General features: G+C 40.3%; 1 long non-coding RNA gene across 1 annotated transcript; it reads right to left on the bottom strand.

Moving 5' to 3' along the window:
* Positions 1 to 20230: 20230 nt before the first annotated feature.
* Positions 20231 to 53202, bottom strand: LOC132658481 (uncharacterized). Its single transcript, XR_009598165.1, has 3 exons — positions 52953 to 53202; positions 21217 to 21326; positions 20231 to 20652 (listed from the first exon to the last, which is right to left on the bottom strand). It is a non-coding gene; the product is annotated as an uncharacterized LOC132658481 (long non-coding RNA).
* Between the last annotated feature and the right edge of the window lie 18887 nt (positions 53203 to 72089).

Genomic DNA, 72089 nt, shown 5'->3' with positions numbered 1-72089 from the left:
CTCTTCTTAGGCTTCCTATGCATTATTTCACTTATTCCTCTCAATAACTTCAGGCAGAAGGTGCTATTACTATCTCCTTTTTATATATGAGGAAAGTGAGGCACAGAGAAGCTAAGCAAGCTGTCCAAGGTCACACAGACCCCAGAGTTGTGATTCTACAACACACGTTCTTTAAAAAAAAATTATTGCAGTAAAAGTCACATCATATTAAACAGACCATCCTAACCATACTGAACTATACACTTCAGTGGCGCTTACTGCATTCATGTTGCGGTACGACTCTCACCATCTTCCATCTCCAGAATTTTTTACCTTCTCAAACTGAACTTCTGTCCCATTAAAGACTAGCTCCTTATTCCCCAGACCCACCCCTTCCCCACAGCCCCAGTCCCTACCAATATATATTTTCTGACTGTATGAATTTGACCATTCTAGGTGTCATGTATAAGCGGAATCAAACAGTATTTATCCAAACAAAGCTGCACTTTGTCCAGCTCTAAACATGACCTCGGGAAGAAGCATAGGGCACAGTCACGAAGAACACTCACATCCAGAGCTGGACCACTTTGGTTGGGCTCTTAGCCTTTCCACATACTCGTTTTGTAAACTTGAAATTGCTACACAGCCTCTCTAGGCTTGAATTTAACATCAGGGTAGTAAGGCTAGGGTATTCACCACAGGACTTTTCACATATAGATTAGAGTAGAAAGAGGGCAGCTGTGGTCATTAGACGACCAGACAGCACTTCTGAGTGTGTCCAGTGCTCCTACAGACTTGCTTCTGTGCTGGATGCTGGCCTCACTGCTAGACTTGACTCCATCTGAATTTTTACCAATGTTCGTTGAGCTACTGTCTCTCTCCTATAGATCTGCACGGCTTTGACCCTTGCAGCCTTCTCCATAGAATGGCAGTCAGTACTGGTAATCAACCCTGAATATTCATTGGAAGGACTGACGCTGAAGCTCCAATACTTTGGCCACCTGATGTGAAGAATCAACTTCTTGGAAAAGACCCTGATGCTAGCAAAGACTGAGGGCAAGAGAGAAGGGGGTCACAGTGGATGAGATGGTTGGATGGCATTACTGACTCAATGGATATGAGTTTGAGCAAACTCCAGGAAATAGTGAAAGACCAGAAAGCCTAGCGTGCTGTAGTTCATGGGGTTACAAAGAGTTAGACATGACTGAGGAACAACAAGTGAAGATCTGGCTACATTTCTATTTTCCTTTAGGCCTAACTGCTGACTGTCCATCTCTGGCTTGAAAAGCCCCATTGCTCACCAAGCCCAGCTATGACACTGTAAGTCATTGACTCCCTGGCCCTCTGAGAAACAAGTTAAAAGCCATAGACTGACTCTAAGAGAATCTACACTCAATATGAGAAAAAATAATACAAAAAGAAATGACTTTGAGGCAACTTTTTAAATAATAATTAAGCATTTTTATCAAAGACCTAAGTTTAATCATTAGGCTGAGATAATTCATAACAAAGGCATCTTAAAAGCAAAACCTTTGCATGACTATCATATCTAGGAACTGCAGAGCACTTGGTTTAAAATGTGCCCTTTCCAAAGACCCATATGCAATAAATAGATGGTATTTGCACATCAATTGACATCTTGGGTAGGGAATGCTTTCCTAGAAAGCTTGGCTCTGATGGATATAAAGAAGCCACCATTTCTCTGTTAAGTAATGGGCTATGACCGTGCTAAATATATGCGTTCAGTTGAAAGCCTCCAAAATGATGGCGAGAAAACTGATTAGAAATGGTTTGGGAGCCTAATTCTGTTAGTGGGAATGAAAATTGATAAACAACATCGGCTGATCTGCCGGAACAAATAGATTCTTGATTCAGCAGGAATCCAGCTGCTATTATGTTCCAGGTGAATGAGCATCACTTAAATAAATAAATCCTTTCTTTATTCTGTACATGCTTTCCAGGTTTGCCACATTTATTAAGTTAGATGCGAATCCAGGTTGAAGAGGTACAGAATGCCCCTCTGGGAGACACTGTGGAATCAGTGGGACAGTCAGAAAGGTCACTGAGCTCCAGAGAGGGGAAGGGTTGTGTTTAGCAGCTTTCTCATAGCTAAGCCTGTTATTAACTTCGTGGTATTTCAAATTTATAAAGCATCTTGCAGCCCGAGCTTCCATGTGTACTGCAAACATTAATTAATCCTCACAGCATCCCCCAGAATGTGAGGAGGTCCAGTTTGCATCTCACAGACAATGCAACCCAAAAGTAGAGAAGTTAAGCCAGGGGCCAAAGGACACTCAGGTCACTCGGAGACTGACCACAGGGATTGCAAATTCCCAGCCCTTGGAAAGAAAGTGTGATCATGTGGACTTTAGCAGGTTACGCAAGAGGAAAAAAGCATTTTCCAAGGCTTACAGACAGGAAGGGAAAGAATCAACTCTGGTGGAGTTTGTAAACATCTACTTGCATTGGGTGGAGGAGGAGATGGTAACCCACTCCAGCATTCTTGCCTGGAAAATCCCATGGACAGAGGAGCCTGGTGGACTACACTCCTTGGGGTTGGAAAGAGTCAGACATGATGGACCATGCACGCACTCACGTTGAGAAGGCAACTTTTGCTTCATGAGATTTGTTTTTCCAAAGCAAAAAGAAATATAATCCATTTTATGATTGTAATAAAATGTTACCCCATCCCAAGGTAAAAACATTAAAGAAATGCAATACTCTCTAACTGTGTTGCATTGAAATAACTGCTATATAGTAGTTCTAATATAGAGAAATTAATTTTTCAATCCTGTTGTAAAATGAAGAATCCAAATCTTTCCCTTTTTTTAATTTAGACTCCTTTCTCTGAGAGAGAGAAAAAAAAAAAAGTTTCACCCAAAAGGAGTGGGAGATGTTACTTATTGAAAAGACAGATTTCAGGCAGATTCGACAAATGACAGCAGTGACATTTGCAGAATCACAAAAGCCGGAGCAATGTGCTCACTCGCCTTCCGAGGTAACATCTCTCCAAGTTGCAAATAGGATTATAAATAAAGTGCTGTTCAAAGACCCATCGCAAAACCATTTTCCACGAGAAACTTAAAATAGAACAAAAATATCCCATTTACGTTGGCATGATACATTTTACTACCTGCCACTTTAATCTCCAGGAGTCAGGCTTAACAATAATATCAAAGACAGGTTTATTATCAAGGTCCACATGTCCTATTTTCCTCTTACTAACAACCTAACAGAAATGCCAGACACAGAAGTTATTCCTGGTGCAACATATCATTTAATTCCCTTTGACAGGTTTATTCTTCTTTGAAACTGTAAATTCATTCATTAGATGGAAGAGACTTGTTAGGCTCTGATATGTGCTTTGTTTCTTTCAAGGATAGATACTATCCCTTTGATGTATCACTGGGAAGTAGTTCTGTTTTTATTAACAGGGGTAAATATTGATGGTAGTCAAAAAAATTAAGTGCTTTGTCTTGTGTTTCTGATTGAAACCACTAAAATAGGTAGTGCAAATCAAGCAGCAGGACAGATTTGAAATTCTATTGCGGAATAAAGAATTAAAGGTTTAGAGATGTATACTTTGTGTGTATGTGTGCTAAGTCACTTCAGTCATGGATGTACAATTTACCATAATCTAAATAAGGGAATGTGAAGCTCAGTCCTAGTTTTCTTAGAGAATATAGCTCTTCCCTGGATCTCTAGATTGCTTTTCTTGTCGGTATTCATTTCTAGGTGAAAACTGTGTAAGACTGCCTCACCTCATTTGCCAGCATAAGAGAACTGTACTGGAAAGCAACGCAAGGGTAGAAAACACACAAAGAGAAGATAGCACTGGGGAGTAACAGGAGAGGATTCATTCGCAGTTATGACATCACTGGAAGGTGTTACGTTAAGAAACATGAAGGTCACAGAACTCACAAGAAACAGACCTGATAGCTGATCCAAATCTATGTCACTTCAAAGCCCACGCTCATTCCACAACAACACAGAGTCTCTCCAAAGCATTCTGTTTACAACTTCTTCATTATTTATAGCTAGCCTTGTTCCAAAAAGAATGCAAGGTTAATGTACAAATCTGGAAACATCACAAGAGGATTCAAGCAAAATGACACAGGAAAGTAAGACCCGAGAAATAAGATGACTGAAGTCAAATGTAGGGAACAGTGTGATGCCCGGAAGTTCCTTCAGAGATGAGCCTCTAACATTGCTAGGAGTTCTCCAGCAGGAATCAGGAAGACATATATAGATCTCCATATTCTACCCATAGAAGCCAACTAGCTAGTCAGGAAAATTAAACTGGTGTTTTCCCCTTGTTCCAAGTCCTCGCATAGGTATGTATTCTGATGAACAAGATCATCAAAAACACATTTTCAGAAAACATGTCAAGTTTAATTAGGTTCCTTTTCTCTAAAGTTAGATGGATGGAGCCATAACAAAACAGAAAGTCAAGAAAAGCAACCCCAAACACAGGATTTGGGAGATTGGGGAGGGCAGGGGCGGGGAGGATTAATATTCCACACAAGCTCATGGCTTCTTAATTATCTGTCTCAGGGCTGCTGCTGCTGCTGCTACTAAGTCGCTTCAGTCGTGTCTCACTCTGTGCGACCCCACAGATGGCAGCCCACCAGGCTCCCCCATCCCTGGGATTCTCCAGGTAAGAACACTGGAGTGGGTTGACATTTCTAGATGTTGAAATAGTGGGGAAAAATAGATGGATCATTCTCCTCCTTACCCAGCCCCCAAAGTTCTAAATAAATATTGCTACTCTTAGTTGAGGTTTTAAATGTATTCAGTAGGGTAAATTTAAAGTGATAATCCTCGATCAGCAGCTAGAGCTCAACAGGGCTCTGTGTGGCCAGTTAACTGTGAATCTACACATTTCAACAAGTGTAGTCAGAGTTACAACTTGGTGTTAGGCATTAAAAAAGAAATCTCCTTAAATAAAAGTGTATTATCTGGAATTAAGATATTATCAGGATTAACAACTTTGCCTTAGTTCTGCCAATTAATTATCAGATATCAGGGGACCTGAAGGAATAGGATGAAGGATAGATACACTTTCTTTAAGTGCCAAAAACGTTTTTCATCTCTACCCCCAGAGCTAGAGCAGCAGCAGAAAAGGAGTTTGAATGCTGCTTGGCAATCTGCTCCTGCATTACTCTGGTGGGAGTTGGAGGTCTAGGCTCAGCATGGCTGCACTGCCCATCTCTTAAACTGAGGACAAGCAGTGTTGCTCTCAGAGCCGACAAGTGGAAAGTCTCTGTCCCAGGTCCCCAGTCTCAAATTTTGGAGCATCTTTGTGGAAATCACGTATTTCTATTTTTTCCCAGTGGCTTGGAACCAACTCAGTCCCTACTTTTCTCATTCACAAGTCCCTCTGATCCTCTCCCTCCAACTCTGGAATCTTCTAGATGCCCCTGGAACTGATGTGTGCTCCTGCGGTCATCCCAGGGTCCTTGGGGCTGAGTCCCAGCATAGGAGGGCGAGCTGCTCATTTGTTCCAGCAGGCTGATGAGAGATTTTGTTGGGAAGAGTTGCCAGAGTGGCACCAACGCGCTAGTCTGGAGCGGCTCTCACTCCGGAAGCTGGACAAGCTCTGGGCTCCAGGCTGCGGACGCTCTCCCAACAAGTCCTCCCATAGGGCAGGCCCCCAGCCGTCATGTTCCCCTCAGAGGGCGGGCCCCCAGCCGCCATGTTCCCCTCAGAGGGCGCGCCCCCAGCCGCCATGTTCCCCTCAGAGGGCAGGCCCCCAGCCGCCATGGTCCATCCACAGGGCTGCGTCTGATCCCAACGCCTGTGCGCCGTGAGGGGAGTAGCACTTTGGCAACAGTTTCGCCTGCCGCGACGACTTTAAAGTTACCCAGGGAAGTCCTAACAACTTCCTCCACAGACTCTCTGCCATGACTGAGGAAGACGCCATGGAATGGATATATGGCCACATATCTCCTCTGAGGGATTCTGAAACTAAGGCTTCCTAACATCAACTGGCCTATTTAATCTATCTACTTCCTCTTTGGCCTTTGACCAATATGGTGTCATTGTGCTTTCCTAAACTGGTCTTTCGGAGGAGGCAGTGGCATCCCACTCCAGTACTCTTGCCTGGAAAATCCCATGGACGGAGGAGCCTGGTGGGCTGCAGTCCATGGGGTTGCTGAGAGTTGGACACGACTCAGCGATTTCACTTTCACTTTTAAATTTCATGCATTGGAGAAGGAAATGGCAACCCACTCCAGTATTCTTGCCTGGAGAATCCCAGGGACCGGGGAGCCTGGTGAGCTGCCTTCTATGGGGTCGCACAGAGTCGGACACAACTGAAGCGACTTAGCAGCAGTAGTAGCAGCAGCAGCAGCAGCAGCAGCAGCAAACTGGTCTTTAATCACCCTGGGTGAGGAAAGGACACTTCTTGGGCAAATGGGAACGCCTTTCCCATTCTGTCCAAGGGGCCACTGCCTCTTCAACCCCGCTAGTGGTCATGGAGGCAGAAGTGCAGTCAGTATTGAAAGTGATTATGTCCTAAGGATACGCTAATGACAGCGTAAGGAGTCCAAGGCAAGGCATGATTAGAAGATGTGTCTTTCAACTTCCGCACTATAAAGTTTAAATCTAATCAACATGTCTAGAAAATTAATTGTTTATCTATAAGATACTCTGTAAGACTTTTAGTTGAGATTGTCATCAACAACTTTTAAGAGTCATTAGAAGCCAGTATTGAAAAGTGGCACAATGGATGATGCACTCATGAGTAAATAGTACTCAAAAACTGCAAAGGCAAAGAAATCTATGTGTTTCAATAAAAACAGGTTCTAAGAAGCCATAACACTATGGGTAAAAACATCATTACTAACTGTCCCAGAGGAAAGATGAAATTAGTCAAGAATGGTGCATTTGATGATGATGAAAAAGAAGGAATGATTCTTGAGCCTGAAAAAATGGTACCCGGACACTAGGAAATATTGACAGGTGTGCTGATGCACTTTCTAACTTGCTGCCACTGTAAGATGCTCCAAGCTCATCTTGAATATATACTATATTGTAAAATGAAATTGTTTATATAGATACGGGTCTTTAAAAAAAGTACTTACGTGGGTCTCCACACACTCAAGGTCAAGTTGTGATTCAGGGTCTGCAGCTCTAAGAAGAACCGTGGAGAAGACAGTAGCAATGCAGAAACTTGAAGGGAGGAGCAAGATATAATTTTCTTTCTCACAGTTTTACTGCAAACAAATCCTGCTCCAGAAACCTAGTCAGTCGTATCAGGAATCCTTTAAACTTTGCTTTCCAGCTGTTTTGGGCTTGCTGATAACATGCCGGTTGGTATAAATATTACATGATCCCATATCCCAATATTATTCATCCGATTATGTGAGCTAGCTCACTGCAAGATGGTTTTGGAATTTTAAATAAAGCTATTTTTACAGATAATAATTTGGATATATCTAGGAAATAATGCCATCATGCATTGCAATAAGATGTGATGTTGGATAACACTGTCGTATGGATATTTTACTTACCATGCAACATGTAGCCTGTCACTTGGAGTTTCAGCTTCAGCATCAGTCCTTCCAAAGAAATCCCAGGACTGATCTTCTTCAGAATGGACTGGTTGGATCTCCTTGCAGTCCAAGGGACTCTCAAGAGTCTTCTCCAACACCACAGTTCAAAAGCATCAATTCTTCGGTGCTCAGCTTTCTTCACAGTACAATTTTCACATCCATACATGACCAGTGGAAAAACCATAGCCTTGACTAGAGGGACCTTTGTTGGCAAAGTAATATCTCTGCTTTTCAATATGCTATCTAGGTTGGTCATAACTTTCCTTCCAAGGAGTAAGCGTCTTTTAATTTCATGGCTGCAGTCACCATCTGCAGTGATTTTGGAGCTCAAAAAAAATAAAGACTGACACTGTTTCCACTATTTCCCCATCTATTTCCCATGAAGTGATGAGACCAGATGCCGTGATCTTCGTTTTCTGAATGTTGAGTTTTAGGTCAACTTTTCGCTCTCCTCTTTCTCTTTCATCAAGAGGCTTTTTAGTTCCTCTTCACTTTCTGCCATAAGGGTGGTGTCATCTGCCTATCTGAGGTTATTGATATGTGGCTAAATAATTTGAGATTTTATCTATAAACTTTCCTAGCACTATAGGGAATACAGGTGTTTTTTAAATAAAAGAAACAAGCCATTCGAGATCAAAATCTCCAATATAGATGACTGGTTATGTGCTGAGATCTTAAAGTCAGGTGATGACAGCATCAATCAGCCTTATTTTTTCAGTCACTGGATGGCCCCAAGGTGTACTCAGCCAGGCACAGAGTAAAGGAAAACATACTTTGGTCCCAGTTTCAGTAACTCCCAAGGAGCAACACACTTGTGCAAGAGAAGGAGTGATTTCAAACCGGTTTCTTCCCCATCCTGCCTGTTCAGGGTTCTGATGATTCTCTCTTCTGGCCTTTGTATCATGTCTCTATCATGAGAACATCTATGTCTTGGGAGGGGGTTGGAGGCAGTGATTTTGCACTTTCTCCTTTTGGATGTCCCACTGACTCAGGAAAATGGGACAAACAGGGGACTAATATGAATGAAATTTCTATTATATGAATCATTTTGGTTGGGGGAGAAACAATTATTCTATTTGAATAATATGGGTGTCTTTAAGCCTTGAAGAAGATATTTCATTATGTTTGAAACAACACTAACTGAAGGACACTTCTACATAAGTAATATTTTATTATTTTTCCTTAATTTCACCTTAAAGTGAATTAAACTTACATATATGTATATGCAAATATAGCACACATATATTTATATATATAGTTGCATATACAAATTGCCTATGGACATGTTTTATTTATAAAAAATGTATCTGATACTTTGAACCAAGATTGCCAGTGATTCGTTGAAATGTTTTCAGACTTTCTCATTTTCTAAAGCAAAACAATTTCCCTGAAAGGTTGAAAATCATTTAAATGAACCTATAAAATAGGTGGTAAAATGGTTTTTAGTTCAGCTGAGGAGGTGCTGCGCTGGTCTTAATGAGGCACCCGAGATGGTTTTATCCTGCTCATACAAATCATTTGTTTCAGTGACATTTGAAACTGCTATTAATGCAAAAACTTTACATCAGTAAGCCCCACTTTACCGTTTTTCCCACATCTTCAAGACTTTTGACAAGCTTCACTACCCACTGTAAACCTTCGCCTTCCTAATATAAACCATTCATTTGATTTGAGCACAAGAATTATTGAGACTCAGAAGATTTTAAGCCAACAGTACTGAGTCTCTTCATTTTACCTTATTCCTTAAGACAAATTATCTGAGTTTGGATACATTTAAAACTTTTTCTTTCATGCAAATTTTTTTCTAATTGTTAGCAGGATTAGGACATATAATTCCACAAATTAATAAGCAAAAGTGATCAGAGCTTATATTTAGAAACTGATTCAGCTATGTAATATATACAAAAGAAGATGGGATTTCTGTTACTGAGAGATTACATGAAACCTAAGTGCAAACAAAGATAAGAAGGAACCTGGTCTGTTACTAAGAAAGCAGCAAAATTTTTTGGATATACCACACTAGTCAGGGTACTGGGCACCCCAGAAGGAAAACTGTCCATCTGAAGCTGGAGACCTCAAACAGGAACTCAAGGTGGGCTGTGTTCCAAGCTAGGGACATGGCAACGGACTACCTTAAGCTCTCAAGAGTGTGTTATTACAAAGACTCCGGTCTTCAATATGGCTATCTATGATCTCCTGTTTCCAAATGTTAGTTGTTCAGTCACATCTGACTCTTTGCAACCCCATGGACTATAGCCCACCAGGCTCTTCTGTCCATGGGATTTTCCAGGCAAGAATATTGGAGTGGGTAGCTATTCCCTTCTCCAGGGGATCTTCCTGATCCAGGGAGTAAACCTGGGTCTCCAGCATTGCAGGCAGATTCTTTACTGTTTGAGCCACCAGAAAAGCCTCTGTTTGTAAAGAGAATATTATTTTTCTTCTGGGTCTCTGTGACTGAATATACACTTCCACTTGATTTATAAACAGTCAAGAACTCCCTTTGTAAGGAACTTGAGACCAACTGGCAACTAGTCACAGGAGGTTGAAATTTCAACTCTGAATCTTTCCTAGTCTTTAAGAAATGAATCAGATCATTGCAAACTTCAGTACTTTAACTAGAAGGAAGTGACATGCCATTGACCTCAGCTTTTCTCTGCACATGTGCGTACCTCCTCCAGAGTACAAGACAACCTTCAAGAGTCGTTCAAATATTCATGTCCTATGACATGATGATTCTCAATGTTTAAAATCTGGTATGACAAAAAAATACAGTCCTACTCACTTTGTGTTAGTGCTGACATCCAAAATATCTGATTCCCTTGGACTTAAGTAGACACAACACAGAGGTATGATATTGAAAATTGCAGTGATTTTACAATTTTCAGGAGGTTTTGGTCTGAATTACTTTTCTTTCATATAGGTAGAAGCAACCAAACAGGAAACAAAAACAGTTCTTCACTGACAATTCTTACAATTGAAATTCAGATATACTACTTATATACATGGAATCTGCGAAGCTGCAGTGAAGCAGTTTTCCTTCATTGGATCACATTCTTTGGGGCAGCTTGTCATCAGACATATGTCTAAAAAGATCCCATTACTCACTCTTGTATCCCATGTCTGCTGGCCTCATTTTCTGTAGTTCACACAGGCATTCCCTATATACCAGTAAGAATGTTTGCTGATATCATAAGGCTTATATATATTTTGGCTCAAGTTCCAAGAGGAAACTGAGAGTTATCTTTCATCCTCCAAGGCAGAAAATTCTAGGGGAGGATTCTGACTCAGCCTGCATCTCACATCTCTTTGTGGGTGACGGTGATCCCATATTAGTTTATTGTTAGCCTAGCTTATTGCATGCAACTATGCTTGTGACTAAAGGTAAGGACAGACCACTGGGTTTGATCATCTACAATAACATGGGGAATATGGTGTATGTTCCAAAGGAAACCACATACCATTTTCCATGAGGAAGAAGTAAGAAGTAAGAGTTCTCCTTATGAACTCTCCTTATGAGTTCATAAGGAGATAGATACATTGTCCTTGTTTAGTCTTCTTTTCCAAATTCTAATTCTTTTCTTTAGAGTACTTCACAGTGAAAAATATCCTCTCTAGTTTTATGTAAAAATTTGCTAATAACTTACGTCTGTGATCTATGAAACATTCAACAGGCTCACGCACAAACATGACACAAATACCAGTATAAATTGAATTTACTGAATTTTCCTTTATTTAAGCTATGTTTCTCCCTTCTATTTAAAGCAATAATTGATTTAAAATTTTATGTGTTTAGTTCTGTCTTAAACACATTCTTTATGCTTGTCAAGAATGAAATTACCTAGAAAAACACATTACCTATTTTAATAAAACCTGAGCCAATCATATTCCAGATGACATTTGCTAGTTACTAGGAAAAAAAGTAAATACACATCTCAAGGTTGACCTCTAAATGACATTATACATCCTTTTATGAAAGCACCAGGGAAGGACCAGCTAGATCTGTGAAGTTGCTTAAGGATGCTTTCTGAATAGCCTGCCACCTGCTCTCTACCCTTGGTCATACATTCTAGGAGGATGTTCAACCTTCTCTGCACTTTCAGCTCTCCTTGGGAGTTAAAAAATGCTTTGGGCCTAATTCCAGACCCAATTCCTGGAGAACAGCTTGGACCTTACTGACTTTCAGTAAAGCCAGGGTTCCAGTGTGCATGTATGAGAAACACTAGTCTAGTGTTAAGGACTTGAAATCACCAGCTCAAATGCATACATGTTACCTGAGATGGTTAGTACAGAAAGCTAATGTGTGCCAAGATCGCTTATCAATTTCAACTAGGGGCAACTATCCTCCCATAAGAGACATTTGGCGATGTCTGGGAACATTTTTGGTCGTCACAACTTGGGGATGCAACTGGCATATAGTTAAGAGACTGGTAATGTTGGTAAACTCCTAAACTGCACAGGATAACCCGACACAGAAAAGAGTTATCCACTCAGAATGTCAATAGTACTGAGCCTGAGAAACACCTGAGCCAGAAATAATATTTGGGACAGAAGACAGAAATTGAGGAGTATAAATTGCTTCCCTGGAAGAGAAGAAGCCAGTAACATGTTGGGTGTCCTTGCAAGCCAACAGCCAGCGTGCGGTACTGCAGATTTCCTTCAAGACGCATCGGAGAGGGACTGAAAGGGGCAAAAGAATGGAAAACTCTGCCCATGAACACTGGGGTTAGTAGAAGGCACCCAGATTTACGTAACAGCTGTCCTGGTTCTCAAGCAAACTATCAATATTGCTGATGCAAATGATCTATCAATACATGCATAATATTTGCATCATAAATTTCAGTTCCCAAATAAATCCAAAAATTTTAAGTTGTTAAGCAGAAGGCAATTATGTCAAACTAATGATAATTGCTTTGTAAATTTAGATTACTGTAATGGTGGACTTTATTAGCTCTTTCCTTTGTAAGGAGGAGAGCCTTTACACACACAGACCCACACAGCTGACTGCACACACACACACCACCTGACTGCTCTAGAGATAGAAACCATGATGGGGCAATGGATCTAGCATCTTAGATCTAATTGACAGTTCCTTGCCATTTCTTCAACTTGAGCAAAACTGAGAAACCATTTTCTTTTTGTTCTTTGATCTGGGAAAGTAAGCAAAGCTTCACAGACTAAATTACTGGTGAAAACAAAACTTAAACCACAGAAGTTGAAAGCTAAGTGGAGATCAAAGTGGACACCAAATAAGTGTCAATGGTCTGACATCACTGAGCTCAATTTCTCTGCATTTATTCAGTTCATACACAGAAAGCGTCAGCTGTGTTCCTCATTGTTTGCTACCATCAGGAGACTGGTACATAGAAAAGGAAATTTAAGTTCTGCCTTTCCAAAATGGCCCAAAAGGACACCAAATGTTTAAGACGATTATTTCAGGTGACAGAATTGCAGATGACTCAATTCTTATAATTTTCTATGCTCTCCTAATTAATTATAAGGAACACAATTTAGCTTTCTAAGAATTTAATTAAGGCAAACACTAAGACTCTCATAATTCTCTCATGAAATAAATTTTTGTGGGACTATAACTTAACTATGGTACCACCTAGATTTAAACAAATCATATATACATCATGTAAAGTAGAATCACTAAAGGAGCATCCCAAAAGATGGACAACTGGACTACTGCTTTCAAAGATGACCTGAAACCCATTCCAAATATTATGAGACCATTAGGTCTCAAGTTCATCCTGCCGCTGGCAGAGGTCCCTCCAAGGGGCTGGGAGGCATGTTTATCATGTCCTTCCTTCCAAGCCCCTCTTCACTTGCTTCTCCCATTTCATATATTCTACTCCCATGGAATTTTCCCAACCTGCAATTCCATCCATGGTTCTCACTTCTTTAAAAATTCAGCTTGAGGCCTCCTTCACAGGAAACCTAAAATATGTAGACATTATATGGGGTAGTCCAACTGGGAGAAATTTTAAGACAAGATCTATGCTTAAGACCTATATATAGAAAACTATAAAACACTGATGAAAGAAATCAAAGAGGACACTAATAGATGGAGAAATATACCATGTTCATGGATCAGAAGAATCAATATCGTGAAAATGAGTATACTACCCAAAGCAATTTACAAATTCAATGCAATCCCTGTCAAGCTACCAGCCATATTTTTCACAGAACTAGAACAAATAATTTCAAGATTTGTATGGAAATACAAAAAACCTCGAATAGCCAAAGCAATCTTGAGAAAGAAGAATGGAACTGGAGGAATCAACTTGCCTGACTTCAGGCTCTACTACAAAGCCACAGTCATCAAAACAGTATGGTACTGGCACAAAGACAGACATATAGATCAGTGGAACAAAATAGAAAGCCCAGAGATAAAGCCACGCACCTATGGACACCTTATCTTTGACAAAGGAGGCAAGAATATACAATGGAGTAAAGACAATCTCTTTAACAAGTGGTGCTGGGAAAACTGGTCAACCACTTGTAAAAGAATGAAACTAGATCACTTTCTAACACCGCACACAAAAATAAACTCAAAATGGATTAAAGATCTAAATGTAAGACCAGAAACTATAAAACTCCTAGAGGAGAACATAGGCAAAACACTCTCAGACATAAATCACAGCAGGATCCTCTATGATCCACCTCCCAGAATGCTGGAAATAAAAGCAAAAATAAACAAATGGGATCTAATTAAAATTAAAAGCTTCTGCACAACAAAGGAAAATATAAGCAAGGTGAAAAGACACCCTTCTGAATGGGAGAAAATAATAGCAAATGAAGCAACTGACAAACAACTAATCTCAAAAATATACAAGCAACTTATGCAACTCAATTCCAGAAAAATAAACGACCCAATCAAAAAATGGGCCAAAGAACTAAATAGACATTTCTCCAAAGAAGACATACGGATGGCTAACAAACACATGAAAAGATGCTCAACATCACTCATTATTAGAGAAATGCAAATCAAAACCACAATGAGGTACCACTTCACACCAGTCAGAATGGCTGCGATCCAAAAATCTGCAAGCAATAAATGCTGGAGAGAGTGTGGAGAAAAGGGAACCCTCCTACACTGTTGGTGGGAATGCAAACTAGTACAGCCACTATGGAGAACAGTGTGGAGATTCCTTAAAAAATTGCAAATAGAACTACCTTATGACCCAGCAATCCCACTGCTGGGCATACACACCGAGGAAACCAGAATTGAAAGAGACACATGTACCCCAATGTTCATCGCAGCACTGTTTATAATAGCCAGGACATGGAAACAACCTAGATGTCCATCAGCAGATGAATGGATAAGAAAGCTGTGGTACATATACACAATGGAGTATTATTCAGCCGTTAAAAAGAATTCATTTGAATCAGTTCTGATGAGATGGATGAAACTGGAGCCGATTATACAGAGTGAAGTAAGCCAGAAAGAAAAACACCAATACAGTATACTAACACATATATATGGAATTTAGAAAGATGGCAATGATGACCCTATATGCAAGACAGGAAAAAAGACACAGATGTGTATAATGGACTTTTGGACTCAGAGGGAGAGGGAGAGGGTGGGATGATTTGGGAGAATGGCATTCTAACATGTAGACTATCATGTAAGAATTGAATCGCCAGTGTATGTCTGATGCAGGATACAGCATGCTTGGGGCTGGTGCATGGGGATGACCCAGAGAGATGTTATGGGGAGGGAGGTGGGAGGGGGGTTCATGTTTGGGAATGCCTGTAAGAATTAAAGATTTTAAAATTTAAAAAATTAAAAAATTAAAAAAAAAAAGATCTATGCTTTTAAATAGACCAGTCATGCTTCTAAGAATGACTCATTGAGAGCAACAACCACCACCACACATACACAAAAACAAAAAACAAATAACAAGGAAGTCACAAATTCAGCAAAGATTTACCAAAGCCTCAATTTCCTGGAAGACTGAATGAAAAGCTCCATCTATTTCTATACATGGATTCTTTTACTTTGGCCAACTCACTACATATGTGTTAACTCTGGGCAGGTCTCATTTAGTGGGGTACTTATAAATATGAGCACACTCATACTCATGCCTATACTTTATTGCCCCAATTACCAGCCATTCACAATCCTGGTTGCACACAAAAATAATCCAGAAAAAAATGAAAATATCAATGTGTCAACCCCAATGTAGATCATTCAATTAGACTTGATGGGAGAGGGACCTGGGCAAACTACTCCAGGTGATGCTGATACGTAGCCAGTGTCTAGAACCACAGAATTAGGGTATAAAATATTTGGGCCAAGAAATTACCCTCTGGGGGTAACTGTGGGACTTCCCTGGTGGTCCAGTGGCTAAGACTCCATGTTCCCTGCTAAGATTCCTGGGTTTGATCCCTGGTCAGGGAACTAGATCCCACACGCTACAACTAAGAGTTTGCATGCCACAACCAAAGATCCAAAGTGCCATAGCAAAGACCCCGTGCAGCCAAATGAATTACTTTCTGTTTTTTAAAAAAGAAGCTACCCTGTTTTTATCCACTACTAATTTCATCCCACATCTCACTACACAGCTCACAAATCAAGATAAGTATGAAACATGCTTTAAACATAGACTTCTTGACATGGCATCACTATAACAGTATATGTCATAAATTATTTTTCAAGGCCACATGCATAAGAAATAGGGAAAATTATGGCTGAGAAGAATTCTTCTCAGAATGGAGGAGGGGTGCTGCTGATGGAGGATGGAGGTGACGAAAGAAAACAATGGAAGAATGCTCCTGTTGCAAAGGAAATCCTTATTTATTTCAGATCTCCAGAACTATCAAGCATCCAAATCATTCTGGAGGGGCTCTTAACTCTATGATATATGCTGCTGCTGCTGCTAAGTCACTTCAGTTGTGTCCGACTCTGTGTGACCCCATAGATGGCAGCCCACCAGGCTCCTGTCCCTGGGATTCTCCAGGCAAGAACACTGGAGTGGGTTGCCGTTTCCTTCTCCAGTGCATGAAAGTGAAAAGTGAAAGTGAAGTCGCTCAGTCATGTCCGACCCTCAGCGACCCCATGGACTGCAGCCCTCCAGGCTGCTCCGTCCATTGGATTTCCCAAGCAATAGTATTGGAGTGGGGTGCCATTGCCTTCTCCGCTATGATATATGAAGCACCAGTTATTCTTGACTCTAGGTCCGCTATGATAGATGAGAAAGAGCCTTTGAATTCTGAAAGCCCTTTCTTGTGCTTTAAGCAAAGGAAAATCATTCTATACGCCCAGAAAGCACATGGGAGTGTGCCAACGCATCCCAAAGCATGCTCTGTTTTTTAAAATCTTCCACTAAGCATGTCAGGACGTGACAGCAGGAGGTAAGGCAAAATAACTTGTTCTTATCCAATCTGAATAATGGGTTTCAATGGAGCCTCATCTCTAGGAAATCCAATATAATAATAATAAAAAAAACAAGTGCTGCTGCCACTATGGGATGAGTTAATTCATTGAGTTGAGCTCATAAACTTTAGTAAGTAATCTCTTAAGGAATCCTGATCCTTAAAATGTTTTACCTAGGACTTCCCTGGTGGCTCAGACAGTAAAGTATCTGCCTACAATCTGGGAGACCCAGGTTCAATCCCTGGGTCAGAAAGATCTCCTGGAGAAGGAAATGGCAACCCATTCCAGTATTCTTGCCTGGAAAATCCCATGGACAGAGGAGCCTGGTAGGCTATAGTCCATGGGGTCACAAAGAGTCAGACACAACTGAGTGACTTCATTTCACTTCACTTTAACTAAATATTCTACATGATGGGTGAGTAATCTGAAGACTCCATGAATCAATTTAGCACACATGCTTTTTCTTTAGTATGAACCAAAACCCACAGAGCATTTCTTAGAGATTTTCTGACCTCGGAAATTTAAGTAGATTATTTTTTCAGTTTGACTAGCAAAGCCCTCAAGAGCAGTTCCATATGAGGAAATGTTTTCATTTTATAGAGATTTAATTCTAACAAAGAAAGTAATAAGTCAAAGACTGTACTCTACTAAACAAAATAAGCATTTGGAAAAAAAAAATCACCCCTTGGTAGTATTCGGGAAATATTTACATCACAGTTGAATTTTTGACTTTAATCATGAGCATAAAGACCATCCATGCATCTTCTAAGTTAGGAGATGGCAAAGGTAACTAGGGAAAAAAAAAACAACAGGACAGAAGGTATGACAGTGTACCTGGACAAGGGGGTAACAGAGGATGAGATGGTTGGATGGCATCATCAACTCAATGGGCATGAGTCTGAGCAAGCTCCAAAGGACACAGAAACCTGTGTGCTGCAGTCCATGGGGTTGCAAAGAGTCGAACATGACCGAGGAACTGAACAACAGCAACAAATGGCCGTATGACTGCTCCTCCAACTTCCTGCACTTCAGTTGTACCAATATCACATGGAATTCATTCTTGCTGGAAATAGTCCTTCCTGGACTTTCCACCTGTAGGCGGTCCCCTGCAAAGTCTCCCCATTCCTATGTCACCATGGCGTTTGGAGACCCATGTCTTTCCCTGTGTCCTGACACAGCCCTCCCTGTATCTGTGTCCTGATCCCCTCCTCCTATTAGGACACCAGTCTTATTGAATTTGAATCCCTCCTAACAACCTCATTTTAACTTAATTGCTGCTTTAAAGACCCCTTCTTCAAATATAGTCACAGTCTGAAGTACCAGGGTTTAAGGACTTCAACACAGGGATTTAGTGTGGACACAGTGAAGCTCACAATGATACTCATTGGGTTTAGCTCCACTCTACTATTTTTAGAGTAAGATCCAAATAAATACAAAAATTTTGGAACAATGAGGTGTATTTTCCATCTTGGATTAGTCTCCTTTTTCTTTTCCTCACACACACCCTCCCCTCAAACCCCAAGTTTATCAGAACATTCTAAGTCACCTTGGCCAGTTTCAGTTTGGGTTAAAATTTGCTTTTAAAGATTAATCCTCCTCTCACGGCTTTAGGGTTCTGGATTTTAGCCTCTGGACAGCTCATTATTGAGGCTTTTATTTGACTTTTGACATTTATCTAGCATGATACACCTTTAACTGTCAGCTTACTGAGCATCAAACCAAAGGTTATATTTGCCCTTATAAATTCCCTGCTCAAGCCTTCGCTTCCTTTCTCCTGCAGCAAAGCGGAGAGGAAAAAGAAAAAAAAAATTTCCTGTCCATGTCAGACCATGAGCAGCATGGATTTCAAGGGTAGTTTTCCCTCAGCAAAGAGATTTCAAGTTCTAAGTAGCCTTTTCTTGGAAAAGGTGCTCCGTCCCCGACTCTTCACAATGGTCCATGGCTAGACGCCCATGAACATGTTACCTTGATCTTTAAACTGCATCACATTTAATAACTGGACATCTGGTTTGAACTTGGATTCTTTAAAATAGTTTGATGTTGCTACATTTCCAGCCCATAAGTAAATATAAGGTAAATGTTCAGATTAGGGGATTGGGTTGCCTGGGAACATTTCCTAGAATAGGAAAAGGACTGGCAGCAGATGGAGATTTGGTAGATCACGAGGCACAGTTGGCAAAGACCAACAGGGAGCTCTGGGGTAAAACTTGTCTGTCAGAGGAGTCCTGTGCCAGATGGGAGTGCCTCGTACCATCAGCATACCAAGTTTCTGATGCGGACCAGCCTGAGAAGACGTGGCTTCAGCTACAAACACCTTGCTCAGTCACTGAGGGCTTCTCAAAACATGATACCAATTCGGGAGGAGGATCGTGACAGAGTTTGTCAGCTGAAATTCTGCACAGCTGGCCAGCAAATCCCTTCTTAAAGGGAATCTGAGCTGCCCAACTCTGTCTGCCACATATGCTTTGAAAAAAAAAAATCTTCAGTCATGTCTACTTTTGTGTGTATGCTTACAACTGGTGACCATATTATTTATTGTCCAATGTATGCCCTTTTGAGAGTAAAAGGAGTGGATATGAATAATTACACCAGGACAACAGGCATGTATAATCACTCATTACACATCTGTTTTCCTTTATTACTCACGAACATCTATCTTCACTCCTAGGAGACTCATCTATGCGTCCATCACCATTAATTTCCTCCATATTTACTGTGTGCTTAGTCACTCAGTCGTGTCCTGCTCTTTATGATCCCATGGACTGTAGCCCGCCAAAGCTCCTGTCTATGGGGATTCTCCAGGCAAGAATACTGGAGTGGGTTGCCATGCCCTCCTCCAGGGGATCTTCCCAACTCAGGGATCAAATCCAGATCTCCCACATTGCAGGCAGATTCTTTACCAACTGAGCCACCAGGGAAGCCCAAGAATACTGGAGTGAATAGCCTATCCCTTCGCCAAAGGATCTTCCTGACCCAGGAATCGAACCAGGATCTCCTGCATTGCAGGCGCTTCTTTACCAGCTGAGCTACCAGAGAAGCCCTTCATATTTCCTAAACACTTCCTACTTATGGAAAAGGCAAATCTGGATGTGCTTTGCAGACAGTGTTAAAGGAGAACACGGGAAACAGCCGACGTGTTAGCATGCCCCTCTTCTTGCTTCCTCTGCTTTCCGAACTTACTTACACAGCCCACCTCACTGATTCTCAACTTCGAATCTGTACACTGTGGTTCTGTGAAACAGACCACTAAAGGCCCATACAACTTGTACTATTTCTTAATTTTCTGTTTTTATTTTCATGTATGTAGGTGGGAGTGGTGATATCTTATTTCTCCTCGGTCTATGGTATAGAATCACTTGGAAAAGCAATCAGTTTCAGACTCCCAAAGTGTTGATGTGTATAATTTTAGTCCAAATTAGACTCATTTTTTCAAGACTTGCTAGCAAAGTTACAAATCTTAATCTTACTCGTTTTTGCCTAGGTGCTCAGCATACTTGTTTGTGTATAGGAGGCCAGTCCATATTTCCAACCCATTCCCATTTCGGACAACAAGGAGAGGCATAGAAAAAAGGGGCACATGCCTTTTCAGATCTGTTTTCTGAGCCAGGTGACTTCCTTTTCTCTTGGATCTAAGAACCGGGATGCCATTTTTCAGCCAGTCTTTTCAGGCCAGGAAAGGGATCAGACAAGATAGTGGTGTTCTCCAGTTCCTCTCCTGCCCTGGATCTCTGAAGCCTCCTTGGGAAGAGTGGAGAGCCTTCTCAGCAGTGCCTTCTCACCATGCACAGTCATTTCCTTGCCTATCAACTGTGCTATGAACTGCAGCAACCTCCACTTGAAAGTCCAAGTTCCAACTCTATGACTTCATCAGCTCTGTGATATTACGTACTTGTTCAATCTCCCAGAAATTCAATTTCTATTATGCAAATTCTCTTTAAGGCATTTTATGGCCATTAAATTATATAAAACTATGTGTTTGGTTAGTACTATGGTCAGATGTACCCAAGAGAAAACTATACTGCAGTACTTTAAAACACAGAGATTTGGGAATTCACCAGTGATCCAGTGGTTAAAACTCCAATGAAAGGAACCCTGGTTTGATCCCTAATCACAAGAACTAGATGCCACACACTGTGAAAAGATCAAAATTCGGCATGCCACCACAAAGATGAAAGATCCCACATGCCACAACCAAGACCCCATATAGCGAAATGCATAAATACTAAAAAATGAAACCGAAAAAACACAGATATATTTGCTTCACACGGACAACTCGGAGGGCAAGATAGTTAAGCATGTTACCTCTGATCATGGGCCCTTCTGGGTTCTTGCACTACTATCCTCGTTGTTGCCTTCTGTTGCCATGACATCAAGATGGTTCTTTTACTTCAAGCCTCGATTCATTGTTCTGGCTTAAAAAAAGGAGAAAGTCAAAATGTCACAGGGGAAAATAACAAAAGTACATGTTTGCTGAGTCTCTCTCTTTTGAAAAACCGTCTGGGAAGCCTAACCTAGCAGCTTCTACTTATATTTCATTAGCCTCATCAGGACATTTGGCCCCTTGTGGACCCAGAGCAGTTTGAGGAAAAGGATGCTTTAACCCAGCACATGGACACCTTGAGCAAAATAAGGGATTTACTAATACAGAAGAGGAGAATGGATATCCAGGATTCATCTTTCTTATTGTATAAAACACACTGTACAATGCCTGCACAGACACAGCTTATCCAAACCCATTCCATTGTGGAAAGTATAATCCTACCACTCTATTACTTTGCCAACAAAGGTCCATCTAGTCAAAGCTATGGTTTTTCCAGTAGTCATGTATGGATGTGAGAGTTGGACTATAAAGAAAGCTGAGCGCCGAAGAACTGAAGTCTTTGAAATGTAGTGTTGCAGAAGACTCTTGATAGTCCCTTGGACTGCAAGGAGATTCAACCAGTCCATCCTAAAGGAAATCAGTCCTGAATACTCAATGGATGCTAAGGCTGAAACTCTGATACTTTGGCCACCTGATGCAAAGAACTGGCTCATTGGAAAAGGCCCTGATGCTGGGAAAGATTGAAAGCAGGAGGAGAAGGGGAAGACAGAGGATGAGATGGTTGGATGGCATCATTGACTCAATGGACAGGAGTTTGAGTAAACTCTTTGGAGTTGGTGATGGACAGGGAGGCCTGGCATGCTGCAGTCCATGGGGCCACAGAGAGCCAGACATAACTGAGCACCTGAGCTGAACTGAAACACTCCATCCTTGAACTTCTCTTGTGTATATATATATATATTTTTCCACTTATAGGAATGTCCTCTCATTCTCTTTTCTCCCAAACAACATATTCATGGACTTTTCAAAGTTAAAAAACATCATGAATCATGTGGCCCCACTTTCATAAGAAGTCTGAGACCCAGCTTGTACATCATAACTGGTTCCTGCTGACCTTTCTAAATCCAGTACAGTACACACTGTTGCAACTATTACTTGCTGGCCAACTCATCCTCCAAATATAATTTCTCCTTCTGAATGCTGTACTTAAAAGTGATCCTTTCTCATCTATTACAGACTCAAAATATTAATTTAAAAATCATATTGTTATTCTTTAACCCTGTGGGCAGCCACAGTGACAACAGTACCTCTCCAAAGCAACTCTTGCTTCAAACATCCAGCCCTACCCTACCAAGCAGGTGGCCTTGGCCAGCAATGACAACCCTACAAATGGTCTCCCGCTCTGGGTGAGGGTTGCACTATCCACTAGTCTGCCTGCAAGAGTTGCAACCAAGCCTCACAGCCAGCTGGTCTGAGGGTCAACCTCACTCACCACTGCAACCCCAGCCATGATGGGCCATCTGCACAGATGGCCCATCATGGCCCATCTGCCCATCACGCAGATGGAACGCCTGGCTCCCACTCACTGGAACGCCTGGCTCAGGTGACCAAGGGGATTGTGCCACTGGGCCCTAGAGGACATCTTCATCATAAGACCACTCTCTCAAGACTGAGACACGGGTGATATACTGAATACACAGAAAAAAGAAAAAAAAAATAACACAGTGAGTGAGGCAAAATGAGGAGACAAAGGAATACCTTTCAAAGAAGAGAACAGACAAAACCTCAGAAAAGAACTAAACAAACATAAGCAATTTAGAAGATGAAATGTTCAAGGTGAGAGTCATAAAAATGTTCACTAACTTAGAAGAGCAGAAGAGCTTAGTGAGAACATCACCAAAGAGAAAATATTGAGGAAAAACTGAAGCATGTAATAACTGAAATGAATCGAGAGTATGCAGAAAGACACAGAAAATGCAGAAAATGCAGAAGGGTAGACTGGCAATCTGGAGACAGTGTATTGGAAATCATCCAATCAGAACAGGGAAAAAGAAAAAAGAATTTTTAAAAATAAAGTTAAATTAAGAGACCTCTAGGGCAACATTAAGCACACTAACATTCACGTTATAAAGATTCCGTAAGGAGGACAGATGAAAAAAGAGAAAGAAAATCTATCTGAAGAAATAATGTCTGAAAGCCTCTTTAACCTGATGAAGGAAACATTCATCCAAGTCCAGAAAACACAGAGAATTCCAACAAAGATGAATCTGAAGAGACTAACACCAAGACACATTATAATTAAAATGTCAAAAGTTAAAGAGAGATTCCTAAGATCAGGAAGGGAAAAACAACTAGGTAAGTACAAGGGAACCCCTTTCCCCACTAGGAGAGTTGGCTGATTTTTCAGCAGAATCTTCATAGGCCAAATGGGATTGACACAATATATTCAAACCATTAAAATAAAAAACTTACAGATGGAACACTCTAGCCAGCAAGGTTTGCATTCAGAATTGAGGGTGAGATAGTTTCTCAGGTAAGTGAAAGCTATAGGAGTCAATCACCATTAAACTAGCCTTATAAGAAATGTTGAAAGGACTTCTTTCAATAGAAAATAAATGACCAGAACTAGAAACACACAAAAAGAATATAAAATCAAAAGTCTCGAGCAATAAAGGTAAGCATACAGTATAGGCAGTAGACCAAACATCTATAAAGTTAGTATGAAGGGTAAAAGACAAAAGTAGTATAAGCAATTATACATAAAGCAGTTAAATGTTACACAAAACACAGAGACAACAAGACAATAAGTATGACATCAAAAACATAAAATGTGGAGAGGGACTAAAAACGTAGTGTTCTAGAATGCACTTGAACTTCAGCAACCATCAGTTTAAAATAGACACATATACACACAGGTAGTTATATATGAACCTCAAGGCAACCATAAACAAAAACCCTATGACAGATGCAAAAGACAAAATAGAAAGAAATAAAATGTAACACTAAAGAAATTCATCAACTCACAGAGAACAAGAGAAGAAAGGAACAGACAAGAGCTCCAACAGTTAACAAATGGTAGAAAGTGTATCTGTATCAATAATTACTTTAAATGTAAATGAACTAAATGTTCTAACCAAAAGACATCGGATGGATTGAGCAATACCAGTATCATAGTCACATGAGACACAGCCTTTAATTCTGCCATTCAAATCCATAACCAGTAAAAACATCTACATTTCAGCAAAGGCTCCTCTGTCCCGCACACCAGGGCACCACAGAGATCCGCATCTCCGTACACCTGCAGGTGGATGGACCAGAATACACAGAGGAGGTGGGGCTGGGGAGACAGCAGAGGTGGTGCCCATGATATCGACCCCCTCCCCATGCTGGCTTAGCCAGCTGCCCAGAGAGCTCGGGAACAGCAGGGGAAACAGCACATCCAACCCCAGCTTCCTGGAGCAGCATCCACGGCCACAGGGTTGCAAGCAGCAGCAGCAGCAGTGGCACCCGTGCCTTCCTCCCTCCAGCTGGAGAGGCACATGGTAACTGGACAACACCAGAATTAGCAGAGGCACCTGCAACCCCAGCTTACCCCTTAACTTCACCCAACAATGGCAGTGCCTGCAACCCAGGAATCTCCAGATATAGTGGAGGTATCTGTCATTTGATGTCCCTGATAGCCTCACCGGTGGTACCAGCAACACTACCAAGGCACTAGCATTCTAGAAACATGAGCAGTGCCAGTGAGGGCCTTTGGCAGAGGCCATAAAGGGGGAAAGCACTGGTTCTTGCATAGAGCCTGAGGCAGCGCAGGTACAGCAAACTAAAACTTGTGCTATACCGCCACCTACTGAAAAACAAAAGAAATGTTCCTAATTACCAATCTGTTGAATTGTTGGAATCAAATAATAAAAGGTTTACCTAAAGAAAGGTATTCACTATTTCAAATGTGTCAGCAGAGAAACAAGTCATAAAACACCAGGAAAAACCACAGTAACACTATCACAAAAAGAAAATGAAAATTCTTTAGAAATAAAACATAGAGTCACAAAATATTGTGATCTGATTGATAGAGAATTCAAAATAGTTGCCATGAATAAACTCAACAAGCTACAAGAAGGCTCAGGAAAGCAGTTAAATGAGCTCAGAAATCAAATTAATGAACAGAAGGAAAATTTCACCAAAGAGATAGGAAGTCTAAAGAATAACCAAACAGAAATTCTGGAGCTGACGAACTCAATAAATGAGATGAAGAATGCATTAGAAAGCATTGGAAATCGAGCAGGCCATATAGAAGAAAGAATTAGTGAGCTCAAAGATAGAATTATAGAAATTATGTAGACAGAGGAGAGAGAAATAGGATATAAAAAGTGAAGAAATTCATGAGAACTATCCAACTCCAGTAGAAAGGGCAATGTGAGGATAATGGATATCTCAGGAGAAGTGAGGGCAAGGGGATCAGAGACTTTATTCAAGAATTAAGAGTTGCAGATTTCCCAAACCTGGGGAAGAAAATGCAGAGACAAGTCCATGAGGCTAAGATACACCTAATCATGTCAACAAAAAAAGACCTTCTCCAAGACACATATTACAACTGTCAAAAGTCAATAGCAAAGAATTTTAAAGGCAGCCAGAGGGGGAAAAGAGGGTAAAGTTCAAAGGAAATATCATTATGCTATCATCAGGAGATTTCTTAGCAGAAAACTTACAAGCTAGGAGTGGAACAAAATACTCAAAACATTGAAAATTGAAAACTGTCAGACAAGAATACTCTGTCCAGCAAACCTGGAAAAACAAAGGCTTTCTGAGACAATCAAAAGTTGAAGGAGTTAATCACCAATAGACTAGCCTTAAAAGAAATCCTGAAAGGAGCACTTCTACCTGAAATGAAAACACGAAAGTACACAAAACTTTGAGTCATCTAATAAGTAGACACACAGAATCAGAAAATGCAGCTCTGTATCAGAATATATTGTTAAACAGTTAAGTACAGCATAAAGGTTTAAGAGGAAAACACAGTAAAAAGTTAACAGTAGCTACTTCAAGTTTGAAATAAACTCACAACATAGAAAGGGATGATTTGCGACAACAAAAAAAAAATGTAAAAGGAGAAGAAGAGAAGGACAGAATTATTATAGGCAAATAAAGCAGGAAAAAGACCATCATTTATGAGACATTTTACAAAATCCTCATGGTAACCATAAAACATAAATCTAGAGCAGAGACATAAAACATAAAAAAGAGGAAAATGAGAAAAACACCATACAAAATCACCAATTCAAGGAAAAAAAAACAATGGAAATGTGAAGCAAACAAAAAACCAAAGATAAAATGGCAGGACTAACCTCTCATCTATCAATAAATACCCTAAATATAAATTAACTGATTTCACCAATCAAAGATAGAGAGTGATTGGTTGGATTAAACCGACCATATGCTTTCTCCAGGAGACCCAGATCTATAGACAAAAAAGGAAGTGAAGAGATGAAAAATGATACTGTAAGAACATTTCAGTCAAAAGAAAATAGATGTACCGACACTCATAGCAGATAAAACAGACTTCAAACCATAAATGGTAACAAGAGACCGACATGGATATTGCATACTGACAAAAGCATCAATTCAACAGGAAAACATAATAGTTATTAATATTATATGCAAAAACCCAGGAGTGTTAAAATATACGAAGCAACTATTAACACTCATACAGGTAGAAACCAATAGCAACACAATAATAGTAGGGGAGTTTAACGCCCTACTTACATCAGTGGCTAGATTTTCCACAGGAAGCCAACAAGAAATGCTGACTTTAATGAAAAATCAGACCTGGTGGACTTAACAGATGCATATAAAACATTCCATTCAAACATAGCAAAATAGACTTTTTTTCACATGCACGTGGGTTGTTCTCAAGGACAGACTATATACTGCCACACAAAACAATGTGCAATACATTTAAGAAGATTAAAATCTTACTAAGCATCGTTTCTAATCAGAATGGTACGAAACAAAACAAAACAAAAAAAAATGAACTTCAAAAAGGTTGGAAAAATCACAAATATGTGAAGACAGAACAACGTGCTACGGAGCTGCTGAAGCAATAAAGATATCGAAGAAGGAAATGTTTTAAAAGTTGAAGATAAGTGAAAACGAAAATATGACATACAAAAACCTATAGGATTCAGCAAAAGCAGAAAGCAAGTGCAGATCCCCAGCGTAGTTTAAGATCCACGTTTACCTTTACAGTCAGCCCATCACACCTATGGCTCCACATTCAGACTCAGCCAACTGTGGATCCTGTCATGTGCTGGTGCTCTATTAAAAAGAAAATCTGTGAATAAGTGGGCCACAAAGTTCAGACCTCTGCTGTTTGGTGGTCACTTGTACATAGCAATGAAGGCATAACTCAAGAAACAAACATAGAAAATCTCAAATAAATAATCTAAACTTATACTCGAAGTTCAGTTCAGTTCAGTTGCTCAGTAGTTTCCGACTCTTTGCGACCCCATGAATTGCAGCACGCCAGGCCTCCCTGTCCATCACCAACTCCCGGAGTTCACTCAGACTCATGTCCATCGAGTCAGTGATGCCATCCAGCCATCTCATCCTCTGTCATCCCCTTCTCCTCCTGCCCTCAATCCCTCCCAGCATCAGAGTCTTTTCCAATGAGTCAACTCTTTGCATCAGGTGGCCAAAGTACTGGAGTTTCAGCTTCCGCATCATTCCTTCCAATGAACACCCAGGACTGATCTCCTTTAGAGTGGACTGGTTGGATCTCCTTGCAGTTCAAGGGACTCTCAAGAGTCTTCTCCAACACCACAATTCAAAAGCATCAATTCTTCAGCGCTCAGCCTTCTTCACAGTCCAACTCTCACATCCATACACGACCACTGGAAAAACCATAGCCTTGACTAGACGGACCTTAGCCGGCAAAGTAATGTCTCTGCTTTTGAATATGCTATCTAGGTTGGTCATAACTTTTCTTCCAAGGAGTAAGTGTCTTTTAATTTCATGGCTGCAGTCACCATCTGCTGAACTGATACTCAAAGAAATTAGAAAATGAAGAGCAAAACCCAAAGTCAATAGAAGGAAGGAAATAAAGATCAGAGTCAAAATACATGAGACTACAAAGACAATATGAGATTAAAAAAAAAAAAAAACCCACAAAAACCTAAGAGCTTGTTTGCCAGATTCAGTATAGAGAAGTCTCAGATGAGTAGTATCAGAAATGAAATAAGAGAAGCCACAATGAATACCACAGAAATACAAAGGATTTTCAGAGAACACTATGAAGAGCTATGCATCAAACTGAACAATCTAAAAGAAATAAATTCATAGAATCACCCCACCCTTCCAAGACTGAATTATGAAGAAACAGAAAATCTGAACAGATCAGTCATTAGTAAGGAAATAGAAACATTAATCAAAAATTTCCCCAAAAGCAAGAGTCTGGGACTTCACAGGTAAGTCTGTCTTCAGACAGTCTTCACAAGTAAATTCTGTCCAACATTCAAGGAAAAGTTAATACATATCTTTCTTAATTTCCAAATTATTGAAAAGAGGGAACACTTTGTAACTCATTTTACAAGGGTAAAATACCAAGATGTAAGGGTAAGATACCAAGGCGGAACAAGGACAACACAAAAGAAGAAAGGTATAGGCCAATATCTCTCAGAAAGATAGATACAAAAATCCTCAGCAAAATATTAGCAAACTTAATTCAACAATACATTAAAAGGATCACACACCATGCTCCTGTGAGTTTTACTGCAGGGTACGTAAAAATGGTTCAACATCCACAAATAAATCAATATGACACTCTACATTAACAAATTAACTAAAATCCTACGATCATCTTAGTAGATGCAAAAAAGCCTCCAAGACTCAACATCCATTTATGAAAAGAAACTCAATATACAGTGAATGGACCTCAACATAATAATGGTCATATGCGACAAATCCATAACTCATATCATATTCAACGGTGAAAAACTAAAAGCTACCCAAGATGAGAAAGAAAGATGCTCAGTCTCACCACTTTCATTCAACATAATATTGTAATATAATATAATATTGTAACATAATAATAATCTTAGAAATCTGAACCAAGAAAATTAGGAAAAAAAACAAAGAAAAAGCATCCAAATTGGAAAGGAGAAAGTAAAATTGTCACTGTAAATGGCATAGTTTTATGTATAGAAAACACTAGAGACTCCACACACAAAAAAACTATTGGAAATAATAAATACAGTAAAGTTGTAGGATACAAAATCAACATGCAAAACTCTGCTGCCCTTCTATACACTAACAAAAAACCAGTGGAACAAGACTAAGAAAACAATCCAATTAAGAAAATACACAATTGCAATGAAAAGAATAAATTAGAGGAAAAATTTAACCAAGAAGGTGGAAGAACACTAACAAACAAGAAGTGATACAAAAACATGGAAAGACGATCCGTGTTGATGAATTGCAAAATAAACACTGTTAAAATGTCCCTATTACCTAAAGCAATTTATAGATTCAATGCATTCACTATCAAAATCTCAGTAACATTTTTCATTGATACAGAACCAAAAAATTCTAAAGCTTGCTTCAAACCAAAAAATACCCAGAGAGCCAAAGCAATCTTAGGCAAAAAGAACAAAGCTAGAGGTATCACACTCCATGATTTCAAACTATACTAAAAGGCTGTAGGTATAATCAAGCAACATGGTATTGACAGAAACACACACACATAGATCAATGAAACAGACTTTCAGATTCCATAAATAAACCCACACATATATGGATAATAAATTTAAAACAAAAAGCAAAGGGTAGAGAAAGGATAGTAACTTCAATAAACTGTGTTGGAAAAAATGGACATCTACAATCAAAATAAGGAAACTAGACCAATACTTAACACATTACAGAACTATTTACATAAAATGGAGTTAAGACTTAAATCTAAGACCTGGAACACAAAAAACTCCTAGAAGAAAACAAAGACAGCATATTCTTTGACATCAGTCTTAGCAACGGCTTTTTGGAATGCCTCCCTCAGACAAGGGAAAGAGAAGACAAAACAGATGCGACTACATCAAATTTGAAAGCTTCTGTACAGCAAAAGAAATCAACAAGGTGAACAGATAACCTACTGATCAGGAGAAGATATCTGTAAACCATATATATGGTAAGGTATAGATTTCCAATTCACATAAAGAAATCACACAATTCACTATGAAAAAAAAATAACCAATTAAGAAATGGAGACAGGACCTAAACAGACATTTTTCTAAGGAAGATACATAGATGGCCAAGAGATATACTGAAAGATGCTCAACATCATTAATCATCAGGAAAGTGCAAATCAAAACCATATTGAGAGATCATCTGTCAGAACAACTATTATGAGAAACGCAAAAATAGTAAGTGTTGGAGAATATATAGAGAAAAGGGAATCCTAGTGATGGGAATATAAATTGGTGAAATTTATATAAATTTATATAAATATGGAAAAAGTATGGAGGTTTTTTCAAGGACTTTGGGCTTAACATGTACACACTGCTATATTTAAAACAGATAATCAACAAGGACCTACTGTATAGCACAGGAAATTCTGCTCAATATTATTTAACAACGTAAATGGGAAAAGAATTTGAAAAGAATAGATCCATGTATATGTATAACTGAATCACCCTGCTGTACACCTGTAATTAATGCAACATTATTAATCACCTACACTCCAAAATAAAATAAACTTTTTAAAGAAAACCTAAAAACTAGGACAATCTAGCAAGTCTATGTTAAGGTATTTATCTGAAGAAAATGAAAACACTCACTGAGAAAAAAAGTATGCACACCTTCTGTTCATCACACCATTAGCTGCAATAGCCAAAATATGGAAGTAACCTAGGTTTCTATCAACAGGTGAATGGATAAAGAAAAAAAAAATACACACAGATACAATGAAATATTACTCAACCATAAAAAGGAATGAAATTTTGCCATTTGCCACAGTATGAATGGACCTAGAGGGTATTAAAGTCAGAAAAAGACTAATCCCACATAACTCCAATTATATATGGAATCTAAAAAACAAACAAACAAAAGAAAATGCAAACAGATTCAAAGATAGAACAACATACTGGTGGTCCCCAGAGCTGGGGTCAGGGGTGAGGATGGAGGACTGGGTGAAGGGAATTAAAAGACCCAAATTTTCCATTATAAAATAAGTCACAGGGATGTAAGGTATAGCATAGGGAATATAGCTAGTATTATAAAAACTGTATGGGGACAGGCGATTACTAGACATCAAATTTCAATGTATATAAATATCAAATCACTACATTGTAAGCCTGAAACTAACATAATACTGCATGCTGAATATATAGCAATTAAAAAGAAAGCAGTGTTAATATATTTTTGTCACAAATTTTCTATTCTGCAAATAATCATACATTAATTGGAACAGAAAAGAGAGGGCAGTAAATAGACACATTCAATACAAGCAAGACAGAACATCAAATCTGCTAAGTGTGAAATAGAGGAGAATTTACAAATCCCAGGAGAAAACGTTCATTTCCTTATCTTTTGAAATTCACCTCTGAATTATCATACATTTATATACACAAAGAGCAACTGTGCCATCAGAGGACAACATTTCTTAGTCTCCTGTAAAATCAGTTACATTGCAGTGACATACTGCTTTTCACCCTTATGAAATGCTAACTAAATGGTAAATATATAAAAAGAATTTATATTTGTATAACTAATTTTCAGTTTTCTAATCTCTCTCCTTATGCTATCTGCCTTTTGACATTTATTATCCATATTAAAATTACATTCATATTTACAAATTAGTTTGAGAAAAATGATGGACTTGCCCAAAGTTACACACAAGAAAGTGAAAAATATAGTTACACACTAGAAAGTGAAAAATTCTGATTTAAAATCTGGTTCTCTTTCTCCCACGTCTCTAATTATTGACCCACTGGTAAAAAAAATTTGCCTGGACTCAGAAATTGAAGGAGGGTTTATGCGCTGATTGAAAGAAATGTTTTTGTTTATCTTCTTTTTCCAAATTAGGAATATGATAGTATTGGGAGGAAAAGAACATTTTCAGGTTCAGTGGTTTAGCTAAAGGCTCAAGGCAATAAATTTGCAACAAGACTCAAGTTTCTAATCTGTACTCTGAAGCTGGCAGAATAGGTGAAATTCATCATGTCACTTACCTTCAATTAACTGCTTCAATTTTCTCAAGGAGCAAGCCAAGGAGACACAATCACATACTTGTGATTGATATATTGAATTCAGAGCTGATCACTCTTCTTTATAACCCTCCCTTAGGTTCACTCACCCCGCCCTAAGGAAAAGACCTTTGAGTCATCTTGACCTCATGCTGACACCTCTGTCTACAGACTAATAACCACTGGGATAAACCAAGATCTTTCAATCTACAGTGTTCTTAATTCATTTACTAAGTATTCGTTCAGTCATGCATATGGTCTCTGAATCACTCCAGGTTCTGGGACTACATGGGAAAAAAAAGGACAAAACCCTAGGCCTGGCTGTGCCTACATCCCTCTAAAAGAGAGGAGGAAAACACATGAAATCTGCCACAATCTACTGTAATAGCAGTGCATCACAAGGCAAAATGAGGAGACTCTCTCCTGTCCAGTAACCCAGAGGACAGTGAAGAGCAGGCCATCCAAAGAATGGTTCCAGAGACACCATGCGGCTGCACCAGAAGAGGAAAGGATATAGTCTAACCGCACAGTTTCACAAGATCTCTGGATAGCCTGTGAAAGTGAAAGATTCAACAAGATCTCTGGATAGCCTGTGAAAGTGAAAGATTCAACAAGATCTCTGGTTAGCCTGTGAAAGTGAAAGTTTGTCGCTCAGTCGTGTCCAACTCTTTGTGACCCCACAGATTGTAGCCCTCCAGGCTCCTCTCTCCCTCGAATTCTCCAGGCAAGAATACTGGAGTGGGTTGCCATTCCCTTCTCCAGAAGATCTTCCCAACCTAGCGATCAAATCTGGGTCTCCTGCCTAGCAGGCAGATTCTTTATCATCAGAGCTACCAGGAAAACTCTGGCAGACAGTTTAAGTAGAAACAAAAAAAAGGAAAAATCTTGGAGAATTAGGTCGTTGGATACTGGTATATTACAAATTTAGATGATCCGAGTGTACTGCATTTCTCCAGGCAAAATAAAGCCCAGATTGAGGCCACGCATCTGAAGCATGATGGATACCCTCAAATGGGTAAGGTCAAGCTACTTACGGGTTTACAGAAGTAATATGAGTATTAAGGTTGCCATAGCTGCTGGCAGTAAAGGTGATCTCGAGAAAGGAAGGCTGGCTTCAACCAAAGTTTTCAACAGCATAAACTAAGGGTCTTTCAAATGACCAGAAGTTTGTTAGATAATCAATGGTACAGCAGGGTAGCATATGTTACAGAGGAGGGAGAATTATTGCATTGGCTACAGACAAATCAGTCTCAAAGGAACTTAAATTTCAAAGTCATCCCCAGATGTCACTATATGTATGTTATGGCAGTGCAAAGTGTCTCCTCTGCAGAATACGGAAAAGAAGTGGGGTCTTTGGGAAACAGCCAGGCACACTGAATCAAAGCAGAGTGAGCAAATCTGTTTAAAACTGAATGTGGTTCCCAAAGAGAAGCCCAACATGAAGAATTGGAGGAGAAAAAGCACTGAGTAGTAGCAGAATGAATATGTGGCTAAATAATCTTGTGTCATCACCCGTGAACAGGACAAGAGGATCACGGTGCAGGGTTTCTGAGGTTCCAGGACTCATCAGGGTGAGATTCTGGATGGTGTTGCGGTCACATCAGATGGATACCGGCCTGTACTGTGGGTAAAGTTATAAGAGAGAGACTCTGAGCTTAGATTCCAGAATCTTTTATAATGAGTAATAAGCATGGAGGGAAACAGTATCTTGGTTATATGAGATAATAAGCATTCTTGCTTTTGTTTAAGAAGACTTAACCTCTATGCTCAAAGGCTGTATTAACATCCTTGAAGCAGTCTGGACCAAAGGGCAGTCCATCCTATGAACACAATATAATTTTCTATTCCTTCACAACTGATGGATACTGAGTTGCTTCTAATTTGGGACAACTATAGGTAAGATTACTACACATATTTATGTCTAGGTTTCATGTGCATGTTAGTTTGGATTTCTCTTGGCTAGGAGTGGGATTGCTGAGTGACAGAAATATATGATTAAATTTGTAAGAACCAGCAAACAGTTTTCTAGGGTGGCTGTGTCAGTTTGCATTTGGATCAGAAGGATCTGAGAGTTCCATTTATTCCACATGCCTTCTTTAGTTTTTTTCTCACCCTATTGCCCTGGCTAAAAACTATAGCAAATATGAAATAGATATGAATAGAGCAGGAACCCTTACTTTGTGGCAAGAGTTTTAACTACATTTCTATAGCAGACACAGAGTAAGTCATGGTATCAACTTTTGTAATGAGCTTTGTAACTTGTATCTTTAGGGTAATTTGACCATTTCATCTACATCATGGTTTTTATTGACCTAAAGTTATTCATAATGTCTCCTTGATATATTTATTATCTGTAGGATCTGTACTATATTCTCTCCCATTCCCGGTGTTGGTAAATAATTTCTTTTTTTTCTCCTTTGGTCTGGCTAGTGGTTTATCAGTTTAATCAATTCTTTCCATGAACAAATTTTTTATTTCATTGATTTAAAAACTCTCATTCAGTTAAAAATTGTCCTTGATTTCTGAGTATTATTTCCTTCTTTCTGCTTTCTTTACTTTATCTAGCTTCTTAAGGTGGCACCTCTAGACTTCTAGATTTTTAATAAACATAAAATATTCCTCTGCTGCTGCTGCTACAGCTAAGCTGCTTCAGTTGTGTCTGACTCTGTGCGACCCCATAGATGGCAGCCCGCCAGGCTCCCCGGTCCCTGGGATTCTCCAGGCAAGAACACTGGAGTGGGTTGCCATTTCCTTCTCCAATGCATGAAAGTGAAAAGTGAAAGTGAAGTCATTCAGTCATGTCTGACTCTTAGCGACCCCATGGACTGAAGCCTACCAGGCTCCTCTGTCCATGGGATTTTCCAGGCAAGAGTACTGGAGTGGGGGTGCCATTGCCTTCTCCAAAATATTCCTCTAAGCATTGCTTTAGCCATATTCTATAATTTCTGATATGCTGCATTTCATTTTTATCCAATTCAAGACACTATTTTGTCTATTTTGACATATGGGCTAGGAAGAAGTATAGTGTTTAATTTCCAAAGAGATGGTTCAAGTATCCTTCTGTTACTGATTTGTATTTTAACTTCATTGTAAACATAAAACATATATTTAGGATTTTATTTTTAATTGGTGAAATTTTTGTTATGGTCCAGAATGCGGTCTATCTTGGTAAATGTTCCCTCTGCATATGTAAAGAAGATACATTATTCTATTGTGTGGAGTGCATATAAATGTAATGTATCAGAGCTGTTTGACAGTGTTGCTCAAGTCTTATATACTTAATGATTTTCTATTTGTTTCATCAGCTAATAAGACAGGGTTGAAATCTACAACCATACTTATGCATTTATTATTGAGATTTTTTCATATGTATTTTGAAATATTCTGCAGCATTTTTATAGATACCTCCATATTTAGGACAGTTACATCTTTTTGATGCATTGATAACATTATCGTTATATATTTCTCCTCTTTAGATCCCAATAATATTTCTTATTCTGAAGCCAACTTTGTGTGATATTAAAAGACATTTCCATGGTGTTCAGCATTTGCAAAGTATATCTTTTTTCCTACCCTTTTACTTTTAATTGTCTTTATATTTACAGTGTATATGTGTAAGTGTGGTGTTGGTTAATAGTATAGAGTTGTCTTGCATTTCTATCTAATCTGACAATCTTCACCTTTTAATTAGGGTTTTGGCTATTTACAGTTAATTAAATTATCAATATTTGGATTTAAATTTTTGAGTTTGCTAATTGTCTCTTTTAAAGAAGGCAATGGCACCCCACTCCAGTCCTCTTGCCTGGCAAATCCCATGGATGGAGGAGCCTGGTAGGCTGCAGTCTGGGGGGTCGCTAGGAGTCAGACATGACTGAGTGACTTCACTTTCACTTTTCAGTTTCATGCATTGGAGAAGGAAATGGCAACCCACTCCAGTGTTCTTGCCTGGAGAATCCAGGGACAGGGGAGCCTGGTGGGGTGCTGTCTTTGGGGTCACACAGAGTCGGACACGACTGAAGCGACTTAGCAGCAGCAGCAGTTCTCTCTTTGTCCTATCTGCCCCTTCTTTTTCTCTTTTTCTGACTTATTTTGCATTCTAGTTTCTTTTTTTCCTTTTCTAATGATTGCACTATTGGAATTATATTAATATTTTTTTAGTGCTTATTCCAGGGTTTACAAGTTCATTTTTAACTTATCAAAGTCTAGCTTCAATTAATAATATACCACTTCAGGTATATTAAAATATTGTAACAGAACATTTTTATACTTTGTGCTACTAAATACATACATTTTACTTGGACCTCTGTTACAAATCACAACACATTGTTAGTTTTTTTTTTTTGCTCTAACTTTTAAAAAGACAAAATAAAAATATATATTTATCCTGATAGCTACCATTGTCTGTGTGTTTATTTCTTTTTTAGATTCAGATTTCCATCTTTTATCATACTCTTTCCTCTTTAAGTATCTCCTATTGAAATACTTCCTTTGGTGCAGATATTCTAGCAATGGAATCTGGATATGTTGGAGAGAAGTGGTATTTTTGATCTGTTTGAAATACATATAGCATCATCAAATTCAAGACCTTTAAAAAGATCTTAAAATCCTCTAGTTGTCAGGTATGTTGTGTTGGTGGAATTCTAGAATTTGTAAAAAAAAAAAAATGTTTGAAATGATTATGAAGTGAATGGGAATTTTAAAAATAAAGCTAATAAAGAATAATGAAATAAAACAAGTCTTTGATGGCTATTATAATTACTGGTCACTATCACTGCTTAACTATTTATAACAAATTGTTTATCACCTAACATATTTAATTTTAAATATTACAGAAGCAAAACAGTCACACATTATAGTAAACCCAAATTCTACCTCAAACTATGCTCACATTCAGTTCAGTCGTTCAGTTGTGTCCGACTCTTTGCGACCCCATGAATTGCAGCACACCAGGCCTTCCTGTCCATCATCAACTCCCGAAGTTCACTCAAACTCACGTCCATCGAGTCGGTGATGCCATCCAGCCATCTCATCCTCTGTCATCCCCTTCTCCTCCTGCCCCCAATCCCTCCCAGCATCAGAGTCTTTTCCAATGAGTCTACTCTTCTCAACAGGTGGCCGAAGTATTGGAGCTGCAGCTTCAGCATCAGTCCTTCCAATGAACACCGAGGACTGATCTCCTTTAGAATGGATTGGTTGGATCTCCTTGCAGTTCAAGGGACTCTCAAGAGTCTTCTCCAACACCACAGTTCAAAAGCATCAATTCTTTGGTGCTCCACTTTCTTCACAGTCCAACTTTCACATCCATACATGACCACAGGAAAAACCATAGCCTTGACTAGATGGACCTTTGTTGGCAAAGTAATATCTCTGCTTTTCAATATGCTATCTAGGTCGGTCATATTTCCTTCCAAGGAGTAAGCGTCTTTTAATTTCATGGCTGCAGTCACCATCTGCAGTGATTTTGGAGCCCAAAAAGATAAAATCTAACACTGTTTCCACTGTTTCCCCATCTATTTCCCATGAAGTGGTGGGACCAGATGCCATGATCTTCGTTTTCTGAATCCTGAGCTTTAAGTCAACCTTTTCACTCTCCTCTTTCACTTTCATCAAGAGGCTCTTTAGTTCCTCTTCACTTTCTGCCATAAGGGTGGTGTCACCTGCATATCTGAGGTGATTGATATTTCTCCCCACAATCTTGATTCCAGCTTGTGCTTCTTCCAGCACAGCATTTCTCAAGATGTACTCTGCATATAAGTTAAAGAAGTAGGGTGACAATATACAGCCTTGACATACTCCTTTTCCTATTTGGAACCAGTCTGTGGCTCACATTAGACTCAGTTTTTTACTAACAGTAAATTATTCTCCATTTTATTCAGTGATGAAGCTCCTCTTTCCATCAAGTAAAATGCACATACTCATTAAAATCTAGCAACACAGCTCTGAAGGATGTTTTAGAAACTTTACATGACAGGAGACTTACTATATAGTCCAACTTCTACATTTTATAGATGTACAAACAAAAGGCAGCTTAATATATCAGAATCAAGACTAAAATTTAGGCCCCGTTGATTTACAAAGCCAGTGCTCTATAGAAAACTAATAAATTGTGCTATTGGTTATTTTTGTATTCAGAATTCAATGGTTTATGTCCAAAACTGCTAAATAAAAAGTTTTCTTTTAATTGCTATTCTACCTGGCATGCAAGCAAATTTAGTGAAAATAGGAAAAATATGTTATCATCTCTTTTTTGTCCTTGCCTCCCAAAGAGACAAGTATATTGGTCACATGAAAGTTCATCTATAAATGTATGAAATTAGATTAACCTCTCATTGACTTAACAAAGACTCTTGGCTTTTTGTATCATGCATGCATCTATGCAAATAGATACGTATCCCATATGTTTGTTTCAGCTTCAATGCTTTCTTAATACCATCCAATAGAAGTGGAGGATTCTAACCCACTTGGTTGTGTATGTGGCAGCCAGGGTATTTGGCTCTGATCTTAACCAAAGGAAGCAAAACCAGTGCCTTTGCAAATGTCTGTACATGGCACATCACAGTACAGACACAATTTATCATTTATTTTGATCATTTATACTGACTTGATCATCAACTATTTAATAACTCCATCACAGACTAAAAAATAAATAGATTGTTTATTTGGGGACAAAACTTACTTACACCAGTTCATGTTGACACAATAATGTCTCTGTCTTATATTATGAAAAGTGCTGGTGACTGTTAATTCTCAGAGAAGGTAGACAAGTAGCAGAACAGGATACTTCCAGCCTCCTCTGCAGTGGTGCCACAAAGAAAAACCTTGTCCAAGATGCACACTGTCAGAGATTATCTCATACCCCTGTCAAATGTGGATTATAAAGACCCAGCAAAGGAATAAAGTAACAAAAATTACCTCTACTCCTCCCACTGAATACAACAGCCACAAATTACTGGAAATCTTCCCAATTATGGCTCTAAAATTGAGCCTTCAATTGGGAGCTAACAAAGCCTACTCCACTGCTAATCCTCAGATAATTACAAAAATTCAAAATTGCCTGTCATGTGATTGAAGTAGACACTTATAAGGCAACAGGGTGGCCATGGTCACTAAAGAGACAGGAATTCAGATGAAGGATGTGACCCTGTGGGTGTTAGCACATGCAGAGAGAGGGGACACCTCTCTTCTATGCTTGTTGACCTCTGTGCTCCATGCTCCGTCTCCGGGTCTAAACGCATTCACCCAACTTGGCATCTTTTTCAGATGTTCCCATGAGAAATCTTTCTGTATTCTCCTGTATTCTCCAAGCATATAGTTGGTTCTGATCCTTAAAAAGGCTGACCTATGTTGGGTCAATCCACCATTAACCTACAATACAAGCTAATTCTTTCAAAAATTCAGTTTTAGCAAATGTTCAAAAGAGTACCACATAGGAACATTTTATACAGATAAAAGAATTATAAAATAAGCTCATAGAGTATAGCATCTTATATATCTGATATTCTGAGTTTACCAGTTACTTGTAAAAGCATTACAAATCAACTAGTTTCCTATCTCATAAGGTCCTACACCACATCTATGAAAGCAACCATGACCCCTCTAGCCTTCTTGGTGTCCTAGTAATTGATACAACACATTAGAATTAGTCACACTATTTAGCAGCTAATCGCTTGCTATCATGTAATTGTTTTCTAATTATTTCATGTACATTATTCTTGGCACCACAAAGTTGCAATCTTTAGATTAAAGTGACTATATCTTATCCACCGATGTGTGCCCTGCACCTTTTGAATTTGTGCTGATCACATAAAGAGCACTCAATACTAGCTTACTTTTCTCTATCTGTGTATGCTCACAGCATGCAAGATATCACATCCACTATCAACACAGCCCTATCAACTGTACTTCAATAACCTAACGCTCTCTCTTCTTCTGTCTACAGTCTCATCTTATAGATTTAACTCCATCTCCTGTATGTCTTAGATGTTACATCATGGCCAGACCTTAGTCAATGATCCCTTATATTTCTTTACATTCTCTTTCCTCATGGAGCCTATACATACTCTTGCAGGCAGGAACTGTAACTAAGTCATCTCTATCTCCACCGTGCCTAGCATAGTGGAGCCCAAGTAAGAATACACATGGTATTTTACCCTTTTTCTACGTGTCCCAAAATTGAATGCAGTACCTGACACATGGTAGGTAGTCAACAAACAACTTGTTAAATGAATTAGTAATGAGATAAACATAATTAAAAATTAAGCTAGATTGAGCTTAAATAAAACATTCTTTGTTAAAAATATAGGCATATACAAACTCTGATTTTCAAAAAGTTGTAGAAATAAGAAACAGAGTTGCTAAGTTATTTATACTATACAGATCTAACTTTGGCAGCTTCAAATTTTTTCCTGATCAAAATTCCAACCAAGGAATCTAAACTTAGCAAATTAAAAGGGGGAATGAGATGGGGGAGTAGAGGACATGAAGCTCACCTCCACCACAATCAAAAAAACATATATGTATAAAAATTCTCACAGTAAACTGGGAATTGGCAGAAAAACTCCTATACAACTAAGGCTGCAAGAAAGATTCACATGTAACTGGGTGCATGCTCGGTCATTACGTCATGTCCAATTCTTTGTGATCCTACAGCTCGGCAGGCAGGATCCTAAAGGAAATCAGTCCTGAATGTTCATTGGGAGGACTGATGCTGAAACTGAAACTCCAATACTTTGGCCACTTGATGAGAAGAACTGACTGATTGGAAAAGACCCTGATGCTGGGAAAGATTGAAGGCAGGAGGAGAAGGGGATGACAGAGGATGAGATGGTTGGATGGCATCATTGACTCAAGGGACATGAGTTTCAGTAGCTCTGGGAGTTGGTGATGGACAGGGAAGCCTGGAGTGCTGCAGTCCATGGGGTCGCACAGAGTTAGACACAACTGAGCAACTGAACTGAACTGAGGCTGTCAGGATCCCCTGTCCATGGGATTCTCCAGGCAAGAACACTGGAGTGGGCTGCCATTTCCTTCTCCAGTAACTGGATAAGATGGGTGGGGTGGAGGGAAACATTGGGTCCAGATTTGTGCCACTGAAAGGTGTCTAAGAGGACAAGAAGGACGACATGGAGAGTCTCTCACCCTGGGAAGTGACTCGGGGTGATTGTGTCTCAGTCCTGACCTCCTACATGTAGGAAACAAGTTCCTTTGGTGCTGGGATAACAGCTGGGAGACCAGAAAGGCTGAAGAAGCCTTGTGAGCTGACCCTACCCTGAACAGGATGATGACTACCACTGAGCTGAGAGGAAGTCCCACCTGACACTCTGTGCAGGCCTCAGATCCTCCAACACCAGGCAAAACCACCTATCAAAGTGATAATGGCCAGCACACACTGGGGAAAGATGTGGCCTGCATCCACATTAAATCCAGTCCTCACACCAAAAATATTGGGCACACACAGCCAACACAGGAACACTTTCATGTTAAGAACCCCCCTTCTAGACCACAACAGATAACTGTTCCATCCAAATTTATAAAGTTAATAAATTGAAAAGGCAGAGGGATAACTCCCAAGTGAAATAGCAAGAATGAACCCCTGAAAAAATAAAACAGAGAAAATCAGCCTTCCAAGTCCTGAGTTCTGAAAGTTGAAAACAAACATGCTAACTGAATTAACAGAGAACACCAGTATAAACTCAGATCATTTTAACAAAAAACTAGAAACTATTAAAAAAAAGACCCAATCAAAAATATATAGCTCAATTTCTAAGATAAAAAGCACTCTAGAAGCCATGAATAGCTGACTAAATGACACAGAATAATGCATAAGGGATCTAAGAAGATAAAATTATGCAAATCATCCAATCAGAACATCAGACAGAGGAATTCCCTGACAGTCCCATAGTTAAGACTCTGTACTTGCAGTGCAGGGGGCCTGGGTTCAATGTCTGATTGGGAAACTAGGATCTTAAAAGCTGTGATGAGGCAAAAAAAAAGAGACAGAAAGACAAATAATAAAAAGAAACATATGAGATTTATGGGACATACACATAACAGGAAACCCAAAAGGAAAACAAAGAAGAGGAGGGGATCAAAAAATGTTTGAGGAAACTCCGGCTGAAAACTTACTAAATCTAAAAGCACAGAGGGTTCCAAACAAGATGAACTCAAACAACCACAAATGAAGACAAACCATAACCAAAATAGCAAAAGTTAAAGAAGAATTCCTATAGGCAGCAAGAGAAAAACAGAGTCACATTTGAGGGAATCCACATAAGACTATCAGCTGATTTTTCTGCAGAAACTTTGCATGTCAGAGAGGAAGGGCATGACATATTTAAAAACCCAAAGGGAAAATTACAATCTAGGATACTCTACCCAGGAAGATTATCATTTAGAATACAAGAGATAAAGAATTTCTCAAGCAAAAATAAAAGAATCCAGCAATACTAATAGTACTCTAGAAGAAAATGTTGAAGGATCCTCTCTTACTGGAAAAGAAGCAAATATTTATAGGAAAGGGAAAATTCCAATGGGAAAGGCAAATATAAAATCACTTTAATAGGCCAGTATACAGATTTTTTAAAATTATAAACACAACAATAACTACAGTAAACAGATGAGGGAAAAGTGTGCAGATATAAAATAGGACATCAAACACACAAAATGTGGGAGAGCAGAATAAAAACTGTAGATCTTTTAGAATGTGTTTGAACTTAGACGATCACAAATCGACCTATAAGTCAAAATACATAAACTCCACAATAACCACAACTAGAAACCTACAATAGATACCAAAGAAAAGAAAGAAACTTAAGCATTTCACAGAAAAGTCATCATATCACAATGGGAAAAACAAAATGATGAAATGAACAGAGAGTAACTACAAAACAAGCGGAAAAGAAGGAATAAATGGCAATAAGTACACACCTATCAGTAATTACTTTAAATGTCAAGAGATTGAATGCTTCAGTCAAAAGACATAGGGTGCCTGATTGAACAAAAACAAAAACAAAACCCTTCAATATGCTTCTTACAAGAGACTCACTTCAGGCTGAAAGACACACAGACTAAAACTGAGGATATGGAAAAAGACATTTCATGTTAGTGGCAGTGACAAGAAAGTAGAGGCAGCAAGACCATATCGGACCAAACAGACTTTAAAACAAAGACTCTGACAAAGGATACATAGGACATTGTATAGTGATGAAGGGATCAATATAAGAATATTATATAATATATATGCACCCAATATAGAAACACTTAGGTGGAAAATTCTGAAAGAGATGGGAATACCAGACCACCTGGCCTGCCTCTTGAGAAACCTATATGCAGGGCAGGAAGCAACACTTAGAACTGGACATGGAACAACAGACTGGTTCCAAATAGGAAAAAGAGTACGTCAAGGCTGTATATTACCACCCTACTTATTTAACTTCTATGCAGAGTACATCATGAGAAACATTGGGCTGGAAGAAGCACAAGCTGGAATCAAGATTGCCAGGAGAAATATCAATAACCTCAGATATGCAGATGACACCACCCTTATGGCAGAAAGTGAAGAGGAGCTAAAGAGCCTCTTGATGAAAGTGAAAGAGGAGAGTGAAAAGGTTGGCTTAAAGCTCAACATTCAGAAAATGAAGATCATGGCATATGGTCCCATCATTTAATGGGAAATAGATGGGGAAACAGTGGAAACAGTGTCAGACTTTATTTTTTTGGGCTCCAAAATCACTGCTGATGGTGACTGCAGCCATGAAATTAAAAGATGCTTACTCCTTGGAAGGAAAGTTATGACCAAGCTAAGCAGCATATCAAAAAGCAGAGACATTACTTTGCCAACAAAGGTCTGTCTAGTCAAGGCTATGGTTTTTCCAGTGGTCCTTTATGGATGTGTAAGTTGGACTGTGAAGAAAGCTGAGCACTGAAGAATTGATGCTTTTGAACAGTGGTGTTGGAGAAGACTCTTGAGAATCCCTTGGACTGCAAGGAGATCCAACTAGTCCATTCTAAAGGAAATCAGTCCTGGGTGTTCTTTGGAAGGACTGATGCTGAAGCTGAAACTCCAATACTTTGGCCACCTCATGCGAAGAGTTCACTCATTGGAAAAGACTCTGATGCTGGGAGGGATTGGGGGCAGGAGGAGAAGGGGACGACAGAGGATGAGATATCTGGATGGCATCACCGACTCGATGGACATGAGTTTGGGTAAATTCTGGGAGTTGGTGATGGACAGGGATGCTTGGTGTGCTGCAATTCATGGGGTTGCAGAGAGTTGAACAAGACTGAGCGACTGAAAATGAACTGAAATATGTAAAGCAAATACTAAATATGTAAAGCAAATACTATCAGATATAAACCAGAAATTGACAGTAATACAATAGTAGGAGGCTTTAACACCCACTGACATCAATGTGTCAACAGATCATCAGAAAGAAAATCAACAAGGCAACAAAAGTCCTAAGTGACTCAATAGACCAGTTAGATTCAATTGATATCTACAGGACATCACATCTGTAAGAGCAGAACACACATTCTTTTGAAGTACGCATGGAATGTTCTCCAGAACAGACCACATACTGGGCCATCACAAAACAAGCCTCAACAAAAATTAAGAGAATAGAATATATTAAACATCTTTTCTGATCACAATGGTTTGAAACTAGAAATCGACTACACAAAGGAAGAGAAAAAGAATAAATATGTGGAGACCAAACAACTTTCCAGTAAAACACCAATGGGTCAAAGATGAAATCAAAGAGGAAATTTAACAACGTCTGGAGAAATATAAAAATGAAAACACAACTTTCCAAAATCGATGGGATGCAACGAAAACAGTTCTAAATGCAAAGTTCATAGTGAGATAGGCTTTCCTGAAAAAGAATGAAAAGTCTCAAACCAACACCCTACTCTAGCACCTAAAAGATTTAGAAAAAGAATACACAAAGCCCAAACTAGGCTGAAAGAAGAAAAATCAGAGAGGAAATAACTAAACAGAGACAAAAAGTGGAAAAAGATTAATGAAAGAACTGGCTTTTTTAAAAGATAAACAAAAGTAATAAATCTTTATTCAGGCTCACCAAGCAGAAAAGAGAGAAGACTCAAACAAAATATGAAATGACATGAAACTGTAGTTTCTCAGTCGTGTCTGACTCTTTGCAACCCCACAGGCTGTAGCCTACCAGGCTCCTCTATCCATGGGATTTTCCAGGCAATAGTACTGGAGTGGATTGACATTTCCTTCTCCAGGGGATCTTTCCAACCCAGGTCTCAAACTCGGGTCTCCCACATTGTAGACAGACGCTTTACCATCTGAGCCACCAGGGAGGGAAATGACATAGGAAAAATAAAATCCAATACCACAGAGATACATAAAAAGAAGAGAACTCTATGAACAGTTATGTGTCAAACTTGACAATCTAGAAAAAAATTAAAAAATATACCTCCTGCTAAGACTGGGTCCAGAAGAACGAATTTGAACAGACCAATCACCAGAAGTGAGGCAGAATCTGCAATTAAAACAAAAATCAAACCCTCCCTGCAAATAAAAGTCCAGGACTGGACAGCATCACTGCAGAATTCTACCAAACATATATATATAAGAACTTATATCAATCTTTCTCAAACTATTCCAGATAACTGAAGAGGAGGAAACACCCCCAAATTCATTCTACAAGGCTACTATTATGACCCAGAAATCCTACTGCTGGGCATACCCACTCAGGAAACCAGAATTCAAAGAGACATGTGTACCCCATGTTCATTGCAGCACTGTTTATAATAGCCAGGACATGGAAGCAACCTGGATGTCCATCAGCAGATGAATGGATAAGAAAACTGTGGTACATATACACAATGGAGTATTACTCAGCCATTAAAAAGAATACATTTGAATCAGTTCTAATGAAGTGGATCAAACTGGAGCCGATTATACAGAGTGAAGCCAGAAAGAAAAACACCAATACAGTATACTAACGCATATATATGGAATTTAGAAAGATGGTAAAGATAACCCTGTATGCGAGACAGCAAAAGAGACACAGATGTATAGAACGGTCTTTTGGACTCTGTGGGAGAGGGAGAGGGTGGGATGATTTGGGAGAATGGCATTGAAACACGTATAATATCATATAAGAAGTGAATCAGCAGTCTAGGTTCGATACAGGGTGCAGGATGCTTGGGGCCGGTGCACTGGGATGACCCGGAGGGATGGTGTGGTGGTGGGGAGGTGGGAGGGGGGTTCGGAATTAGGAACACGTGTACACCTGTGGCAGATTCATGTTGACATGTGGCAAAACCAATACAATATTGTAAAGTAAAAATAAATAAATAAAAACAAACAAACAAGAAGACATTGCTGGAAATCCTGACAAAGCATGGTGGTTGCCCAAAGACAAGAAATTATGTTGTGGTTAAAATGATGAAATAAACATGTCCTTTTTTCTCTTAAAAAAAAATAAAATAAAATTAAAAAATAAACGAAACAAACACACTACAAAAAAAGAAAATCACAGGCCAGTATCTTCAATAAATACAGATGCAAAAATCCTTAACAAATAGTAGCAAACCAAATCCACAAAAATCAAAAGGATCATCACGATCAAGATGGATTTATCCCAGGGTCACAAGGATGGCTCAACACAGGCAAGTCAATGAATGTGATATACCACACTTAACAAAAGGAAAGAAAATCCGCATGAGCATCTCAATAGATGCAGAAAAGGCATTTGATAAAATTTAGCATCCATTCGTAACAAAAAAGTCTCATTAAAGTGGGTCTAGAGGGAACAAATATCAACATAATAAAAGCCATTTATGACCAACACACAGTCAACATGATACTCATCAGTGAAAATGTGAAAGCCTTCCTGCTAAATTCAGGAAAAAATGACACGGAAGGCCTTTCTCACCTCTTCTCCCTAAAATGATATTGGAAGTCCTAGCCACAACAGTCAGTCAGAACAAAATAAAGTGTATACAAATTGGAAAGAGATAAAACTGTCACTATTTGCAGATGACATGATACTCTACACATAGAGAACCATAAAGCCTTCACCCATAAACTGTTAGAATTAATTAATGAATTCCACAAGGTTAGTAGATTACAAGATGAATAAACACAGATCTGTTTTATGTCTATACACCAGTAACGAAATCAGAATTTTTTAAAAAATCTTATTTAAAATGATACCGAGACACACAGAGGAATAAACTTAACCAAGGAGGTTAAAGACCTATACACTAGAACTATAAAACAATGATGAAGGAAACTAAAGAGGGGCCAAAGATATTATAAGACATCCCATGTTCTTGAGTTGGAAGGATTCTAGTATTAAAATGGCCATACTACCCAAAGAGATCTGTAGATTTAATCTAATCCCTAGGACAAAATCTCTAGGACACTTTTCCCCAAACTAGAACAAATACTGCTACACTATATATATGAAACTACAAAATACCTAGAATTGCCAAAGTAATCCTAAAACAAGATAACAAAGCTGGATGAATAGTCCTCCCAGACTTTAGACTATACTACAAAGCTATGATAATCACAACAGCATAGTATTGGCACACAAATAGATACATCAGTGGAAGAGAATAGAGAGCCCTGAAATAAACTCATGCACTTAGGGTCAATTAATCTATGGAAAAGGAGGCAAGAATGTACAATGGAGAAAAGCGTCTCAATAAGTGGTACTAGGGAAATGGGACCACTACATGTAAAAAATGAAATTAGAACATTCTCTAACACCATATACAGAAATGAATTCAAAATGGTTCAAGACCTTAATGCGAGATTAACATCATAAAACTCCTAGAGGAGAACACAGGGAGAACACGTTTTGACATAAATCATAGCACTATTCTGTCATATAAAGCAAATGAAATAAAACTAAAAAGAAGGAAATGTGACCTAGTTAATTTAAAATTTTTGCATAACAAAGGAAACCATCAATAAAACAAAAATACAGTCTATAGAATGGGAGAAAATATTTGCAAACGATATGACGAACAAGGGGTTACTATTCAAAATATACAAATCACTCATACAACTCTACATAAAAATTGAATTCAAAAATGGGCAAAAGCCTTGAATAGACATTTTCCAAAAAAAAATACACAGATGAATAATAGGCACACGCGCAACCTCTCTATCAGAGAAATGCAACCACAGCGAGGCATCACCTCACACCTGTCAGAATGGCTACAATCAAAGTCTATAAATAGTCTTCAGTTCAGTTCAGTTCAGTCTTACAGATGGCCAATAAACATATGAAAAGATTCTCAACATTGCTCACTTTTAGAGAAATGCAAATCTAAACTACAATCAGGTATCATTTCACATCAGTCAGAATGACCATCGTTAAAATGTCTACAATCAGGAGAGGATGTGGAGAAAAGGGAACCCTCTTGCACTTCTGGTGGGAATGTAGATCAATACAGCCACTATGGAGGACAGTATGGAGATTTCTTAAAACTCTTGGACTAAAATTACAATATGACTCAGCAATACCACTCCTGGGCATAGGCACTGAGAAAACTATCCATTCAAAGAGACACATGTACTCCACTGTTGTACTCTTTACAATAGACAGGACAGGGAAGCAACCTAGATGCCCATTGACAGATGAATGGATAAAGAAGTTGAACATAAACACAATGGACTATGACTAATCCATAAGAAAGGGAAGAGAATGAATCAGTTGAACTAGAATCTGTTTGTTTACAGAGAGTGAAGTAAGTCAGGAAAAGAAATATATATTGACATATACCATTTGGAATCTAGAAAAATGGTGCTGATGACCCTGTCTGCGGGGCAGGAATAGAGACCCGACTTGTGGACACAGCAGAAGAAGGAGAAGGTGGGATGAATTGAGAGAGCAACACTGAAACAAATCCATCACCACTGTAAAAGGCGTGGCCCAGTGGGAAGCTGGCGTACGACACAGGGAGCTCAGCTAGTGCTCTGTGACGACCTAGATGGGTGGAAGGATGGGGGCTGGGGGAGGTGGAAGGATGGGAGTTGGAGGGAGGTTCAAGAGGGAGCAGGTACATATATACTTACAGCTGATTCACACTGCTATACTACAGAAACTACCACAATATTATAAAGCAATTATTCTCCAACTAAAAATAAAACTTTATAAAAGTCTTAAATAACAAATGTTTGAGGGGATGTGCAAAAAGGGAACCCATGTACACTGTTGGTGGCAAAACAGTATGAAGATTCCTTAAAAAAGAAAAAAAAAAATGGGACTACCATATGACCCAGCAATTCTACTCCTGGGTCTATACCAGAAAAAAATAAGAACGCTAATTTGAAAAGATGCATACACTCCAATGTTCATAGCAGCACTGTTTTCAACAGCCAAGACATGGAAGTAATGCAAGTGGCCGTCAACAGATAATTGGCTTAAGAGGACTTGACATATACACCAAATGAATTATTATTCAGCCATAAAAAGAATGAGATACTGGCATTTGCAGCAACATGGATGGGCCTAGAGAATATTATGCTTAGTGAAACATGCTGGACAGAAAAAGACAGATACTACATGATTATCCCTTATATGTGGAATCTAAAAAATACAAATGAACGTACTTACAAAACAAACTGACTCACAGACACAAACAAGAATCTAGTTACCAGGCGGGTTACCCAAGGGGGAAAGGGAAAGGATGAGATCAAGGTATGGGATAAATTAATTAATTTATTTTTTAATTGAAGGATACTTGCTTAACAGAATTTTGTTTTCTGTCAAACCTCAACATGAATCGGCCATAGGTATACATATACCCCCCTTCCCTTTTGAACTTCCGTCCCATCTCCCTCCCATCCCACCACTTTAGGTTGATACAGAGCCCCTGTTTGAGTTTCCTGAGCCACACAGCAAATTCCCTTTGGCTATCTATTTTACATATGGTAATGTAAGTTTCCATATTGTTCTTTCCATACATCTCACCCTGTCTTCCCCTCTCCCCATGTCTATAAGCTCATTCTCTATATCTGTTTCTCCACTGCTGCCCTGTAAATAAATTATTCAGTACCATTTTTCTAGATTCCGTATATACGCATTCATAAAAGATATTTGTCTTTCTCTTACTGACTTCCTTCACTCTTAGACTCTAGGTTCATCCACCTCTTTAGAACTGGCTCAAATGCATTCCTTTTTATGGCTGGGATTAAGAAACAAACTACTATGCATAAAATAAATAGGTGACAAGATATACTGTATAATACAAGGAATTATACCCAGTACCCCATAATAACCTATAACAGAATATAATCTTAAAAAAATACTGAATCACTATGCTAGATACCCGAAACTAGCATAATATTGTGAGTTACCTATACTAAATAAAATAAAGTAAAATCAGCAAACCACATCAATTTCCATTTTCTTCCCCCAACTTCATTTTGGAGACTCTCTAGGAAATGTTCTTGAGGAAGTATGGAGCGCAGAGAAATACTCAAAATGCAGGACAGAGGGGTAGCAGAAAAATTAACATATTCCCTGAATATTGCACATATTAGTTATTCACACTGCTAGGTTTTATGCTTTGAACTGAAGTATGAGACACAAAGTCCACCACTCTGAGTAGAAGCTGTTTTAGATGTAGAGGAGGTCCAGTGATTTCCTCTAAAGATCTGCCACTCATCCCCCTTCTCAGCTTTAATAAATCTGCCAAATTGGTCTTTATAAACCCAACATTACTTCCAAATGGTAAACAAGGAAACGCCAGGAGCCACATAAGGAGAGAGGATTCAGGTGGAGAGAATAAAAGGAGAACACAGAGGAAAGAGCACAGAAATGTTGCTTACGTTGCAACAGTGCCACCAGAGCCTCTGTGTACATACTGACCTGGATTGAAGTGTCCTCTTCATGACATTTTATGTATTTATTTTTTCTTCATGACATTTTAAAGAAGAGGTATTTTTGCTATTTCATCTTGCAATATAGAATACATATGAGGCAAGAACCGGATGTACTATCTATCACAGAAGCGATTTCTGCTCCGGCAGCATGATTTCTAGTATCAGCAAATCACCTCCATTCTTTGCCCAGAAATCTTGAGTTGGTACACAACTCCACCACCTCAAAAACCAAAGTCACAGGCCACACACCTGCTCTGACAGCCACCTGGTGTCTGACACCATCTGGAGCTCTGCTTTCAGGAGGCCTGTCAGCAAACGGTCTCCTCTTCCCCAGCTGGGTTTTCCTGGTTCCTGTGTTCAGTGTGAGTGACTGATTTACCGAGACACCACGGAATACTGCAGCTTCCCTTCTTCTCTAAGAAGCCATGTGTGTTTCACCTGTGTTTCGCGTTAGGTATACATTCACACCTGAGCCATATCAGCTAATATCATCGCTCCCTTTTTCTCTCCTCAAAACCAAATGATTTTGACCTTTTATGGTCTCTTAATCTGGGCCCTAAAAAGTCATTCAACTTACTCTTGCACAAATTTATGTTACTTTGCTGGACTCAATCATCATTATCTTGTCTTCAATTTTAATATTTACTTCTAAACATTTTGATAAAGATTCCAGTCCAAGTAGAAAACTCCCCTAACACTACCAAAGATTTGTAATACTTGTTTCGAATCACATCAAAAAACACCCCAGTTTAACAGCTAAGTGCTGAAGACTATGGTGTGTACACTTTGTCTTAAGAAGTCATAACTTTCTTTAACCACGTAAGTAAGGAATTTAAAGCGGTGGGTTCTTACTCTGGAACCAAGAATTAACTTTAAAGAGAGGCTGAAACAGAATTGATTCCTTATAAGTGGTTAAACCATGGCACAGTTCATCTATCTCAAACTCTGAGCTGAACACTAAAGCTAGCTTTAAAAATATTCTGACAAATTTTCATGCAAACTCAACTGTACCATTTTCATCATCACAGGGTGAGATCATGACCTCAAAAACACACTCCATCCAGCTTTAACAGCTCCCTTGATTCAGTAGAACATGTTCCCCTTGTACTAAGCAGAAATCTGTTTCCCTGGGATCTCCACCCTTTTACTTCTGGCCTCTGGAGTCGTGGCCATATCAGCGAAATGTCTCCTTGCTCCCAAATGGCTGCCCTGAGAATATTTTAAGTTTTCCCCTTAGACCATTTATCATCAGTTCAGACGTTTCTAGTTTCTTTACCAGTGGCTTCCTGGCCAAGCCACCCCCTAATCACTCTCCTCTGGATGAAATGCAATCTGAAAGCACCCCCTCAGAACGTAAGTCTTGAAACTGAGTTCAGTGAACATATCCCTTAAGTCTGTCTTCTCCGTAGGATGCAGGTCTTCTTCGCAGGATGTAGAAAGCTGAAAAGAACAGCAGCCATCTACAACCACATCAACACAGAGACACACACACACGACATAATTTGCAAGCTGACAACTGTCTCAATTGTACCAGAAAGCTGAGGTTACAAAACTACAAGTAACTCAGACTGTAAGGGAAGGCAAGACCCTCTAGGGAGAAGAATGCACACACCTGTTCACGGAGGAGAGATGCTTCTGGGCACCACACACATACACTTGAAGGGACAAATCAGCTAAAAGTCTGAACAAATTGCTAACGGCTGAATGTGGGCCAGGGTGACAATGTAAAACTCCAGTCACCAGAGGCCCAAGGAGAATTTGTACCCTTTCGCAGGCTCCTTCTCCACTTAAGGTGTTCCGTAGGAAGATGAGCGGTGGGTGAGAGTTCAGGAGGCTCACGCTGGGGAGACATAGAGGCAGGGAGGAGCCTGGCTGCGAGCAAGCGCAGAGCCCCTCTGGACACTTCCCCCCGCCCCCAGAAGAAAAGCCAGAAGCTTTTGGAAGAAGAGAAACAAATCCCATCACCTGAGGGCACAGGTGAAATTCACTGCGTCAAGAGAAGCGAACAAACAAAAGCTGCTGCTCGGAAGCGGCCGGTACACGTCCCTGGGTCTAGATTTTGAGGGATGTCCCGCCAGGGAGGCTAGGCCAGGATCACAGGAATAAAAGCCCCAGGATGCGTGGCCAGAGAGCTGTGTCTGCAGCAATCACCGAGTCATCATTTCTAATACTTGTACGTCTCCCTTCAATGCTAAACGTTTCCTGGCTAATCTCATTCTTGACTCTTAGAAAATTTTTCTAAAAACTCGCTCCTGCTTTTCCCCTAGTTGGGCTTCCAGGCGAAGCCTTTTGAATGGCTGCTAATGAATGAGGTTTAGGCAATCCCTTTCCGCCGGGGCTTTGAAAATAGATAATAAATAGAGAGGGGGAGAAAAGGCTTGGCGGATTAAAAATTCAACAGCCCTCGCAGTTTAGCTGTTCTGTTTTTATGCTAACCTTTCTCCAAATCGACTTTTTGTATATTGAGATGATTGAGACAGAACAGGGTTATACAGAGTGCAGAAAAAAATTTCGCCAATCTCCGAGAATCTTCCCCTTCCCCGGGTTCTTGGAGGACAGGTAAAGAAACACCACGGAGAGGAAGGAGAATTCGAGTTTGTCCTCGGCAAAGACCGCATGCGCCTGAGGGGTGAGCTTGCAGCGCTCAAAGCCTGGCGATTGAGTTTGTAATGGGCAGAGCCAAGCAGAGGCTCCCGCGCCGCTCTGATACTTCTGAATCAGCCCCACCATTCGGCTCCCTTTGCGCCCATTGGAAGAGCCTCCAGGGTCTTGTCTGTGCGGTTCTTGTCTCAATCAGCACTGAAAGCTTCTTTTCCTCTTCCTTCCCACCCTCCAGCCCTCAACGCTGCCAACTGCGGCGGGATTTTCATGACGCAAGTAGGTCTTTACCCCACCTGCACTGCTTGGCGTTAAATAAGACCCTGAAGTTTCCAGAGCCCATAGGAATAGGGGGGGAAAGGCAAGAGAGAGAATTATGGTCCTCTTAAATGTATTCTGTTTCCCTCCATCTAATCTCCAAAGCCTCCTAGGCATGCAAACCCCAAGAGAATGTGTTTTTTGGAAGTCACTTAAAAAGATGTAGGGGGAGATCAAACCAGTCCATCCTAAAGGAAATCAATCCTGAATATTCATGGGAAGGACTGATGCTGAAGCTGAAGCTCCGATCCTTTGGCCACGTGATGCGAAGAGCCGACTCACAAAAGACCCTGATGCTGGGAAAGACCGAAGGCAGAAGAAGGGGGCAGCAGAGGAAGAGCTGGTTGGATGGCATTGCCCACTCAATGAACATGAGTCTGAGCGCGCTCTGGGAGTGGGCGATGGACAGGGAAGCCTGGCCTGCTACAGTCCATGGGGTTGCAAAGAGTCCCACAGGACTGAGCAACTAAACAACAACAAGGGGGAGACAGGTTGAGCAATTACATCATCCTAGTGATGATGGAATCATGAGGGAATGCTTCCGTCTGATACTTAGGCTCTTTGCCAGGAGTTTTAGTTTGTTTATTTCATTTGGGTCTTACTTTTATTCTTACACTGGTTTGGGTGCCAGTGTTGCAAGAGTTTGCAGTACCATCTTTTGATGTGAAGAAGACCATGATTTCTCTCCAGTTAGGACCAGAAGCTTTAGATGGTTTGGTAACCAAGAGACCTCCCTCTGTCCCACTCCATCTCTCTCCCTCCATCTTTCCATCATCAGCTGTTTATTGATCACCTCCATGTGCAAAGAAGTTTTTATCATTCTAATTAATGAAAATTTATTAAAGTCAATGTAGGAGATCAGGGTAAATAAAACACAAAGCCTTTCTTTCGTCTTCTAGCTAAAGAACTAGTAAAGGCCGCAGCATGGTTGTAGCCTGCCCACCCATCGAGGCAGAACCACTGTTTCCTGTGCACTGAGATCCAGGAGGGCAGGTGGTGGCCTGTGTGGGCACTAGGTCAGCTCCAGGCCTGCATGATGCACAACGGAAACGGGACTCCATAAAGGCTTGTTGAACTCAATAAGGGAGAGTGTGTGTGACTGCACAGATGGGCGCTAAAGATCTTTCCATTCACTTTTTCTGTGCTCCCCCAAGTCACCTTTCACATAACAATCCCCATTATGAGTAGTTTAGACACGCTGAAACCCACGAACCATCCAGAAGCACCCAAAGGAATTTTCCAGTTCTCTGAGATTTTTGGCGATTCTACAAATCAGGACAAAATAAAGGGAAATCACCCAAACAAAAGCAATACCACCAGTCCCTGAAGTACGAACGAAGGCCTGTGGAAGGACAGAATACTATTATTTCTACGGTATGTATCTGTGTGTCTGTTTGTAAATTTGCTGGGGCTGGTGAGGGCTGAGATGTAGCTGGGAAGGCTTCCTATAAGTGGTAACATTTCTGCTCCTTCTCAAAAGTCGGGTATAACTTGGCTGGACAGAGCCAGAGAAAAGGACTTTCCATAGATGGGTTCTTGGGGATGCACTGTGATCCAGAAACAGAAAGTAAAGTGGGGATATGGAAGTGAAAGTGTTAGTTGCTCAGTCCATGTTGGACTCGTTGCAACCCCATGGACTGTACCCCACAAGCCTCATCTGTCCTTGGAATTCCCCAGGCAAGAATACTGAAGTGGGTAGACATTCCCTTCTCCAAGGGATCTCCCAGGGATCCAACCTGGTTTCCTGCATTCCAGGCAGATTCTTTACCACTAAGTCACCAGGGAAGCTCAGTGTGGGGTAGGGCAGAGGAAATAGTAAGTCTGCCCAGATTAACTGACTGGATGGCACATATAAATGTATATACTCCCTATAGAGCAGGTAACGAATGCATGGAGGGTTTAAAAGTAGAGAAGTCTATGTTCTTGAAAGGTAGTTTTAGGAGTGGTATACCAGAGGACATGGGCAAAGGAAAGCAAGGAGACTAGATATAAGGCTTTGCAAGAGTCCAGAAACACACTCGTGGTATTAATATGTGGCTTATCAGAAATACAGGCTCAAAAATGGCTCATCCCAGCCCATTGCATGCCTGAAAAATTCTTCTGCATTGATCTATACTCAGAGATGATGGAGGCATAGTAAAAACTGCTATAATCTTAATAGATTTTTCTTCTCAAATAAACCACAGTATATAAATAGTTTCCAGAACCCAGATTATAGAAGCCAGCTCTCTACTGGTACTGATGTCCCTCAGGAATAGCTTTTCCACCTAATCAGGAGATTCTTACCTCATGCAAATCACCCTGACCTTCCGAACAAGGTGTTGTTGTAATACTGTGTTTGGAAATATTGTTGTGATTTTCCTGTCTCTCATTAGCAGAGAATCATAGCCCAGTGCATCCTTTATCTTTTGGTGAAAGTAATTGAGCTCTGCAAAGGGCCAGATAGAATACACAGAATAGGGAGAGAATATGACTATTTCCTTGGGAAAATCATAAAGTCATAATTATACTTCATATATATAAGTGGCTTATTTTTGGAAGCATTAAGTTTTAATCCAGGAACATTCATCTCTGAGACTGGCATTTAGCTCAGATGTTACCAACCTGGGGTGAGCACACAGGTGCAGGGGCCCCCAGCCCCCAGGGCCACCAGCCCTCCTCCCCGTTGGTTGCCTTGCCCGTCCATACGCTGCATGGTGACACTGTGCACTGGCTAAGGGTGCAAGCTCTGTGGGCTCTCTGAGTTTGAATTCAACTTCTACTACTTTGATCTTCTTTTTTTAATCTATAAAAATGGTAGAACCTATCTCACAGGTTAGTTTGTTCTTCTGCGAACCAGATGAATTTCTAGCCTCATGGGGCAGAGCATTAAAAAAGATCAAGATCCCTGTCCTTGTGGTGTTTACAGTCTACTAGGGGGGCGAGACAGTAAGCTACTAATAATATAGTATACCAGCAACTATAAAAATATCAACATGATTAGTATGTAGATATATTAGATGCTAGCCAGTGAGGAGTGCTACGGTAATGCAGAAGCAGCAGGGCAAGGTAAGAAGGATGAGAGATGCTGAGTGGCTGCGTTTGCAGGATGGCCAGGACAGTGTCCCTGGGGATGTAAGACTTGAGGATATACTCGGAGGGAAGGAAGTTATCGAAGTAAATACCTGAGATGAAGGCCCTAAGACTCTCACCTGGTATGTTCCACTGAAGGAGGAAACAGACAGAACAGGTTCCATTTTGAAAGCAGGACTCCATCTAGGGCCGGACTGTGGACTTTGAGCTCTGTGCCCAGTATCTATGGAAATGACAAACCAGCTGGAAAACCAGGCCCCTGGAAGGAAGAGCCCCAGGGCTCGTACCTAGACTCTCCCATCGCCTAAAAAAAAAAAAAAAAACAACAACAACAAAAAAAAAAACCCTAATTATCTGTGTAACCGAATAGAATCATACATTCTATCATGCTTCTTGGGGTATGACCACAGGTCTATTGATAATTGTCCACCGTTAACTACCTAGGTTGAAGGCGTATGAATCACGGGTTAACTTTGATTGTATCTTTCTTTTCCTTTGTTCAGACTAGTTCCAAGGAATTTGGGGAGGTGGGTTTGGACACATACAGTTAAGGTATATAAGGTTTTCACAAAAAACTGGTCGGGGTCCTTGGCTAAGAGGAGACTCTGCCTTGGGCCAGTCAGTGTAATAGACTGCACTCCACTATCTGCATTGTCCTTTGGAGTGAGTTTGTTTCCCGGAACGTGTGGCTACACGACCACGAGCCTCAAGAAGCCAGGGTCATTGCAGCAATGAGACAGGGAAAGGGTGTGAGAGGCCTGACGGTGTGAGGCCAGGTCACTAGGGCCTTTCCGGCCACTTTATCACCTTTGGCTTCTAGGAGGGAACTAGGTTTGAGCAGAAGAATGACAAGACCCTATACCAACTAAAAAAAAAAAATTCACAACTGAAAAGCAGAGAGTATTTTATTTGGTGGGAAACTTTTAGGACTTCAAGCCCAGGAGGCAGCATCTCAACTAACCCTGAAAAACTACTCAGAGGAAGAAAGGAGGAGGGGAAGGAATCAGGCTCCATGAAAGTTTGCAGCAGAGGGGGCAGACAGTCTGAACATCAAAGATTATTGTCAATTAAGGAAACCAGGTATCTCAAACTAAGGAATTTGCACTCTTCCACATCTAGGAAGATGCAAGCCTCTGGGCTTACCGAAATCTTTCCTTTCACATGCATCTCAGCTCTCTGGGGCCAGCATCCTGAGTTTTTGCATCCCCTGTCTTCAGGGAGTTGATGTGGCCTGTTAGCAGGCACACTTCTCCTCCGTGAATTCCCTTAGGGCTCACCAGCCCATATGTGGATGGCTGGAACTGAGGATAGCTGTGACATTCTCGTTTGCTGATATGGCAGGAAATATTCCATTTCACAAAACGATTCACATTTTAGAGGCTGGTGTGCTGAGAACCACAGAAGCAGCAGAAAGGCCCTTGAGGAGGTTTCTGCTGCCATAAGGTGAAGGACAGCATTAGCCATGTCCAAGAAAGTCACTCTGAAAAGATAAAGCTGTCATTAACTGAGAAGCCTACAAGTAAAGGTTCATAGAGCAAGAATCAGAGTTCAGTGCAGTGATGCTGAGTTTGAGTGACATCCAGTAGGAGATCCTGAAAAGATACTTAGACATGGGATTCTGAAGCTCTAGGGAGTAGACATTGTCTAAACGTAGATACAGTACTTAGAGGCAGGGAACTGGGTGAAATCATTAAGGAAGGGAACGAGCAGGACCAAAATAAGAAAGAAAAATTAAAATCTGAGCCCTGCAGCACAGGGATGCTCAAAAATATGGTACTTAAGAAGCAAAGGCCCCAGGGGCAGTTTAGTCCTGAAGCTAATGAGGCCGAAGTTTCAGGGCCCTTCCTAATGCCCAGTAGTGTGTTCATATTTCTATATTTTCATAACATTTGCCAAAGATCAGATGTTTTAATCAAGTCTCAATTAAGATGACTGTCTCTTTCTTTCCACTGCAACTGGTCTCTCTTGCAAAAGAGTCTCCCTTGTGACAGAGTGTCCATTTTTCAGAACCTCTAAGAGGAGGCTGAATTGGTTCAAGTTTATTGGCTCTATTAATATGGTTCACAGTCACTGCCACATTTAATTAAGTATTAGCTGCTTGTCATGGTCTGGGAATGGCTTCCAGGACGAGTCTGAATCTCCATGCTGCCAACTCAGGTGGGGTCATGACACCAAAGTGTGGGGCCAGAGATCGTGGTATCATATAGCTTTCAGCACCAGCTGGGGAGAAACAAAGTTCAAAATGTATGGGACACAAAGTTCTTCCAGTTATTAATGTGTAACACTGTAACTAAGCAGGACCCTATGAGACCTTCCTGGGAGAGGTCTCTCCCCCATATCCTCTGCTTTAGCTCCTCTTTTAAGTAAGTAAATAATAATGTCAGATACAGATTTGCTGAGTTGTTTCACAGATGCTAAAACCCCATATCAAATGGAAGAAGTTAAGTACTTGATGAACATGATGAGCATGAAGCCCCCAGCCCTATCGGAGCCTAAGGATCGGTGACGTTAACCCCTGTGACACTGCCCTCAACATTGGCACCTCACCGTCAATGAATTAGAGAATTGTGCAGGAGCTGATCACACACCCTGCAATACCCCTCCATCACCCTTCCTTTAAAAATGCTTTCCTAAAACCCATTGGGGAGTTCAGGTGTTTTGAAGACTAGCTGCCCTGGACTCCATGCCGCACAGACCAGAATAAACAATGCACTTTCCTTCCCCACAATGCAGTGTCATATCTAGAATTAGTTTTATAACATTATATTTTCAACTATGGCCAAGTATTCAATCAGTTAAATGGCAGATGCTATGTTAATTAGCAACATTAAATGAATGGTCTTAGTTTTTACTCTGGACTGGTGAGGTTAGCTCGAACTACTGTGTTCTTTGTCATAGACTAAGAAAAATAAAGAGTCAACTAATAAGGAGTGAAATAATGATAAAAGTGAGAGGAAATACAATGACAGGAAATCATGCTGAGTCAGCGCTCTGCTCCACGTCATCTTTTCTCACGTGTGCCCTTGACCTCTTGAAGAGAGCCTCTCAATCCCCACCCTTGCTGACCCCCCTTCTTCTCCCATCTGCATTCAATAAATATTTACTGAGTGCCCATTGTGTGTCTGCACCTAAAGGCAAGGAGTAAAACTTGAAAACAACAGGAGCTGGTATTGATTTTACAGATTTATTCTTCTGCAGAACAAGGCCAGCCTCACCCAGGGGCAGGCTGAGCGAACCCTCCTGCTCCAGCTCCCCTGGAAATGAGCCCCTAACCCAGGGGCATCTTGTTCTCTGGCCCTGCCGGGTGCCTGACGTTCTCACATTAGTCACCACTTTTCATTAGGGCCCTGAGAGTCTCCCTGATGCAAGGCAAAGGTTACTTGGGAGGGGAAACAAATTAAACCATTAACACAGATGAGTTAAACACATTAGCTTCTCCCTATAGGTATTGAACAAAGGATAGAAAGGATTGATGGCATGGCCTGGAGAAAAATCCCGGAGATCAGTGGAGACACCTTCTTTTGGGGAATGAACTTTTTAATATCATAAAGGTTTGGACCCTCACATGGCAGTAGTTTGACTTTTAAAACAGTAACAGCCATTATTTACTACACCCTTACAGTTTACTAAGCACTATATGCACGCACATCCTTTATTTTCTCTTTTAAGCAGCCTGGTAATGAAGGTAATGCATTTTAACCTCCATTTTACAAATTATGAGACTGCGTCTTCAGGGAGGTTAAGTAATTTCCCTAAGGTTACACAGGTCATAATGCATTCATATCTCTTAGATTTAAAATCTTGGAATATAAAGCTAGTATGTTTTACCACTTCCCTTAATACAGAGAAAAAATTAATAATAAAACCTACTCTTCACGCAGAAGTATTTTTAATGGCTTTGGATTATATCATTGACAACATAATCATACCTGTGGAGGACAGTTGTAATGACCAAAGTAAGTCATCATACCATAACCACCCTTGCTAAGGCTATGCATTCAAGGGCCCTGAACCACTCAAGGACGTATGAGAATCTGGAATCCACCAAATTTGGGCAATCCCAGCTCTAGGGCCCTTCCCTGGTAGCTCAGTTGGTAAAGAATCCACCTACAGTGCAGGAGACCCCAGGTTGATTCCTGGGTCACGAAGATGCCCTGGAGAAGGGAACCGCTACCCACTCCAGTATTCTTGAGCTTTCCTGATGGCTCAGATGGTAAAGAATCTGCCTGCAATGTGGGAGACTTGGGTTTAATCCCTGGGTTGGGAAGATCCCCTAGAGAAGGGAACGGCTACCCACTCCAGTATTCTGGCCTGGAGAATTCCATGGACGGTGGAACCTGGCAGGCTACAGTCCATGGGTTGCAAAGAATCAAACAGACTGAGTGACTTTCACTTTGAGACTCTGACAGCTCTAGATGATGAATCATTAGCCAGTAAACCGCCTCCTCTGCCTCATGGGTACCAGGAAGTCAGAGGGTCGCCTGTCCATCTCAAGAAATGAGGTGAGGTGAAACAATGAAGGGAATCTAAAAAGACTGAAACAACTCCAAGGTCTCTATAGATATGGATATATATATACACACACATATATACACACATTTAAAGAGACACAGAGAGAGACCAAGAAATCAAGAGAGAGAGAGAGAAAGATTATATATTCTGTTGATTCTGAGTCTTCCAAAGGCTATTTCAGAACTCTAGCAAACAAGCTGCTTCAGGATGGTAAGAAACATGGGGTGTGTGTGTGTGTGTGTGTGTGTGTGTGTGTGTGTGTGTGTGTGAGTCGGTAAGTTGTGTCTGTCCATGGGCTTCTCCATGAAAGAATACTGGAGTGGTTAGTCATTCTCTTCTCCAGGGGATCTTCCCAGCCCAGGGATTGAACCTGAGTCTCCTGCACTGCAGGCAGATTCTTCCCCATCTAAGCCACCAGGGAAGCTCCAAAGAAATGTGTTAAGACCACTGAATTCCATAAGCAAGGTCCATTCCCACTCTTGCTATAACGTGAGCGATCTGATGAGGAGCAACGCTGTGTACAATACTATAAGTCATTCTGTAAATCCACAGACGTTACCTCTGATAGAAGCATTGTGAGCAAGGAAGGCAAATCCATATCCAGAGTGATTATCTATTCCAGGAGGAACGAAACACTGCCCTTTCCATGATAGGAGTGGTCCAGTATAAACAACGCATAACTAGATAGCTGGATGATCACCCCAGGAAAGGGCACCATATTGGGAACCCAGTGTTGATCTTGATAAGCAGAAGCCCATCTGCTAAGCCCGGATATAGCCTCCATTTCTCCCAGAACGGTCACTTTATTCATGAGGCCATTGGGTGATGATAGGTATGGCTAGTGAAAGAAGCTAACTGATCCATACTGGTGTATCCAAACTGGCACCCACGCTTGAAAAGGCTACAGTCAACAGGGTCTCAAGACACTTTATCTCCTTGCTTCACTATCTTCCATATGCAGCTTCTATCTTATGGTCTAGGACGGCTGTTGGAATCCTAGCCAACACATCTGGATTCCCAACAGAATAACTGAGGAAATGAGGGAGAGAGAGAACACTGGTTGAAAGACGTTTCCAAAGATGTGCTTACATCCCACTGGCTATCACGTAATTAAATGATCATCACCCAGGTGCAAGCAAGCTGAGAAAGCCTCCAGGAAACATGGACATTTGATTTTGAAGAGAGAACATGGATATTTGGGGCCAGCAAGCAGTCTCAACATCCTTTAATATACTTTAAAACCAATTTATCCACTTTAACCACCTCCAGACAACAAAACCTGTTTCCCTCGTACGGAACCTCTCTTGGTAAGGGGCAGCATCATTTATCAAACTGCCAAAGTCAGAAACTTTCTCCTACTTCACTGCCTACATTTGGTATGGCCAACCTCTATTGACTCTATCTTTCAATACACCTAAAGTCTATCTCCTTTCCAGAAATTTAAACACCACTCCCCTACATCTTTTCATGACCTCTCTTTCATAAGCTCCATTGTCAGCTCACACCTCTTTCATCCATTTCTCACTCTAATGGCAAAGCCACTTTTCTAAACAGCTTGGGTCACAGATGGCTCTGGTCCTTCTGCAGTGGTTTCTCAAATCCCACCCCTATCAAGTTCATGGCCTTAACCCCAGGCTTATGGCTTTCTAACCCCCCCCAGCCCCATTTTACCTCCACAATCTAGTCATCCATGGGAGGTTTCCAGTTTCTCAAGTATGCTGGGCACTGTTCTGTCTTTTGACCTTCCCACATCCTGCTCATTACCGGGAATATACCTACTATTCCTGTCCTTATTACTACTCTGTACACACCTACTTCATTGTTGTTCAGTTACTGAGTCGTGTCCAACTCCTTGCAATCCCATGGATGATGGCATAAGCCAGGCTCCTCCACTATCTCCCAGAGTTTGCTCAGATTCATGTCCATTGAGTTGGTGATGGCATCCAACCATCTCATCCTCTGTCGTCCCTTTCTCCTCCCACCTTCAGTGTTTCCCAGCATCAGGGTCTTTTCCCATGAGTTGGCTTTCACATGAGGTGGCCAAAGTATTAGAGCTTCAGCTTCAGCATCAGTCCTTCCAGTAAATATTCCGGGTTGGTTTCCTTTAGGATTGACTAGTTCGATCTTCTTGCAGTCCAAGGGACTCTCAAGAGTCTTCTTCAGCATCACAATTTGAAAGCATCAATTCTTCTGTGCTCAGCCTTCTTTACAGTCCAGCTCTCATATCCATACATGACTACTGGGAAAACCATAGCTTTGACTATACAGACTCATGACCTAACTCTTGGTCATTCTTCAAGGATCAGCTCAGGTGTTATCTTCTCCAAGAAGCCTTCTGTAAAGGCCACAGATTGTGAAATTGGGTCTTCCTGCAGCATCTCTATCAGAGGATTTTCTACAACACACCATAATTAATCATTCTCCCCCTATCCCAGGACTCTAGAAAAGGAACAGAATCACTTGTCTACAGATATCCTGTTCTTATAATGTGAAGTATAGTGTCAAGCCCATCAACTTCTGCAATAAATATAAGTTCACTAAATAGGATTCCAGATCTCTTGCCAATCACATAGATTTCATTTCTGTTCAACACCTGAGGACTCCATAATCCTGTTCTTAATTTGTTATCCTGACTCATACAAGCTTGTCCTGACACTGCTGCTCATGAGAACGCTAGTTCAAAATGCCCTACCAGGCAATGACTTTTATCCTATACAAACCTGTCTACTGCATACCAGTTACACCTATTTAGAGCACAGTTTCAGACTGGAACTACTTGAAGATACTACAGGAAACCCTATGCTGAATCTTGGTTCTAGAAAACTTTACTGAATCTACCAATGTAATAACAACCAAAGCTTTAACTACTGAAAATCAAAACACTTGTTGAGCATTAATTAACTCAAAAATATTTATTGCAACCTTCTTTTGGGCTAAATACTGTGTCCAATGCTGAAGATGCAATAATGAGCAAAAACAGTTCTTTCTCTAATGGAAGCTTTGAGCTAGTCAGGAGAATGACATTAATCAAATAGCTGCATCAATAAAACTTTTAATTATAAATATTAAGAAGTACTTTCAATGAAATGAAGATATTCACTGATTGCTAATATCAAAGAACTGTACTTGGATGAGTGTGGGAGTGAGGAATGTTGGGAGGGGCACATAGGAGGAGTCAAAGTATCTGAAGGATGAATAGACATTAACTAGGTGGGAGAAAAGTGTGATGATGAGAAGAGCAAGGATGCAGGGAGAACAATGAGACAGTGGGGATAGGACATGCAGAGATCCTGTGGTTGAAGGACTTTTCCAGATACCATCAAGATGGTGAGAGAAGGTTCCTGTAACTGGAGCACATGTGTGATGAAAAGAGAAGGCTGACAGTTGGCCATCCTGGCAGAGCCATATCAAGTACATGGGTCCCCAGAACTGTGGTAACCGAGATACTTTCATGAGATGGGGATTGAAGGGGAATTCATGTGCTTGTCAGATAAAGGATGAGTCCATGGGAAAATACATATGGCGTGGTCTGTAGCTTCGGTGAATTTACAGTTAAGAATTGGATATCTTGACCTATAAGCAATCAGATATCAAGTAATGGCTGAACAATTTGCTAGTGATTCAAGGAACCACAGGAATTCAGAGATGGGCTGAATCCTTTCCAGTTCCTCTGAAGTCTGTAGCCTGGTGAGCACCAGAATGGATAAAGCTTCTAATAAGAAAGTGTACTTTATTTCACTGTATGTTCATCTGCCCAGGGGACCTTTCATGAGTATCTTTCTTAAGCTAATAAATAATTGAAAGAGTTCTAAATAGGAAGTGGGGAACTCTCAGAAAGAAATTATAAAATGGAGTCTCTCCCACTCTGAAGAGCCCAAGCAGGACTTTTTTTCCAGAAAGATTACCTTTAATTAGTTCCAAATTTGCTTCTCATTACAGAAGGGATTTAACAGTTTATGGTAATAATATGTAAAAGGTTCAAATGCTCTTGAAACATATGCCAAAATCTGCCACAGAACAGAGTGTGAGAAGCTATTGGCATTCCCGATGCTCGAGATGAGTGTGAGAAGATTGCCCTGTTCCCCTCAAGTCACTAGGACAGCTGGCCATGAACTTTAGGGATCTCTGCCTAAATAAAGCTGTATGACTGTCCATAGTCAGGGGTGTGCTGTCCTTGGCAGACAAATACTGTAGACCTGGCCAGCCTCTACAAGTGAGAATACAATTATTAATATAATAACTAATTCTTAATGAACATTTACTATATAGCAGGATCTGTTCTATATAGATTATATATATTAACATATTAGGAATATTGTGCAAAGTAAGTATTATTAGATTCATTTTGTAAATAAGGAAGCTGAGACACAGAGGAGTCAAGTAACTTCTCAAAGCCTCATAATTAATTAATAGAGGGGTGAGGATTAGATCCCAGGCAATCAGCCTCCAAAGTCCACACTCCCTATAAACATGCTACAGTCCCCCCATTCACATATCCATTTCAAGTGTTTGATACAAGAATGAAGTGGACTTGGGTATAAAAAGAGGCTAGAAGAATTCCCGGCCCATAACAGTACCCATGCTAAGTTACATTTTTTTTTCCTCCAGCTGACTTTCATCTGCTACCTTAATTCTGTTCATCTCTTTTTTTTTTTCTCCTTTTCTCCTTCTCTCTCAATTCAACTGACTCTCAGCAACCACAGCTTGATCAGTTAACATGTGTTAATCTTTTTGCCCAGTTCCTTCGGATGACTGTTAAGACAGAAAGGAGGGGAAAGGGAAACTCATAAGCACATTGATGACTGAAGATCCGCAGGAGCAAACACTCCTGAAGACAAGAAACTCAACAGCCAACCCAGGATGGGTGCTGTGTGGACATGACTCACGCTAGAGAAACAAGAAGCCTGAGAGTGTCACACCTGCTCCACACTTCACAGACATGAGTTTCCCATACTTTTCCCCAAGGCCGGGTGTTGAGGGGATAAGACAGTGTGACAGACACAAAACGTGAAATGTGGACTCATAAAGGAGAAATTCAGAGAGTGGGAAGAGAATCAGAAGCAAGCACGGGGCACTTTCATGCCATGATGCTGTAACCACAGAGTTAATAAAAGGCTGTGGTTACAGGTGACAGGTGAGGTAATGACATATTGACTTAGGGACCTTGACTTGAAGGCAGGGAATGAAAGACAATCCCTGTGTGTATTTTGACAAATGAAATAATCATCTCTCAAAATCAAAGGTATCCAACCTTGACTTCCTTCTGCTAAGGGAACAGATAATATCATCAAAAGACACAACCTTTTTGTCAAAGGGCTCACCGTGGGGCTCATTAGTTCAGAGCAGCAAGTTCCAAAAAGGATTGATAGAGGCAAATAACAAAGGACACCTTGGGAAGTTTTGGAACAATGTCTTCCAAGCAGTGAGGCTGCTGAGGGTCGAGACTGTCAGAGGCCTAGGGTACTGGGGATGTTTTTAATAGATCGCCGCACGGCTTTTCTGCCATGTGAGGACAGATTGATATTCTGTAATGGACCCTGATGGACACGCAGCTGGAGGAGAACCAGCAGCAGAAACTAATAATAGAGCAGCCTGGAGCACAAACACAATGGATGTGGAAGTCATGGCGGGCAACACAAACCCACAGGAGGAAATGTGACTCTTGCCACGCACACCTCACCCTCCCTCTTCCTGATCTGCCGAAATGGCTATGATCAGGCATTTAAGGGAGTTCAGAGCTGACAGACAAGCTCTGAAAGTCACTCCTGGCCCAGTGTGCCTCTGGTCTCAGGTCCATAGGAGGGCTCTCATTTTCCCATCACATTACATTTCCCCAAAGTGAGAAATCTTGTAAGCTAGCATTTATTAACTGCTTACCATGCACTGGGCAAGTTTTACATCCAATATCTCATTTAACCTTCACCATGATCGAATGCGGCCATAAATTTTTCTAACAGCATTTCCATTTTTAAACATAAATAAATGGAGGGCTTGAAAAAACAGACAGTTGGCCATGTGGCACAGAACGATAATTCAAATCAAGTTCCCGTTTAATTCTGAAATGTCCCCTCTGCTGTCACTTCCTGGACGGCTGTTTTAGATCCTGAGCATGTGGGGGTAGGAATTTCTGTTCCAGAAACTGTCCACCCCTGCTCTGTGTATACCACAGTATGTAAATGCTTGCAAGTGTTTGGACACTCACAACCCTCTAGAGAGTGAAATATAAATTCAGGCAGGATTATTTTAGCTAGATCCTATCCCAAGTCACTTATTTTTACCCTTCCAAGGATCATCTCCCAGGATAATTCAGTATTTACTAAAACCCCAGTGTTTGCTTGGCGTTCTGTCAGGAGCTACAGATAAACAACTAATAAGACACAGAACTTGGACATCATCAGATGAACAATGATGCTCAGTTATTAACCTTTCTTTCATGCAAATACTTCCGCTCCCATAGTCTCACCTCAACAAAAGAGACTGCTGGAGTTTTCTTAACTCCTGCTCTTATTGGGAAACAGAATCCTCATTCCTTCACCCAAAAGATGTTTAAGGCTTGGGCAAGGGGTTCTCCCAGCTGAGCTGTGGTTGCCATGGAGACTTCCTCTCCTTCCTTCACTGCTTTGGCCACTGCTAACCCTTGGACCTCTGGTGACCCCCTACCCCCCACTTTAGCTCAGCTCAAGGGGGAGAAATTATACTGGGAACAGGTATGTGCATGGTATGTAAAACTAGAAAATGCAAATGTATTCTACAAAGAAGTAGCTCGTGAATGAGAAAACAGGGTTTTAAAAATAGATTTAATATTCATCTATATTCTCTAAAGAAATAAAATACAGTAGCCTAAATTAATAACCTGTCTATGCTTTATTTTTCTAGGGGAAAATAAATTTCAGATTCCTAACAGCCAACTTCAAGACAAAATAAATGAGCTCCTTCATTAATTGTGGGCTGGCTACTCATATTATACTTTTTAAAATTTATTTATCCTGGGGCAGTACACAAATGTCTGGAAGTGGTATAAATAGCCAATTAAAGAATCTAATAGAAAAATGGAAGACAGAATTCAACGAGAGTAAGCACGTTGTCTTAGACCATCTTATGAGTCTGTCGAGAATGCTCATGAAAGGATGAAGTTAGCTTTGTCAGTGAAGCAATGCTTTGGCGCAACCTTCCACTCTGCAAAGGAAACCTGAGTACGCACAGCATATGTATAAAGGCCATTAAAAGGGTAAAATGAGCAAACTCTGGAGGTTGTTTCTGGAACATCCTCTGTTATTTTCAACCTACACAACTACTGAGGCAGATATATTAGGTTGAGACTATTATGCAGATATCCAAGAGAAATAGTTTTCTCTGCATCTGGATTTCTACTCAAATGCCTGTCCAAAAAGTCACAAAAATATTTGGTTAGAAGGCTTTGGACACAGGGTAGGGGGCGGGATGAGCTGAGAGATAGAAACTAACACACGTGAACTGCCATGTGTAAAACGGATAGCTAGTAAGAACCTATTGTACAGCAAAGGCAGCTCAGCTTGGTGCTCTGTGATGTCTTGGAGGGATGGAATTTGAATGCTGGGTGGTCTAAGACAGACTGGATATACACAAAGCTGATTCACTTTGTTGTATAGCAAGAACTAACATAACATTGTAAAGCAACTTGTAGTGTTTAGGTTCAGTTGTTAAACTGTGTCCGACTCTGCGACCCCATGGAATGCAGCATGCCAGGATCCTCTGTCCTTCACTATCTCCCAGAGTTTGCCCAAACTCATGTCCATTAGTCAGTGATGCCATCCAATCATCTCATCCTTTGCCACCCCCTTCTCTTTTTGATTTCAGATCTTTCCCAGCATCAGGGTATTTCCCAATGGGATGGTTCTTAGCATCAACCAGCCAAAGTATTGGGGCTTCAGCTTTAGCATCAGTCCTTCCAATGAATATTCAGGATTGATTTCCACTCGTTTGATCCCCTTGCAGTCCAAGGGACTCTTAAGAGTCTTCTCCAGCATCACAATTCGAAAGCATTAATTATTTGACACTCAGCCTTCTTTATGATCCAACTCTCACATCTGTACATGACTACCGGAAAAACCACAGCTTTGGCCATATGAACCTCTGTCAGCAAAGTGATGCCTTTTATATCTAATATGCTGTCTAGGTTTGTTACAGCTTTCCTTCCAAGGAGCAAGCATCTTTTAATTGTATGGCTGTCGTCACTGTCTGCAGTGATTTTGTGTTAGTTGCTCAGTTGTGTCTGACTCTTTTGCAACTCCATGGACTGTAGCCTGCCAGGCTCCTCTGTCCATGGAATTCTCCAGGTAGGAGCACTGCCATGAAGTGATCATAACAGTATCTCACACATCATGACTAGGGCCAATCCTTTGTAAGAGGATTTATAGGAAAGAAATCAAAGATGTTTCTTCTAAGTCAAGGCTGCCAATTATGGATTTTTCTGAGACACAGTCCTGGCAAAAAGAAAGACTCAGGCTGGTCAACCAACTCTTTCTGACTCTTGGCCTGAAATGGCACCTGACACCTTACTGCTAAGTCGTGTCCGACTCTGTGTGACCCCATAGATGGCAGCCCACCAGGCTCCCCTGTCCCTGACACCTTAAGGGGGGCATAAAAGCCAGAAAGGAGAAAGGTCCCATTATAACCATGATTGGTCATTGGTGTGGACTAACTTTTAGGTGATATAAGGGAAACTATTTTCTGTCTTAGGGAAAATTCACCTAAGACAGGCAGTGGGAAACCAATCTCATCTGTGTATATATCAGTTTACTTGGACTTTATAAATTTTTTACCCTCAGGCTTTGTTTTAAAAACTTGAAAATCAGCTAGTTTACCTCGATTTCCTTTCTGTCTTCCCTCCATTTTGTGTGAATATGATCTTGATTTGTGTATTTAGGACTTTTTCCTATTGACTGCCTTCCGAATGCTCTTATGAAGAAATGGCATTGCCACCATGATAAAAATCTATATCACCTCTTTCTCAAAGATTGTCTTACCCTCTGGCTTTCTATGTTCAAGACTCCTCCTTCCCTGTGTTTGTTGATACATAGCTGCCTTCTAAACCTGTACATGTAGGTTCATATTGAGACCTGTCTTGGTAAGAGAGTCCTTAGATAAGCTCCTCCTTGCTTGGGGTTTAGGTACTACCTAAACAAATGCCATTTTACAATGAAAGGTTTTATCTTTAGTCATGATGAAACTGAGTAGAACCCACTAGGTCCTTCAAGCCCCGCCAAATACAAAGGCTACTTCCATGTCCCCTGCCTCTTGTTTGTAGAAAAGCTGAAGTGTCCCAGACCTCCCTGAGTTACAAAGGAGCAGGTTCAAACAATTAACAGTTAGAAAAATAGAGTCCCAGAATCTTTCAGTGTCTTATGCAAGGCCTTGAGTTGTTTTATAGATACTCTGCCACCAGAAGGAAAAAGCTAACTGTATCACGATCAGACTGTAACCATGACATAAATTGCTCCATCTTGAGCAGTACTGAATTTATGGCTAGCACAATTCCATGAACTGGCCTCAAGAGAATGGGATTAACACTATTGTTCATAATAATCTGTACCTTTGTAAGCATCAAAATAATTATAGCTTGTTCTGTCCATATATAGAAGTGACAATTAGAATTGTCAGCAAAGAGATGTTATAGGCCCATGTTGCCATCTTCCACTCTAAGAATATGGTGCCCTATGTCAGCATGAAGAAATTATAGAAGAGGAACCTTTGCCCCTGAACCCATACAAATGGAATGATATCTGATGGTAGAGATTTGTAAGAAGCTTATTGCAGGAAAGAGTTTTCTGCAGGAGTCCCCTTTTGTCTTGTCTTAGCAAAGATATGGGTTGGCCAGAAAGTTCATTTGGATCATACCATCTTACAGAAAAACCCAAATGAAACTTTTGGCCAACCCAATAAATTGTAACTAACTTTGAACCATGCACCCCTATAATCTACTCATCTCCAGTCCGAGCACACCTTTCACATCTTTTGATCACATGATACTTGGCCTAAACTGTTGGTTCTTTCCTCAGGGTAAACAAACAGAAATGAAGAATAAGTAATTAACAGATAACCAGATATTTCCCCGGCTTCCCTTCAGCAATCTCCTGAATGAACTCTGTGAACAGATGGCATCTAAAGAAAGAGCGCAAGGAACTGACAAGTCTGCACACAGTGGGTGGTGATGATGAATCTGATCTGCTACCTCAGTGATTAACTAAAATTGCTTCCCCTTCTTCCCTTT

Source organism: Ovis aries, chromosome 23 (assembly GCF_016772045.2).
Source record: "Ovis aries strain OAR_USU_Benz2616 breed Rambouillet chromosome 23, ARS-UI_Ramb_v3.0, whole genome shotgun sequence".
Lineage (NCBI taxonomy): Eukaryota > Metazoa > Chordata > Mammalia > Artiodactyla > Bovidae > Ovis > Ovis aries.
This window is presented reverse-complemented; position numbering and strand designations above follow the sequence as displayed.